The sequence below is a fragment of the Ixodes scapularis genome, unplaced genomic scaffold, assembly GCF_016920785.2.
Source record: "Ixodes scapularis isolate PalLabHiFi unplaced genomic scaffold, ASM1692078v2 PGA_scaffold6__148_contigs__length_123643588, whole genome shotgun sequence".
Classification (NCBI taxonomy): Eukaryota; Metazoa; Arthropoda; class Arachnida; order Ixodida; family Ixodidae; genus Ixodes; species Ixodes scapularis.
In genome coordinates this window covers 87514345-87586433 of record NW_024609881.1, presented here as the reverse complement: position 1 = coordinate 87586433, position 72089 = coordinate 87514345, and the positions used below count along the sequence as shown (strand labels likewise).

Sequence of the window (72089 nt, the reverse complement as noted above, 5' to 3'; positions counted from 1 at the left end):
TTACGATAGGTGTGCAGTCCCCGATATCCACATTCAGCATTTTTAGGTAAACATAGTGATTCATTAGCATTACTGAGACAATGACAAATCATATCCTTGACATATACAGCTCACCGTTGTACACATACTAATGAGATTGGGTAGACACAGGTAAACATGTAATGCATTGCAGAGTATGACACCCCGGTTCCCATATAATGGCAACTTGACGACTAAAAGTCATCTGCAGACTTCATGAAATAAAAAATAGCGACTTACACAAAAACTAGTATATATTATCAGCGTCCACCATCAAACTCACATTGAGTGTTTTCCATCGGCATGCCCTAGCCCTTTAAAATGCCCGCAAGCCTCACTTACTTTAAGCGTATGACATCCCATGAGATGAAACATTCCCTCGTTATCATCATTAAGATGTCTACAGGTGCGAACAGTTCAGGAATATCAATTGAAAGATACCAAATCAGTAGTGAGGTAGTGTACAGTGGCTGGTAGATGCAGGTTAATGTGTATGGGACATCTATTTTCTAAGTGATATTGTTTATTTGGTCAATTTTCTTCACATACCCATCACATACTGGGACAAGGTTCTCAATACAGTGGAAAACAGGAAGGAGGAGTGAATTCCAGATTTAGTTTTGCACAAGTTATGTGGCAACTGACTTCATCCTCTTAGAATTTATTAGAGTGGATCTGGGTGTAATGGTGTCTAGCCCAACAATACTGCCAGGAGCACATATCCCAAAACCTTCAGAAACGGGTAGAGGAAGTTTTAATCATAATTTCCGTATTGCGATGAGAGCTGCTCACACTGAGAACTGATGTGAGCAGTGTCGGCCATCCCTCTGTCTGAAATATCTATGCGTCAGCCACCCCCTATCAGAAAAAGTTTTAGCTGAGTGCTTTTTACGGCCCGCTCAGCTCAGCCACTGAGCGGAAAATTAACCAGGCATGCACGTAACGCTCAGTCGGCAGTGGCCATAGGGGTGCAGGAATTGTCTTCTCCATCGGCATCTGCGCTCCGGTTGGTCGTTGCTGAATGAGCGTTGTGTGCATGCAGGTGCTTTCCTTTTGAGTGGAGCGGGTCTAACAATGCTCAGATAAAACTATCTAATGTCTATGTCACAGCCTCAACAGCCAAACGAGCAGCCTTCTTCCTCGCTTGCACAATAGACCAAAATTACACTGCATACTGCTTTAGAGGCTTGTTGGCATGTTTCACACTCACTCTCTGCAGACAGCTAGGACTATCGGTAAGCGAGGGGAAAAAAAGTGTGAACACATATCATGCATGCCAAAAGAAAACATCAATGGGACTACACGAGACTGCATTAAAGTTGCCAATTGGGCGCGTTTTATATTGCACAGCCACTGGCTGAATCACATAAGTGTCACACTTGCCGAGCTTGAAGTACAGTCGTGATCTTTACGAGTGTGAACAAGCGATCGTCGACTGTTCAGTACTGGGAGCATCATGCACCAGCGGACTTGCTCTCCTTTTAAAATGCCTTGCGAACCAAGCATGGTAAGTCATCTGACGAGGAGAGAACGTCAACACGGACAGCACTGAGCAGTTGATAATCACCTGCTTACCTTCATATGGATCAAGTCTCTACTTGGCCAAAGTAGGCAGTATGTGTGCAGCAGAAACGGCTGTACTGAAATCTCAAAAGGATGAATGATCAGAACAGGCTTGGTGAGGTTTCACGTTGCAAGTACGCCCATGCAAATTTCACTTTCTAAAACATAAACACGCATTTCAAATTGTCATCCTGGACAAGCTGCTTTTACACAGCTGTATATATAAGGCAGCTTACCATCAACAACCTTCGCAGACTGCCATGGACCTGATCCTCGGCTTGGCTGATGATGCAGGAACGAATTGGCCTAGTCGATGCTAGCTTCCGTTCGGCAAGGGCTGCACTGAGTATAAAGATGAAAAAAGTGTTGTAGATTATGTGAAACAAACAAAAGCAATCCTAGCATCCACAATTCGCTAGAGGCACTGAAAACAAAAATAAGAGGTTGGGTCAATTGTTTTAATGCAAGATACTTCGGACACATACCATGACTGCAGATAAGATATTTGCTGCCTTCAATCTAGATCTGCTTGAAAATTTACAAGCCAAATAACAAATATTTTATAAGCTGAAATATAATTTGCTGGAACTACAAAATCTGAAGACTATCTCTGCAAAATATGGTGCTATCTAGTACATCAGAGATGAGTAGAATTGGATTACAGCGTCCCCCTTACAAAGTTTGAAGCGAAACAAGTATAGAATCTGCCGTGCCACTACAGTAAAACCTTGTTAATTCGGATCTCATGGGACCGGCAAAAATGTCCGAATTAACCGAAAGTAGAAATATCGAAAGGACAAAGAAAGCTGCGCGAAACCGTTGCCCTGTGACAAACCTTTATTTTGAGAAAAAATCTGTTATTACCGCCTGCTTTCTGGACGACACTTGGGCGAAGACGGCAACTTTCCTTAGCGCGGTCGAGTGCTCCACCGCACTCGCACTGTCGGAGCTACGCATCCCGTGCGCTGACAATGTAGCACAGCAAGGCCTCTTCTAGTTTCGGGTGCACCACCTTCCAAGGCCGCTTTCTTTTCGCGTTGAACTTCTCGCTCTCAAAAGCCCGTAGGATATCGGCCAAAATTTTTACGTACGTGGCCAAAGTGCTTCTCTTGACGTCGTAACTTTCCATAAGTTGTCGAAAGACGCCGCCCTTTAAGGCCCTCAGTATTTCCACTTTCGTCGCTAAATTCTTAGCCTAGTACAGCTGCAACGGAAAACGAGTAGCACAACTGACCAGTAATCGGGGCGGCGAAATCGCGACACCCGACGCCATTTTTCCCGAGCGCCGATAGCGAGAGTGCCTGTAACGTTGCATTATACAATGCGGGGGTGGCCGGCGAAAAATTGAGGGATAGGATAGTTGTTAAAATGGCGGGCTTTAGGATCCCCGCGTTGAGGCATAAAACGTGACTGTCACTCTCGCTATTGGCACGCTCGGGAACAATAGCCCCGCGTGTCGCGATTTTGCCATTCCGGTCGTCGGTCACTTGTGCTACCCTTTTTCCGTTGCAGCAATGCTTCTGCCGCTTCCTTGCCAGGAGAGTAACGCGCTGAAGCACGGCTATCCAGAGCAAAACTGGTGCGAAACACGGAGAACCGAAAAACCATGGGAAAACCGGAAAAATCATGTGCGCACTTCGGATGGATATCGGTTATACCTTTTGGAACAGACGGTAGATAGCGCCACCTGCCAAATTCGTCCGAATTTACGATAGTGCGCCGCGTTCCCTCTTAATTAAGGAGCGTTTGCTGCCATTGACTAATACATACGTTTGACGGGACCGAATCGGCAGTTCAAATTATCCAAATTTCCAAATTAGCGGGGGTTGAATTAACGAGGTTTTACTGTACAACAAAAACGACTCTAGTGTGATCTCGTCGGGATCAGAGTTCGGAACAGGCATGAAGGATTTGGCACGAGAAATATGCCAATGTCATTATTCATTTTTGCAACATTAAAATGACTCTGAAAGTGCGACCAGCTGCAGGGTGTATTAATGCAAATCTTGTGAGTGCTGAATTGTAGGCACAGTGCCCTGGTTGTGTTCATGTGCGATATATGACCAAGTACCATAGAGACCAATACTGCAAACCTCATCGAAAACCAATGGGTGCGGTGGCGAACAGCGTGAGTGGCGCTGTTCACCTCTCTTGCCGTTCATTTGTGTTTGTGTGTTGCCACTTCCAATGGGAAGGCTTCAGCCATTATTGGGAACACAAAATAAACAAATAAAAATGCAAACACAACACACACAGCAATACTGGCAGCAAGTCGAGACGCACTTCTGTTGTAAACTCAGCATTCCGCTTACGAATGGGATGCGCAATTTCCCTACAGGATTTCATTCCACGTGAATGGCATCGGAATTGCTAAAGGCCAGTCCATAAACACAGTCTGCGTTAAAAACAATCCTATCAGCAATAAGTTTCTATTATATTGCTCAATATATAAAGAACCTTACCATGAACAGCCTTGGCAGTCTTCCATGAAGCCTGGCCTTCAGCAGAGGAAGCTGTCATTGTGTGTCGTCTCAGGACACTCGCATCAGAATGGCGAAAGTGAATGCCAACTTCTACTCGGTAAGGACTGCAGTAAGTATAAACATGAAAACACAGATTAGAATATTCGATAAAAAATATCATGGACCAACGTGAAAAAAGTGCACAAAAAGACAAGGACAAAAGGACAGGAACACATAGGACGCAGACTGGTGCACACTCACAACTTGGTCTATTGAACATAAAAGAAAAAGGATCAGAGAAATCAGAAAGGCTGTGTTCGGAGAATGCGAGCTTCAGAAACCAGGGCGTGAGCAAAAGATGTCAGGTAGACTGTTTTACAGACACTTTGGAAATAACAACAGCCTTTCCATGCAATAAGGTGGTGAGTTCATTCTGATTGAACATCCTGAAAAGTAACAAACAAAAAACAAGGAATAAAAGAGAGGAATACATACGCTACATACGAGTGTAGACTCCCAACTCACAAATTGGAGAACAAAAAAAATAAAGAATGCGAAAGGAGCTTTAGCAAAAGTTCGAACAGGTCCAAGTGGAATGTGCTAACTCCCACCCATATGCATAAGACTGTAAACACAATTTTCTTGGCAGCTCAGGTAACGGACGGATGTGCGGACACATTGGTCGCCCATACTAAGAATAATAAAGGCCTAAAATAATCCCCTTGTATGGTTTTCACAGTATCTGCTAATTATTCACGTTTTCTCTAAAAGCCTCGTCCCACTAGAGCGACAAACACCGATTTTCGTCCGACGACACCACAAAGTTCCATGTCACCGATGCTGTCCCACTGCAACGGCCAACGCCCGCGACAAATAATAGAGGCGGAGGGCACCGCGCTCTTCCAGACATTCTAGTTTACCAGTGAACAATACTGTGGAGGGAGGCAATCAAGCAACCCCCCTTCCCCTTTCCGCCTCCACCCGCCGGCGGGCCGGCCCCCCGCGCGCCCGCCGCTGCCGCGGTTTCCCCCCTCCCCCGCGCGCGCCCGCCGCTGCCCAAGCGCTGCCGCGGTTTCCCCCCCCCCCCCCCCCCCCCCTCCATCTCCCCAAACGTTCCGCCGCTACTGATGGACGTCGAGCGAGTATGCAGCCTATTTGTGAGCGAAGAAAAACAGCCTCGCATTACCCCATTCGCGCACAATTAGTAATACTCGTAAAAGCAAGCGATCTAGACAATAACAAGGATTTTGAACGGAGGAAAGAATAATCTAGCCCTAACAGACAAAGAAAGGAACTTACTTTGGAACGACCGTACCATGATCTTGGCTGTTGAGCAGATTTGACGTAGTTCCACGGCTCACAGTCGCTTCCTTCTTTTCTGGACACATTTGAAACTAAGATAAACTCCACGCACCACGACTAATCGGTGAATTGACCTGAAGACAGAGATATGAAAACCCACACGCCCGACCAAACGTGCAAAAAAGGGCTGTGGATTGGATTGGATTGCATTGGTTGGCTCTAATGGATATCTAGCGACTTTACGGAAACTATCTTCAACACGCTTGCAATAAAACGACCAGCAATGCAAATTAAAAAAAAACATTAGTATACACAGTAATAATAACTTAATTAGCATGTAAACATTGCCACAATAATATAAATGCGTCCTGAACAAGTAGCAAAAAATTAAATACGAAACTAACCGCACAATGTATCCAACCCACTTCAGCGGCCCTATAATCTTTTAAAACATCACACATTCTGCATGTCGGTTTGGCTTTGGTTGTTAACGCGTCATGCTGGTAACGTGGTGGTCGGTGGTTCGAATCCCACTAGCAAAAAAAATTTCTAATTTTTCTTTATCGCGTTTTTTTCTTGTTTTTATTATTTTAAATATTTGCTGTGTTTTTTGCAGTCGCCGGCCCCCTACTTTAGGGTAAAAGTCACGCAGAATGTGAAAATAAAAAGTGCGATCCCAAATTTGAGTTGATGCAATGCGCAAACCGTGGCCCTCCTGTTTGCCGGGATAAATCGCTACCTCCGTGCTAGTAGGTTGGTTGGTGTAGTACGCAAACAGCGCAAGTGCTTTCAACGAAGTAAAGAAGCTAATAATAATGGGAATATTGAGAGAAAAATGGGAAAATGTGTATGTAAATGGTCAAACTGCCACAGTGATGCAGCCGAAGTTTGTCTGAAGGTGGTCACCTTTAGCCACTATTAAAACAAAAATACCGCTATTTTAAGGCAGTTATTTACCTGAGCTCATAGCGCGCTACGTATTGAGCACATCTCTTAATTTTCTGACTTCCGGAAAGTAGTACTTAATTTTGTTCTGGCACATCAGTGATATCCATCGCCTGCCCCCTGGGTTTACATATTGAGGTTGTGCTCCGCAATTTTACTTTTTTATTAGGCCTATAATGTTTTTATTCCTGAGATCGAAGAACAGTGCGGATAAATAAACTAGCTTTCAGAAACGGTATCGTTCGGTGTGATAACATTTATGTTTTGTAGCGCCAAGGGGTCACATTCACAAACCCGGCAGTGTAAACACCCACAACGCCTTTGTGTTTCCCGTTTTATCGTGTTAAAAAAAAAAAAAAAAAAGTTTTATATATTTTTTTTTTGGTGCGGTATGTCGTATAACATAAGCTATCGGGGACAGATCATCTGGCTATGTGAATATTTGAAATATTTCTGTTAGATGGTCGTAGCTACCACAGAAAATAGTCGATTCTTGCCTGAAATAGCGTATTTTCACACTCAATTAAAATCACCAATAACATGATATCAGGAAAGTTGTGTACATCTCGCAGCGTCATAAGCAAAACACACATCTCTTTCTTGTCCAGATTCTGCAATGTAATGCAAATTATTGTTTTTGTAACTCAAAGCGCGTGCTCAATCATGCCACGTGTTTGTTAATTGTGGTTGTTGTTCTTCACTCGGATTCTCCGCTATACCGTTTTTATTTTATTTTTCTTATCAGCGCCAAACACGTGCGTATACCACCGACCTTAAGTATAGTGCATCAAATTAAACTAGCTTCCTGAAAAGGTGTCGTTCGGTGTTGTGTAATTTATTCTTCATAGCGTAGGTGGTCAGAGTCTCGAATCCTGAACTGCAAATGTTCCACGCCGCATTATTTTTTCTCGCGTTTTCGCGATAAAACACGTCAGCCCTGCCATGCTGGGATCAAATACACCAGCGTCGGCAGTTATTTGCGAAGGATTGATCTACGCAAATATTTCCACTCGCTATTCATGAATTGCCACCGTTCGTCAAAATCTGGAGGACTTGACTGCATAGTAAAAACGGCAAAACAAAAAAAAAAAAAGATAAAACGATGTCGGTCAGTAAACGGAACTTCCATGGCGGGGCTCGCCAGCCTGAACAGCAAAGCGCCGATGCCGGCCAGTCACTGAACTTCCGTGTAAATACTGGCCATCAAAGACAGCAAAGTGCCGATGCCGGCCAGTTACTGAACTTCCATGTAAATACTGGCCATCAAAGACAGCAAAATACCAATGCCGGCCAGTTACTGGAACCTCCATGGAAAGACTGGCCAGCAAAGACAGCAAAAACCCGATGCCGGCCAGTCACTGTAACTTCTTCGGCGGAACTGGCCAGTGAGCAAGACGAAACCCCGACGCCGGCCGTGGCCGGTAGCTCACCGGCGCCAATGGCCGGGCGCCGCCATCCTGTTACCGGGACCGGCCGGCGTAGTCCCGATACCGGCCGACGCGGTGTGCTACCTGGGAAGCTATACCGGTGCGAGCGCAAAGACCCACCGGGTGCACCACCTCACGCGCTCGCGTGCAAACGTGATTATGTATAGTGGTTCAAGTACTGAACCTCTTTGTCAGCCAACGCCAAAGATAGTGCGGAGACGCATTTTTCTCCATTGGCTTGTGTGGTCTGTGCTTCAAAGATTTCCCTGTTCTTCGTGTCTTTAAAACAGGGACTCAAACCGTAACCATAACCGAAACCGAAAACCGTTTAGGAACGAAATTTTTTCTGTAACCGTAACCGGAACGAAACCGTTATTTGATATTTATAAAAACCGTAACCGTAACCAGAACCGTAAATTATTCACCGGTAACCGGTTTTAACCAATATTAACCGAAAAATAAACTATTAGTTTTTCTGAAGTATGACCTGGAGGAGGGATCTTAAATTATTGTGGCCATTTGACAGAGTTACTGTCAGCGAGTGGTGCATCTGGTTACATATTTCCATTCAATCTGACTTTAGGATTAAGAATACTCAGATTGAATTAGTGGTCGAGCTTATAATTAAAAAAATTCTATATTTCTAAATCTGCCACACTCCTACATCGCTACATGTATTCAGTACGTGTCGCTTTCAGTGTATTAACTAATAAGTTCGAATTCTCAGATGTCCATCCAACTCGGTTCTATGAAAACCAGCGATGTTCCTGACATGCAGTAGCCAGTATAAAGAAACGAGGTAAATTGGCCATCATGCAGAGCTGGCGGAAAAGAAAACCTGGGCCCGTTTGCTCGAAGCGCTAACCGCGGCTAAAGTTAGCAGCAGTACCTAAGAGAGGGAGTTTGAAATCACGTGACTGGGGGCTGGGATGCCGGGAAGCATGGCGGCGCTCCGGTGCGTGAGCGCCGCTCGCTTTGTAACTACTATGTCGTTGTAGCTGCACTATCGGGCGCGTTAGTCAGCAACGAATGGTTCAGGAGGCTTTCGCTTTGCCTTACCTCGCTTAAATCGCAAAGCACGAGCAATGACTTCGCGGCATTTGTTGCATAGTCTTTCGATTCTGGCCTTTCTAAGCCTAAATGAACGCGATAAGTGTCGGCATGGCAACGTCTTTGGAAAGCGGATTGCCTTGACTCAATCGACCGGATATTAATAGCACACAAAAGAAGACCAGCGTCCCGCCCCGACAGACCTTTTTCTAAATTATCCAAGCATCGAGAAGAACGCTGGAAGTGTAATTCTATGGTCCGCGCTCGCTGTCCTTCCTCTTATAAAAGATTCGAAGTAAATAATCATTATAAGACTTGGACGAACGCGCGTGCAAGGCAAAATTTGTTTTAGACTTTTTCCTTTAGAACGATAGGCCCGTAGCTCACAAGTTTTGAGCAGCGCTGCAGGCGAGCAAAATAGAATATTTGGCTCGCGTTTCGAACGTGCATCAATACGCTTCCCCACTAGAGTTTTTTCTACTCAGTTCCATTCTAAGTTCCAGCGTAGCAGAGGCTACAAGAGCGAGCTGCGAGCTTTCCGCGTCCCTGCCAAGCACGCGCGCTCGTGCAGTGCGAGCATCGTTCAGGATGACGCGCTTTCCCGAGTAGCTTCGGCTTCACTATCACGTAAAGTGAAATATACGTGCTCGCGGAAGCTGTGAAAGAAAGCAAATATGAAAGGAATGTTTAATGGAACGCTGCGGCCGCAACCAGCATAATTCTGTTCTTTTTTTAAAACTTTTTTTAGACGTTTTGTTACCGCACATCTACAGATGCTGACAGCGGCTTGTATTCGAACGTGGCACGTGCAAAATCGAACGTTACAGCGCCACACGGATGATGCAGCCAGCAAAACTTGGTCGCGTCTTGCGTAAGTCTTCCGGACGCGCTCGCGCCCCCTGCCCAGAGCAACGGGTATATTAAGGTGCGTTTATACTCCAACGTCGGCGAACCTAATGTTCGCCGGCGCAAAACGATGTTCGTCGTCCACTTCGCCACGCTGCGTCACGCTGCGGAAGGAATTGTCAATAGTGTCTATACTCCGGCGCAGACTAGCGAGGCTAGCGAGCCTCGACGCGCTCGTCCTTGCTACGCATGCGCGTCGTTATGGCAACCAGGGCAATCGCGTTACCATTTCCGGTTCCTCGGTTTGTCGCCGTTCGAAGCGAGCCCGCGAGTCCTTGTTCCTCTTGTTTAGATCTGCTGTCAACATGAACGTAGACGCTCAAACAAAGAAAAAAAAAAACAGCAGCTGTGCTCCTGTGGCGTCGAATACAGCGCCGGAGGAGGCGTACGATGTATGTGCGCGACATCTTCGACAAGCGGGGTTGGGAAGAGGGATCACGGAGCGGGAAGCCCAAAGGCTGAAAGCTTGTGTATGTGCGTGTATGTTTTTGTAGGGTTCGGTGTGTGTGTGCAGCAAATACTCTTCCAGAACACTAGCGGCGGCGTTCCTTTTCGTCACCGGCGCCGCCACCACCGTACCATCGCTTCCCCCCCTCAACACGCACACATACGCGCCTCGCCGTCGTAAACCATCTGTACGAACGAGTGCGTGCATCCACAATATGGGTGAAGGGATTCCCCCGAGGGGTGCTTTTCCTAAACTATTTCTCGCAAACCACCGCAAAAGACGGGGACTTCTTTCTTTTTTTTTTTCGGTCGTACGCATTGGGAGTGGGCAATTTAAAACTCTGTCCGTCTTTTGTCCAAACCCGTCGCAACGTTTTCATTCTTTTTAAACTTTGTCACATGGTGTTGTTTACTGCTGCTTGTCAATTTTGTTTTCCGTCCTTTCCGCGCGGGTTTGGTCGTCCGACTGAAAATAGCAGCAAAAATAATATAAAGGATGCTTAGAGCATTGACTATCGGTTCCGTAATAAGCATATATGTAGCAGTGACAAGCGAGCTGCCATGCCGCGCATTTCGTGGGCTATTCATACTGGGCCAAAATAAGGCGGGCCTCAGCGGGCCGGTGAAAATGAGTGCCGGGCCGGGCCGGGCCGGGCCGGCTGTCGGAAATAGATAGCGGACCGCGGGCTGGTCCGCACGCAAGAGACAGCGGGCCGGGCTGAGACGGGCTTCTAAATATCGGCCCGTACAGACCTCTCGTACTCACAACTTCACTCGCGTAAGCGAAGATATAATTTAATTCATTTCGGCGAGTTCTACAGGCGGAGGAGACATGGACATGCAAAGTGTCAACTTATCGCTCTTCATGCCGCAAATTGTGGTCACCGGACTCCCATCCGTTCTCCTTCCTGAGCTTGTCCCGGTAATCAATGCAGCCAAGGTCGTAAAGGCTAGGGCGACTTCTGACTGCCTCAATGAGACGCTCGGCATCACTTGTTGGCAAGTCCATTTCGCTACTGCTCTGGCTCATCTGGCTACCGCCGTGCGCCATTTTGATTTCTCCCTACCAGTTGCTCGCGCAAAGGTTTCTGGGTAACGACCGCCGCCAGCCGACGCCGAGATTCGAGCAGGGCCTACCTCGGCGAAACCTTCGCCGACGGTCGCCGAGGCGCGCTACGTTGCGTTACGTTCGACTGTCGTCGGAGTATAGACGCTCCCTTTGCAGCAACGTAACGCAACGAGGTCGGGCGCGTGCGCCCGTCGACGTTACGTTGGAGTATAAACGCACCTTTACTACTGCATACGCCAGCACGCGCAATGCCTGCAACTACACTCGTAACATGCACCTCGGTGCTTGGGAAATTTGTGTGCTATCAATACAAGGCCGATTGAGTCAAGGCAATCCACTTTCCAAAGACGTTTCCCTGCATGCCGACAATTATCGTGTTCATTTAGGCTTAAGAATGGCCAGAATCGAAATACTATCTAAAAAATGCGGCGAGGTCATTGCTCATGCTTTGCGATTTAAGTGAGGTAAGGCAAAGCGAAAGCCTCCTGCACCATTAGTTACTGACTAACGCGCGCGATATTGCAGCTACAACGACATATTAGTTCCGAAGCGAGCGGCGCTCACTTTGCGGGGCACCGCCATGTTTTCCCGCATCCTTACTGATCCCTGTCACATGATCTCAGAATCGCTCTCCTAGGTACTGCGGCTAACTTTAGCCGCGGTTAGCGCTTCGAGCAAACGGGCCCTAAAGCCCCTGTATCCTGGGAAAAGTGGCGCCTTCATTGTTGTGGAAACGCGCGAGACACGTTCAGCGCGCCACTTCTGGAAAGAACATGGCGTCTGAAATCTAGCTCAGTGCTGCGCTGTGCCGCCATGACCTTCCCAAGGGATGCACGTTGCACGTGCCTCGTGCAGCGACGCACTTTGCGCTACTTTTGAAACATGAAGGGGCTTTAATGGGCCCTGCTGTTCATTAATAATGTTTATGTTGTTTATTTAGTGTGAAACGTGTCGCGAGTGACGATTTTGAAACAACACAGAAAGAAAAAAAAAAAGTCAGGGGTTTGACATTGGCGTTTTGTATTATATATACAATATATATATATATATATATGCTCGGGCTGAGAGTGGTGGAAGGAGCGAGGAAACGTCAGAAGGGTGTCCGAGTTTTTTTCTTTTCCTTCCCGCGCCGAGACCCTTCTTCAAACCGAGTGGCACCCGCCGCCTAAAGCCCCTTCATGTTTCAAAAGTAGCGCAATGTTCGTCGATGCACAAGGCACGTGCAACGTGCAGCCCTTGGGAAGATCATGGCGGCACAGCGCAACACTTAGCTATTTCAGACGGCATGAATTTCCCAGAAGTAGCGCGTCGCACGTGCCTCGAGCATTTAACAACAATGAACGGCGCCACTTTTCCCAGGATAGAGGGGCTTTACCGTCGCCGGCACTGCCACGCCTCTCAGCTTCTCAACATTACAAAAGAAAAAGCCAAGGAGAAGGGTGCCTCCTCGTCAAACGCGCCAACGCGCCACTCTCGTCCAACAGACATGGGATGCAATTTCTGCCTCCTTCGCCTGAACCTTGGGAGCTGCCCTGCTTCCAATCGTCGATGGCCTGGCCAATCTCGCCCCGCACGGCCAGCAGTCTCAACAGTCTCTCTCGCAAAACTGTGAACGCGAGCTATTCGAACGTCGGCACGGTGAGCTCGAACGTCCACAGACGCGCCGAGAGATCGCTTCCAGCATCGCCGGAGGCCTCCCCCTGCCACCGCCGGAGGTATGGCTTCTACGAGAATCATTTCTACCAGAGCCACCAGCGCAATCCAACTACCTCTGATAGAGCCCCCACCACCCATGCCGGAGCGAGGGTCCGTCATGCCTACGACATTCTGAGCGACCTCGCCCAGGACACCATAAGTTTCTCCACGAGAGATGTCCATGAGATCAGGCATCTCCCCCGCCATCGGTTCTACTGGGATGACATGCTCGCCGAACACCAGCACCTCATTTTCGATAGACTGGAACTCTTCCACGTCGTCGCGAGAGGGAACTGTAGGACGGCAGTCCTATCCCAGACGTCGAGGATTCGAGTCTGAGGTTTTCAGAGAGCTCCCCGACCAGCTACCCAACCAGCCTCGACGCGGACGCCACACGCCTCGTGCTCCCGCGCACACCAGCTACCGCCCAGACACCAAGTCGAAGAGGCCCCCTAATCGTGAGTCCGGCAGCTACGCTGAGTCTTCGAAACCCACCAGTGCCGTCATCGACGGCACAGTCGTCTCCTCGACGCTCCTGTGCGTTTTTCCTGTCGAGGACATTCTCGCCCATGCTCTTTGCGAGGCTGGCGTCTCGGCCGACCGTGCCCGAGCTTGATCTTGGATCGAAAAAAACGACCCAATGGATCCCGACTCGACAACCACCGCCACCGAGCGAATCCTGGAGTGGCTCAGCAGGACCGACAGTCATTGAGCCCCACGCCGATGACGGCTCATTCGACACGTAGGATGGCAAGGAGGAAAACCACACCAACACAAAGGGACACACTACAGACAAACAAAGCGTCGTCGAAGACTCTCAGTCGGACCTGGGTAGCACTGCCTACAAGTCAAAAGCGACGGGACCTACACCGCCAGTCCACTCGACCCAGCAGGCACCTGAAGTCGACTGGGCAGTGTTTAGTGAGGCAAGTAGTTTTCACGGGCCGCCCGACTACGGCGGACTTTCCATTCGCTGCACGAAGGCTTCTTGCCTCACGGCCCGCCCAGCCCAGCTCTCAATTTTATTACTTCATTCCACTTAGCAGTATTTTACTAGTGGATGGCTGTAGTTCTGTTCCTTCCTTCAGTGAAGCGAAGACTCGCCTGCATGTATGAGGTTGAAATCAACTGTAGCGACGAGAAAGTGCGAATGGTTCTTCCAGCATCAAGTGGGAACTTTCTTAGGGTAATTGTTTATAAATGGTGCCAAACAACAGAGTAGCGGTGTTTATTTTAATTTTAATATATAGAACGCGATGATCCCCGAGTACTAGAAGTAACATGTATGCTCGGGCATCAAACTAAATAATGTAAGTAGATGTAGTGAACAAGAGTTGGAGCTAGGAACGTGTACAACTTCTGACCAATTAGAAGTATTAAGACGTTTCTAGGTTCCTTGTATTTCACGTTATTGGATATCTGAGGCTGCTTTAAACAGTTTTTTCTAAAATGTCTGTCTAGCATTTCAATTAGACAAATTATTGGAAAAACCGAAATAAACCGGTTTTTATGAACGTGTAACCGGTAACCGAAACCGTAAAAATTAAAACCGTAAAAAACCGAAACGAAACCGTTATCAACAGGAAGCGGTAACCGTAACCGTAACCGAAACGTTATATTTTTCGGTTTGAGTCCCTGCTTTAAAACGTCTGATCACTTTTGTGTCTGAAAGCAAAGGTGTGCAAGAGAAATCTTCTACATGCATAGCTAAATGTCCAGAAGCTGTTGACTTCAAGGTCAGAGCATGTTCTCTCAGTCATGTATTTATGCAGCGTCCAGTCTGTCCTGTATACACTTTCCCACATGTGAAAGGGATTTCATACACCACTCCGCTGTTGCAGTTGACACACCGGTGTTTGCGGTTTATGTGGCATTCATGATGTTGTTGCATGACTTGTTGATTTTGGGACACATTCGTTTTAATTTATCCGGTGCCGATATGACGACTTGGACAACAATCGTGGTTACTATCTTGTTCATGTTGTGGGAAATATTGTGGATGTAAGGCACCACAGTCGGACGGCGTCTCTTCTCTTTGATTTTTTCTCTTTTTTTGTTATTTGTCAATAAATTTTCGGCGATGTCAGTCAGAACTGGAAAGGGGTAACCCGAAGCTTTCAAACGAGTCACTTGTAATTCGAAGCTTGATTTTGCTCTGTGCTCAAGTGACTTGCTTAACGCCATGCTTAAACAATTAAACACTGCAGCACGCCACACGGATCAGCGAGATCATGCGCTCTGAGCTGTGGAGGAAAATGCGCTCCTACAGGGACATGCCTTAGTGTACTGGCTGGCTCTGCGAGCCCCAACGGTGGCCATGCTCTAAGATACTCCAGCTATTTACACACAGTAAGTAGCATGACCAAATTTCTTTGGCAATCCTACCTTCCGGGTTTTAAGCGTCTTCGTTCACACCTAAATAAAATCAAAGTGAACATATTACGCTATTGGGGGATGCTATTCTTCCGGACAGGCTCTCTAAAGTACTTGAAGAAAGGTCCCAAGTACTGCACTGAACCAAAGAGACAGGGAGTGCAGATGTTGGGTATTATTCATGATATCGCGGACAAGGTTACTGAGGCGGACAGAGCCCGATGCATCAATGAATGCGTCGAGGTGGTTTCACGAACACGTCCAAAAACTGAAAATACAACCAGCATCCAAAAGGTTGTCGATTATTTCAAGTGCAATAATTTAAACCTCATCATCTCTGACAAAGAAGGGGGATTCGTAGTAGCACCTAAGGACATTTACCTAGAAAAGGCTAAAACAGCCATTGACAAGAACTCAAACATATGAAGGAGTTCAATGCAAGGAAAGTGAAGACCAAATCTATTGAACTGTGCCGCAGACTTGACCTAACACAATTCAGGAATCAATATGCCACATAATTAAAAGACCAGCTAGAGATTTTCTTCGCTGCCAAGACACGAGCCAGCGTGCCGGTTCCGTGTAGTAGTTACTGAGAAAGGAAGCTGGCAGGGGAACATGTCTCGATTTCTTCTGCGTCATCTGTCTACCCTCAAGCTGTGTGATCCTTTTCTAACTCCCAACTCTGAAGAGGTAATCAAGCATTTAAAAGAAAATCCCACGAGAGTGAGATTGAGGTTTTCGTTGGGCGTGGAATATTTGTTTTATTCTATTCCCCATGATAAACTGTATGCAGCAGTAAGCGATTGCATTGATGCCAACGGGAGGGTTAATTTTCAGAACAACTGCGGAACATCAGTAGAGGCATTCTTAGAACTCCTGAGATTCTACCTCTGTTCCACTGCAGTCTCCTTCAATGGAAATTCTACTTACAGAAGAGAGGAATCGGCATAGGTTCCTGCGTTGCACCTGTTTTATGCGACGTTTATCTGTCACACTGTGATCAGGCTATTGCTAAGAATATATCAACCAACCGAGTCTCGCGTATCTTTCGATATGTCGACGATTACCTGGTCTTCCTCCCTTTTCGTCCCGATGAATGTGACAGTCATCCTATCGACAGTGTGCGTGCCACATTTCCGGAACAAGCTGAACAGCTCATCTTTACCATTGAGGTACGAACGGACGGCATCCTACAGTTTTTAGAACTGCAGATTACTTTCAACAAGAACCAGACCTGCTGGATGTACCTCCCACGTTCTAAAAAACGGCTATTGCGCTATGACTCATCCCATTCCAAACTTGCAAAGCGAGGCATAGCGTTTAATTGTTTAAGCATGGCGTTAAACAAGTAATGTGAGCAGAGAGCAAAATCAAGCTTCGAATTACAAGTGGCTCGTTTGAAAGCTTCGGTTTACCCTTTTCCAATTTTGACTGACATCGCTGAAAAGTTATTGAGAAATAACAAAAGAAGAGAAAAAATCAAAGAGAAGAGACACTGTCCGGCTGTGGCGCCTTACATCCACAAGATTTCCCACAACATGAAGAAGGTAGCATCCACGTTTGATGTCCAAGTTGTCATATCGGCACCGGATAAGTTAAGACGAATGTGCCCAAAAGTCAACAATGTGAAGCAAAAACATCATGAAAGCGACATAAACCACACACACCGGTATGTCTACTGCAACAGCGGAGTGGTGTATGAAATCCCTTTCACATGTGGGAAAGTGTATATAGGACAGACTGGACGCTGCATAAATACGCGACTGAGAGAACATGCTCTGACCTTGTAGTCAACAGCTTCTGGACATTTAGCTATGCGTGTGCGAGATTGCTCCTGCACACGTTTGCTTTTGGACACAAAAGTGATCAGACGTTTTAAAGACAAGAGGAAGAGGGAAATCTTTGAAGCACAGACCATACAAGCCAATGAAAAAAAATTCCTCTCCGCACCATCTTTGGCGTTAACTGACAAAAATGTTCAGTACTTGAACCACTATACATAATCACGTTTGCACGCGAGCGCGTGAGGTGGTGCACCGCGTGGGTCTTTGCGTTCGCGCCGGTATAGCTTTGGCTGTGGTACCTGTTGGATGCAAAAAGGAAAATAGGCTGTGCTAGGGTGCCTTAATGTCCTTCTGTTTAGGGTGATGCCAGCCTTTGTAGTACCCGATGCCGACAGCACGTGCTCACAAGGAAAATACAAAGAAATCGACGAAAACAGAATGTCGCCATAGCACAGCCAGCGCCACGAACGCGTGCTGGGGCACGCTCTTTCACGCGCTTCTGAACAAAAAATAAAAATAAACGTGTGGGACAAAATGGCGAGATGCCACCACCCTAAGCAAAGCGCACATGAAGGCACCCTAGGCTGTGCGAGGCACTGATCGGCGGCCTATGAACGACGACTCCTTAATTTTCTATTCATTTTTATTCATTTTTTATTCTTATTTTGTCTCCCACGGCCTAGGGGTTATTTTCTAAGCCTTCAGAATTGTATCATATATACTTCAAAATCATTACATTTGTTTAATTTTAATATTTTAGTTTTGGTCTACTGTGCTTTAGCCTTTTTAGTCTAACAATCTTCTTAGAGGGCCCAAGCTAGAAATATACTTCTTTCTTCGTTTTTCAACTCCAGACACTTCCTTCACCTTCTTCTTTAACGTTGTACATAAAACCGTCAGTTGTGAGTTAGCGCCGGTCCTGTCCACTTCTTCGTCTGTCCTTGTCCTAGCGCTATTTGTACTTTAGTATGATACTATGCAAACTCTTTCACATGTAAGTATTCAATTGGAGTGCTAAGAACTGCTATCATATCTTGTTGCGTTTGTACCTTGCCCGGGCAAAAGAGCAGCAGGATTTCGCATTCTCCTAAAAGGTTTCATAATAAATATTATACCTCTAAAAAGTCTTCCGATGCTGCGCACGCTGTGCGCATAACACTGGCAGTAAATGGGCAAGAGAAGCAAGCGGTAGAAGGGTTTGGATAAATGTCTTAAACTTTCTGCGCATAATTGCAATTGCTTGCATGGCTATTAAGGAACGCCGTCTATATGCGCATTTCATGTGCAACTAGATGAAAGTGTGAACGCTAGATATTTAATATTTGTCTCTTGAATGCGACTTTATTTATTTATACCTAGATGTTCCTCTTTTTAATTTTTTTCGAGTAAAGCTAGAATGGACGTTACTCATCGTCTTGCAGCTATTGTTCCATTATAATATATACTATAGAGCGTCGGCAACCGTTCTTTTATAACGTTGGTAAACTAAGAACCCACAAATATGCTGCGCCAATTCTTGATTAGGATAATGCTGCAAACTTCGTTTTCGGGTTTTTAGAGCGTCAGTTGTAAGAGATACCACTTGGCGAAATCCGGCGCCTCTCCAAATTACTCCGTCAAGTGACGCCCGCGACTCTACGTTTTCGCTGTTTGGGTACACACAATTCCCTCTCGGCGTGGTCATAAATTTGATATAGACGTCTCCAAAGCCGGTTGTTAGTTACCATCCTACGTCACCCACAGATTTAATTTCTCCCTCTTCGTCACAGATGCCCGTCAACCCACTGCTAGGAATGGAATGTACATCTCTATCGTCTTTACCAAGTCTGGGAAATTTTGAGACTGCACAAACATTCCAACATTCTACACGTATCGGGGGGCCGTCATCGCAAATTCCGGATAATACAGTACCATAAAACAAAACCCAGTATCTCGGTCAAAAGAAGCAATTCCAGAACCAGGTTCGATAACAGCATAGTAACCTAAACGCACTTCTCGGGTATATTTTCTCGCCTGAAACACGACCCGTAAAAACACCTGACGTAAAAGCATTCCTCAGAAGCACACTTCTCCTAAAGGGGTATTCGCACAAGGAGGCTTCCTCGGGAGCTATGGGCGTGACATCAATCATCGGAGAGACTAGCCAACACCTCCTAGATAAGTAAGCCATAGTGCTGAAAGAAAAGTTGTAGTGTGCGAAGGCCAACGCTCGGCACAGATTGGACACGATGATTGCGTCAACATTCGGCACAAACTTGACTCGAAGCCGAGGCAGCACTCTCTTTCAATATTTGTCCACAGTTGGCCTTCGGTGGCTACGCAAAACTCTGAGGACTACGGCCTTGTTGTCCGAGCGGTGTTGAACCATCGGGACTCCCTCCCCGACTCTAACATTCAGAGGAACGGCCGGTTGCCGAGAGGAATGCCAGTGTTAGCAGACGCATTTATGGTGGTCGCACTATCGTCATAACGGCTCGGTGCGCGGTTACGAGAGTACAAAATATGAAAGCGTGCATGATACGGCCATACGCGATTATGAGAGCAGTTGTGTTATATGCAAAAGTCGACAAACTCATTACTGCTAAAAAAAGATGCATCTTCAATGGGTGAGTGCAACATACACAATGTGGAACTCCAAACCAGTTTATTTATTTATTTATTGAAAGTACCCTCAGGGCCCGAAGACATTACAGAGAGGGAGACCACATACATGAAACAAAGATAGTAATTTAAGTAACAAGTCAACAATATAAAATACACAACAAACAAAGAAAAATAATAATAATAGGTCATGGGTCTCTGCTAAAATAACTAGTGATGGAATTTCTAAGCAGGTTAGTATCAGTTATAGTAGCAATCGAACCGGGGAGGTGGTTCCATTCCTCGGCTGTGCGGGATAAAAAAGAAGATTGAAATGTTGTGGTAAACGAAATTGGAACTCTAACTTTATGCTGATGGTCAAGACGGGATGAAATGTAAGAGGGGGGAGTAATCATCCGATTGCGTAGGAGAGGCTTATAAAAATACATTTTATGAAATAGACATAGGCGTGAAATTTTACGTCGCAAGGAGAGAAGTGGTAAACATAAACTATTTTTCATTGATGTGACACTAGCAGTACGATGCTAGTTGGAAAGAATGAAACGGGCTGACCTATTCTGAATGGATTCCAATGCAGTGATTAGAGTATCGTGGCCGGGATCCCAGATGGAGGCTGCATATTCTAATTTAGGCCTGAATAATGTTTTTTAAAGGATCAATTTCAGTGAAATAGGTGCCAATGAAAAGTTGCTTTTTAAGTAGCCCAACATGCAGTTAGCACGGGTAGTAACATGCTGAATGTGGTATGAAGTGCGGCATGAGGAGGGAATTTATGAATATTAACAATTCCTCCGATTGGCTCAAACGACAATAGGGAGTAGATTGGGGCACTTAGCCTAGAAATCAAGAACCAAAAGTATAATTTCATTTATTCGCCACTTTGCTTACCCTCTTCAATTTCGTAACTACCCCCGGGCCGTGTGGGCTATCAGCAGGATGACTTAGGGGGGACTAGACCAAAAAACTAAAAACATCAACCCCCCCCCCCCCCCTTGCCCCCTGTCAGAGGCGTCGTCAACTTTCATCTGACAAAGCCTAATCGGCGTTACCACGGCACAGGGCCCACTGGAAGACAGGGTGAGGACTTTGGGCCTGTCATGGTAGAGGGAGTCTCAATTTTTCTCTATCCCGCCTACCCCGAGCTTTGTTAGTTAGTTGTGCGTGATTAAATTCTCTGTATATAATTTCCACCAGTGTTACAATCTCCTCTTTGGTAATAAAATTCACTTATCAACCATTTTCCAGTCTCGTCTGCAAACCCCAGCGCTCCGGCTAAATCTGTCACCTTTCCAAGACGGCTGTCAGAAAGCCCTGTATACCTCAACACCACATGTTCAATTGTCTCGTCTCTCTCTTGGCATACCGCACAGCGGGTATTCATTTCCTCATATTTTAGCCCCTATGTTCTAGTTCGCAATACTCCCGTTCTAGACTCGAATAACAACAAGCTCCCTGGTGAATCATCATTCCAATATTCTTTCCTCGTTTCCACTTTTTGTCCCCTCTGCATTGTTAAAACTGATTTTCCCAGTATTCTTTGCTCCATTTTCTTTCTCTCGCCTTTTTTACTTAATTTTTCACAAAGGTAGTCTGATCTGCGCCACCACTTGAATCTTGGTATTCGAATTTCAGTTTTCGAGTTCGGTATTTCCATTTGGTTTTCAATTTTTTTATGTATAGATGCTTATATACCTTCTTAGTCCATCGTATATCTTCAATTTTGTCTAGTCTTTGTTCAAATATCAACCAACCCATCGCCTCTCTAACATGGAAAAATGCCTAGCCCATGTATTATTGTACTCCTTCATTTGGTGCATTTTGTTTTATGCATAATACCGCATTCCTAAAAAAGAACCCTGGAACCATGGCTCCTTTCTCTATTCCCCTAACAGCTTCATATCTAGTATAATTCAGTAGTGGCATATGCTTCAAAATTCCGTCATACCGTTTTCTCTTCTTCAGCATATTTTATTCCTGTTCTTCAAAGTATGGTTCTGTCTCATTCATCCATAATCTTAAGTATTTGTACTTCTCTAAGTGTTCTTTGAGAACGCCTTGGGTTTTCAGTGGGTCCCTCTTCTCACCGTTATAAACTATCAACCCTAACTTGACGCTACTGAATTTCAGGCCCAAGGAGTCTCCTTCCTCTTTTCGTATCTTAACACATCTCAGCTACCTGCTAACAGTACAGTGTCGTCTGCTTAAAACATTTCTGGTATAAGTTGGTGTACTTTTCTTTCTCACTACATATATGACCGATCAAGGCCTAAACTTCACTCTCCTCATTTGTTTTTAATTTTACTCTGGAATGTCATAAAATTTAGAGGTGATAGGAGAACACCATGCCCAAGTCCTCGTTTTATTTCTGCCGGTTCTGTTATTTCGGCTTCCCATTTCATAACAACCTCGATATTTGTGTATACCTGTTGTAAAAGCCAAGCTACAACACGTTAGGAAGTACCGATGCCACCGGCAGTATCCCGCAGAAAAAAACCTGTAAAGTTGCCGAAAACGCGTACAAAATACCGCCAAGTGCGAAGAGATCCCTAGTCAGGAGGGGACTGTTTGTGAAGCACCAGGAAAAAGCTCTACCATCCATATGTGACGATTCCTTCAGCGTGGCTCAACACAAAGGCGTGAGGTTGTTACCACGTGATGCGCATCCCGGAAAGCAAAGGGAGGGGTTTGTCTCCATAGTTAATACCCCTAAAGAGGAACTGCAACAAAATTGTATATTTCATTGTATAAATATCACGCGCGTTCTGGACACACCACGAAAACACCCAGCATTTGTTAAAATCACGAAATAACATAAAATGTGTATTAATAACGAATAAATCGAATGTCGTTGCGCTTCCCTTCTCATCAAAGCAGAATCGCTCCGCGGAAGTAGAGCGGCAAGCTGCGCGGGCGCACTCCCAATCGAACGCTGCCAAACCAGATTTCACTTTTCTCCCGAACCTATTGAACTCCTGTGGAAAGCGGAGAAAAGGCATCCGGAAATGCCAAGTGAAACGCGTTCACATTACCATCTGGCGGAGCTCAGAACTGCGTCAGCTGCCCCATTGTTTTGCCTGTGAAGGTTAACATGTCGTCATGAGCGCGCTGAAATCGCATGATCTACAGAGACGTATTGCACTCTCCGACAGCTGCTCTTCGAGCGCTCGATGGAAATGGCCGATTGGAACGAAAAATAGAGCCATTAGTTCAAGAAACAATCATGCGATTGTTCTTAGCAGGTCTTTTTGCTCAAGTATAAAGGCCCATACGCACATTCGCGTTTGAACGCGTTTGAGTGCGTTGCGGCGTCCTTGCGCCCAGGAGCGGTCGCTTGCGGTGGGACGCGCGCCTACCCGCAACGCTCCGTAGCGCGACGCAAGGGAGTAGAGACTCGCTCAACTTTCCGAAGCGTTGCGGTGCGTTCGACCAATCAGAAGCCAAGAGAGGAGAGGAGGGTGACGTGTCCGCTCGCGCCACTCGGCCGACTCGGCGAGACGTATCCGGTTCTCCGCCCGCAGAACTTACTTTTTCGTTTGGGGAGCGGTGGGGAGTGTATTTTCCTAGGCTGCGATGGTTCAAGCTTGACAAAACGTCGGAGAAGCCGGCGAAATTGTCCCAAGATCGAACGAACACTTCGACGCTTCGAACATGTCGCTGTGCGCCGCCATGCTGCCTTGGATTTCGCTTACTATTGGTGAGCCACTAGCGACGATAGCGCGTTCTCATTGGCTCCTGACTGCGATTGACGGCGTGTCAACACAACTGTGCGTACAAGTTTGGCGCACGCGCTCTTCGCACCCCTACAAAAATGTGTGTGGACGTCCTATGTCCATTGTTTTGCCGTTCTATTTCCCCTTTGTCCATCCTATGGATTCCTGTAGACAGTTCTTGGACTCTGTATGGATCGCTGGTTTGCCATAGAACGGCCACAAAAGCGCTACAGGGATCTCCGCGAAACAAAAAGTTTTCTTTTTCCTTTCTATTTCCATGCTATGGTCCTTGTGTGTCTGTGGACATCCTATTGCCTCTCTGTGGTGTGAGCTATAGATCGGTAGATTAATAAAGTGATGCCGGGTATTTTTGTTAGGCGTAGTGAGGTGTCTGAGTTAAAGAGTTGTTAATTAAGCGCACCGCATCAATATGTTACATTGATATCTAGAGACACGTTTTTAGCAGGGAAATTTTTTCGCTGAATTTAACGGGGAAATTTTTCCGCTAAATTTAGCAGGGAAATTTTTCCCGCTAAATTTACCAGGGAAATTTCTCCCGCTAAAGTTAGCAGGGAACTTTTTCCGCCTAAATTTGGTGGGAAAAGTTTCCCTGCCAAATTTAGTGGAAAATTTTCTCCGCCAAATTTAGCAGGGAAATTTTTCTGCCATATTTAGTAGGGAGATTTCTCCCACTAAAGTTACTGGGGAACTTTTTTCCACTAAAAATGGCATGGAAAAGTTCCCTGCCAAATTCAGCGGAAAATTTTCCTTGCTAAATTTAGCGGGAAATTTTTCCACTAAATTTGGTGGGGAAAGTTTTTCCACTAAATTTAACGGGCAAATATTTCTGCCAAATATAGCAGGAAAAGTTTTCTGCTGAATTGTGGGGGGAAATTTCTCCCGCTAAATTTAGCGGGGAACTTTTTTCCACAGAATTCGGCATAAAAAGTTTCGCTGCCAAATTTAGTGGAAAATTTTCTCCGCCAAATTTAGAGGTTACTTTTTTTTCGCTAAAAAAGGCAGGGAAAAGTTCCCCGCCAAATTTAGCGGGGAACCTTTTCCGGTAAATTTAGCAGGGAATATTACCCGCTAAATTCGCTCATAATGCCCAGCGCGGTTACGCCACGCCACTCAAGCCAGAAACAAGCGCCTGAGAGCTGCGCGCCAAAAAAAAAAAAGAATTGTAAGTTGGACTGTTTCTTGTCTTTCTTCCTTGTCCCTATCTTGTTGCACTTTTTAAATACTAAGAATCATATGTTCACCACACTCAAACATTGCTGGGTTATCATGACAAAATAAATTCCGTACCATTAAACTCATGCTCATACATTGACCACGACACCACTCATTTTGGGTAACAAAAGGTGTCTAATTCTGACAATTTTGAATCCTTATAGTCAATGCGGACGACAAGAGAATGTGTGGAAATGTTTATTTTTCAAAAAAGAATGCTGGAGAAAGAACGTCTAGGAAAGTGATGTGTGTGGAGAGAAGGTCCCGAGCAGAGCTGCAGGGCCTTCCCACTCAGGTAGGCTATCTTATTTTACTGACAAGGGGACAAAACACTTTATTTTACAAGGCTATGAACAAAGACATGTGCATTGCCAAACACTCTCCGAAAATAATGAAAACCGGTCGGGCTTTTACAACTGGGAGTACCCAAATTTTAAGTTTTTTTCAAATATCCCCGGATCAGGATTATTTTTACAGGTTCATATTCATCAAATTTTTGCGACATACATTTAAGCACACTAAACCATGTGAATAACTGATCTTAAATGCACAAGCCAGCATTTTGGTTCACCACTTGAAAGGGAACTTTGTAACACTCTTAAAGGGATGCTGAACCAAAATCCCCATTCCACAAAACAAGCGGCAAAAGCGTGCAGCGGGATGCTACTAGCATCAGAACATCACTCATACAGCGATATCTCGAACGGATGACCGTATATTTAAAAAAAAAAAATGAGGCACATTTGACAGAAATGTTTACGTCATGTTTCTCCGAGAAGGAGAGAGAACAGCCTTGCGTCTTTTCCACGTCGCCGCCTTGAGGGAGCGAAGCGAAGAGAGGAGGAAACTAGGTATCTTCATATCACACGCCTCATCGACCTGGTTCAATCTCGACCTCTTTTTCCAAAAATACAGCCGTCCATTCGAGATATCGCCTTACGAGTAGTGTTGTAGGGATGTAGCGTCCCGCCTACATTTCCTGCATTAGAGGTGAAAATGGGTAGTACGGGGGGCAGGAGCACAGTCATGCAGCTTTACACAGCTCTCTGTCTTGTCCCCCTAAAAATCATTACTATTATGATTTAAACAGCCTCAAACATGTATGTCTGATCAACACAACATAAAAACAGACTTCCTTCGACTTTAAGGGCAACACACTTCTTGGCTGAGAATGCATTTGCCTTCACAACACGATTGGTCAATTGCACGCAAGAAAAGTTTCTGGTCATCATAGGGAGATCCATAAGCACCGATTGACATCTCAGCTCCTGAACATAAAATAATACAGAGCTTTCAGATTGATCAGACATGTGACAACCCTGCGTTCTCGAAAAAATAGACACAATTCTTCCCAAAACATGGCTTCCATCATCACACACTGCCTCTACGTAAGAGTTCAGCCGACGAGACTTGTCCAGCCGCTCAACACAAAACAGGACTCCGTTCATTCTAACCTTACTGAAGGAGATGCCTTCAGGAGATACCTCAGATTTGCCATAAAAGACACAGCCAGACAGGCATGTACAGAATTTCTTCAACTTATAGTGTTTGATCAATGTTGTCATTAAATGACCAGCAGACGATTGAGAAAAAAAAGTGCTACGGCTACATAGCTTTGGCAGAGCTGACATAATAAGGTACTTCTCCACAATCTGCCAGTGTGCATACCGTGTACCGTTGACAAGCTTGACAATGGAACCGTTCATGTTTTCAAATGAATAGGCTGAATAGTTCCACAACGGACCCCATTCTCTTACAGAGTCAACAAGAGGCAAAAGAAGGTGTGCATTGTATGTGATGTGTTCTTTGCCATACAGTTTTTCATATTCTTTTAGAAAAAGTTTCATTTGTTTCGCAACACTTCGAAGCTCATCTAAAGGTATGGATTCCTTCAAAAGAAAATGCATTAAATAAACAAACTGTACCCAGTTCTTGTAGTACACAGGTGGAAGAAGTCCCCTAAGAACAACTGGAGAAAAATACAGCAACCAATTGCGCCATTCCGAGGACTTCCAGTACCGCCTGTGCACCAAAGAACGAGGGAGCCTTGACATCTCATGAATTGGTTGAAGGCTCAGCAACCTACTGTCAACGACAGAGATCTTACCTCCCATGCTAAATGGGAACGCTGACTTGCAGTCGAACCACATGCATGTCGTGTACTTCACAAACCCTGAACACACAGCATGCATGTAGTCGACTACGAAGCCTGTAGGAAACTTAAAAAAAGCTAGGAGCAGGAGAACAGACACGCCTTTAATGCCACGGCATGGTGTGGCATTGCGCTCTGCTTTCTCTGCATTCATCTGAAAAGATGCGTGCGTTCTCATAGTCTCATTACTTGAGACTGGGTACACGCGGCAATGGCCTTTTCCTTTCACAACAACTTCCCCTTTGTGTTCGCACCATGCACACCCATATGCTCCATTAAACTGAGTCATGTTCATAACCATGGATCTGGCTACAGTATCCACTGAACATGGCCCAGGAAACACATGGGTGTGCATGGTGTCGCCACTTGGAGCAGTCCATGTGAACCCATCTGAGGCAAGGCGGTTGATCTCCTCAACAAAGGGCTTCAAAAAACAATTCATGTCGGGCTTTCGGGATCCAAACCATAACCCAGCTAACATAACAGAGTTGGTTCGTTCCTTCTGTGGTAGTTCGTTCACCTGCAGCTGCAGGGGCCAGACACTGAACTTCGATGATTCATACAGAGGTACACCATCAGTGTTCCATGTGAAACTGATGTCGCTTGGTGTCAGGGGCAACTCATTGTAGGCCTTGCTAAATGTGATGTCCCCAACATCAAGCGACACCTTCTTCGGTTTTAGCAACACTGAGCTTTTTGGATCCTCTAGGATGTCACGGCACTGACTTTCAATGTCAAGTGTAATAAAAAAAGTGCCATTTTTTGTCAAGTTCGAAATTGTGTGCCTGCTTTCACAATCAGAACAGAGGATGTCAGTGTCCTCATCATTAGGAGCACCAAGATACAGCATAGTGTCTGGGCAGTAGAAATGAAGCTTAGCTAGCTTTTTACACCCTGAAAACTGCTTATAAAAGAGGTACTTCGACATTGGAAACGACGTTCCTTCCGGCAGGTGTGCTTCAATCACCTGAAGCAGGCTTTCAGTCGCTTCTTTTGTACCATGGTGGCGCAGGCTATGGCCCATTACCAGCAGGAGGCTTTCACCTTGGCTGATTCGGCAGCCAGGATAGAGCTTGTCATCCTGGAAAAGAAAAAAAAGCATTACTACATATTACAGCATTTCTACAATTACTGCTGAGCTCCTTGCACTCCATCGCGATATCCTTCCTCTTTTGAGCATTACGATTTATGACATACGTTTCAACTTTCTTGGTTACTTCCCAGAAATGTGTAGAGCTTTCCTATATATATTCACAATATCTTTGCATGGAAATGCTTTTAAAAAACTTGTCGGTTTTATTTGAAAAGGAAGAACCATAGTCATATGGCAGTTCCTTAATCTCCCCTGATGAAAATTAATGGGTTCTAATTGAAAACCCATCAGAAGTCCAAAAACCTAACTGGTTCAAATTGGTTCCTAATGGGTTTTTGTCCAAAACTTAGCTGGTACCAATGGGATTTTTCAGCTGGGCCCTGCTAAAGATCAATGGGTTCTAATAGACGATTTGCAATTTTCCCAAGCGCCCCGGCCCGTGCATGAGGAAGTGTGGGAGAGATAGTTCCTCGTCTGACTGCTCTGCCTTGAGATCGCATTGCCTTGTCTCCCCTTAATCCTCTGTTTTTCAATTTCATTATCTATTATATCTATTCCAGTGTATTTTTATTGCTTCGAAGCGTTTCTATTCCCTTCTGCGCACAATATTTCTTGCATACATACAGTATTTGTGTCCTTATTTTGCCTTCTTCAACGGGAGTGCCGACGGACAACACACCGCTTCGCACGTCGTTCCCTGGGTGAGTACTACCGTTGCTACCGATTCCTGTCGCGCTGTTAGCTGTTCATTTTGGTTCATCTGACGCGCGTGCAGTCGAGAGGAGCCATTTATGAACACCCTCGCACATGTTATTGGGGTAGGCAGAGCTCTGAATCGACAATTGCGACGCGAGAGGTGAGTGGTTGAGTGCGGTGCGATTTAGCCGCCCGCGCTTACTTTGATGACTTGCACTGTAGCGTGTGCCTTCCAGTGCCGACTAAGATACAGCACATCGCTTTGCCGTCGCGAATCATTTGTCCGAATGCCTGCGAAACCGTAACACCGTTCGGCATATCCAACGCTGCGGCGCCTGACAATTGCACGCAGCGGCGCAAGCCCTTAAGCGCGAAACACATGTACGACGAAACTGTCCGATCCGACGTCCGACCGCGCAATACGACGGTCGGACGTCGCGGGTGTTTATAAACGGCTCCTCTCTACTGCACGCGAGTCAAATGAACCAAAATGAACAGCTAACAGCACGACAGGAATTGGTAGCAACGGTAGTACTCACCCCTGGAACGACGCGCAAAGCGGCGTGTTGTCCGTCGGCACTCCCAACGAAAAAGGCAAAATAAAGACGCAAATACTATATATATACAAGAAATATTGCATGCAGAAGAAAATAGAAACACTTAGAAGCAATAAAAAATTAATTGGAATGGATAAGAATAGGTAATGAAACCGAAAAACAGAGTATTAAGAGGAGGCATGCGACAAGGCAATGCAATTTCAAGGCAGAGCGGCCAGGTGAGGGACAGACTCTCCAACAATTCCTCGCGCGCAGGCCGGGGCGCTTGGATTTCACAAAAGGCCTATTGGAAACTCATCAGGTTCCAATTAGAAATCAAAGACCTAAATGGCTCAATTGGCCCCTAGCGAGGTTTTTTGTCCGAACACCTAAGACTAAGGCTATATGCAAGACGTCGTGCACCTTGACCGGAAGTGGCTATACGCACGATGTGGAGAGCTCATTCCGGACAGTGCGTGTATCACTGGGAGCTCGTTAACCTCCCTCCCCCCTACTGTGTTCACGCTGCTTTGTGGCAACAGTATGCGGCTCATAATTGCAAAACTATGAACCCACTTAGGCCCCCCCCCCCCCGATCACGCTGCTTTGCGGCGTGCAGCCGGCGACCCAAGCCATGCACCTCCAAAAAGGAAGCCCCATGCCATTTTGTTAAGCGAAGTTTCGTCGAAAACATTAGCTTTTTTCGGTGTTAATCGTAAGAAAGAAATGTGAATATCGCCAAATGCCTCAACAAAACAAAACGTTGGAGAGAAAAAAAAAAACCGGGTCCGCTGCGAATGAGGCACATGCATTACCGCTATGCTACACTACAGCTTCGAAAATCTTGTTTTGACAGTCAGTTTCATATGAGAACCAAAAAGTTTTGCGTTGTGCGTATAGCCGCTTGCGGTCAAGGTGCACGACGTCGTGCGTACAGCTTTAGTCAACACCTAATTGGTACCAATGTAATTGTTCAGCTGGGTCGCATAGACTGGTGGTGGAAATATGTGTGGACCAAGTCCTGCTCTCCTCAATTGCAGCCCCCAAAACTTTTTTTTTTTTTGGTGATAATTGTAAAAAAGAAATGTCGTAAATATTGGAAAATGCTGTTCTTAAAAAAAAGAGTTGACTTGTACTATGGTTCGAACCCGTGACTTGCAGCGTATGCAGTAGACACCTTTCCACTACGCCACACTAGTTTCAATAGATACGATTTGACAATTTGTTTTATACTAGACCGAACGAGTTTCGCGTAGTCCATATAGACCAATCCATTTAGTGCTCTCTGGGCAGCACCATTTTGTTCGACAGCAGCGCCCTCTCCATACATCAGGGAAATTCAGCGGGTTCGGCGGGGTAAAACGAGAAAGAGAGCACGCGCCCAACTCCGCTAGCAGGCGACAAAACAGGAGGTTGCCATTCTCCATCTTTGGGCTGTATCGGCGGGCTGTACGGAACATCAAACTCTCACTCGTGGCTGCCGTTGTGAAGTGGTTCGCGTTATTAGAATAGTTATGGCTACTCCAAAATCAGCCTAGAGCTCTCTGTTGTTTTACTTCGGTAAACGATCAACTGATATATCTTTTTTCTGTTACTTAAACAGCAGTTGAGTCAGCCGGCAGTACTACCCTCAACTACTGCGTGTATTGTGGCAGGAGAGCACGTTTGTATTTATTATTTCAGACATCCACTCATGGTCGCTAAAAGCCTACACCAGTACGAACTTTGTATGGTAAAAAAGGTACAGCCACTGGATTCACTTTCCACTTGAGAGACCGGCCAGTCTGACACAGTTTTCCCTATCTTCTTTTTTTTTTTATTTGCACGCAGATAACAGAGCAATTGGACTCTTAGTCTTTTTTTTATCTAGCATAGTAATACACGATATCTGGCATACCAAAATCTGCGCATATGTGCTTGAAATTCCCAAAATTACGCGATTTTAAACAGAGGTTGTACGCCAGCCGGATGCTAGGTACTGCCCACTCGGCGGAGCAGACGACAGGCGGGCGAGAGCATTTTTTTTTTCTCTTTTACCCTCTCTGCTATGACCCTCATAGAACGGTCTATAGCAACTTCTAGTGAAGCTGCACTACGTAGTGCATATAGCATTACTCTTATGCAAGATTGAGCCATTATTACCAGTTCGCTGATTTCTGACGGTACTGAGCCAGTCTCACTAGCTGCAGGAAGGACACTTTCGTCGCTGCTCGATGAGTCTGCACCGTCCTCGCTGCTCGATGAGTCTGCACCGTCGTCCCTGTTCGGTGGTGTGCTCGGCACCGCGTTAGTAGCGGTGGGAGGGATGTTCTCGTCACCACTCGAGGATTCTGTAGTAGTGGCGTCGCATGAAGGGGTCGTCTGCATCGCGTCATTTGCACCGTGCATGTCGTTTGACGCCGCTGAGTTCTCTCCGGTTGCAGGAGGGGACGCAGCATCACTGGCGCCAGCGACGCTTCCAACTGCATTTCCCTTGTCTAATCTGCGCTTCGTGCGCCCCGGCATTTCATAACTTCGATCCCACAAGTACTCCTTGTAGCGCTTCCTTCGCTTTCTTTGCTTCCTCTGAGGCTCCGCATCACCCCGCACCGCACTACCCGGCACCGCATCGCCCGGCACCGCTTCACCCGGCATTTCTGTATTCCTAGTCAAGCTACAGAACTACACACAATCGATTCACCGGAATGGCAGCAAAGCGGGGACAAAGCACCGCAAAGCACGCATCAGCGAAACCTGCATTTGTGGCTTTGATATTGGATTAAGCTTGGCTTTTCTGAAACAAGCTGTTGCCAGACGCGCAGCCTGAAAGTGCCCAGATCGACCGAAGTCGCCGAAAGTGTCCGACTGAACTTGGTCATAACACTTTTTAAGCGTTCAAATGCTCTGAAATTAAAAAAAAAAGTTATATTTACGAAATTCAGGGACTTTGGAAACTCAACAAGTTTTCCCACGCTTTAGAAATGTAATAATACTGCAACATAAATATGTTACAAAACCCTTCTTGCATCAGGGCGGTCGCTTCCAAGGAAACGTCGATAGGTGGCGCAGGCTACCGCCCAATATAGTTGCACAGGCCAAGGTGGGTACTATCCATTCTGCAATTCTGTTTATTTGGTTGCACCGTTGCACCACGTTTCTTCGCCGTTCACCCATTTCGCCTCGGATTTTTGTTCTCGGTCTCTGTATACCATGACGCATATCTTAATCAAGTGGAAAAGCGCCAACAAATGGGACGTTTATTCTGTGAGAACGCTAGTGGACGAGGAATTGTCGTGCCGGCTCTGCAGTGACCCAACATACATCGATCTTGTCCGTGACAAGGACCACCTCGTCAAATGGGACAAGAACAAGGCAGCAGCACCAGCGTACTTGTTGGCAATAGGTGAGCTTCTTAAGTTGTCTTTGCCTTGTAATACCGCGTTTCACATTTCGGCGTCACCTGTGAAGAGGTAGGGCCAGTTATTTCGAAAAAAAAAAAGTGTAAAACGTGTCCGCTCCCAGCTCTATGATCTTGTCGCGCCGTTTTGTTGCAGGACCAGTTTGCTAGAAACTGCGTCTTAGCTAAGATTTCGTGGGAGACAGCATTGCCAAAACTAGCGCACAAATGCAGTGGCTCGGGATGTTTCAAGCGCTCGAGCGGCCCATGCTTCGCAGGGGCACGTTTTGTGCCACCAACCTACGCTGTAAAAGTTAGACTTCTCGCCTTGTGTAAATAAAACGCAATTAAGTGTCGATGTCGTTTTTGTGCCGTCACGGTATGTATATTAAAAATTTGTACAAACGTAGGCAGTGCCGTAGCTAGGATATTTATTCGAGAAGCGGGGGGGGGGGGGGGGGGAGGGAGGGAGGGAGGGAGGGAGGGAGGGAGGGAGGGGGAGGGGGGGGAGGGAGAGGAGGAGGAGAAGAGAGAGAGAGACAGACAGACAGACAGGGCTGGGCCAGCTGGGCCCTACGGCCCTGAACGTAAACGCAAAAAAAAACTGTGTTGCAAGTATTGCAACGTCGAGGTGTTGGGAGAAGTTGCTCTGTTTAACGTCAGTGTTACGAAGTTGCTTGGTATATTTGTTTTCTTAATTTAGGAGGAGAGATGGCAATGGAGAAAAAGAGGAACAGGCTGGCTGCCACATATGAAGAGCTGCATCCACAAAAGGTACCACAGAACTAGGAATGAGATAGAAGTTACAAATTATTATGTATTGACTTGCCCTTTTCTAATGTTGACTTGTTTTCATGGGGCTCTACTATGCTTGTGTGGTTGTTGAAGCCGTAAAGAAACAAGTTATTTACGTGACAACACAATACCAAAATTTATTCCAGGTTCTGAGAGGCACGTTGCCGCAGAAAGTCTTGTGTCCCATGCCTTAAAGGGGCCCTGCAATCATATTTAAGCATCTACCTTCTTTTGCGGTTTCCACGTCCTTCAGGGTTCGGGCAAGCCAGCGGGAACGGAGAGAGTAACTAAATATTAGTCCGTCATATTTTAACTGGACGACACGGAAACCTCCACCTGCGGAGGCAACCCGCGGTGCCGAAAGCGTGCGATATGTGACGTTTTTGGTCCTGGGCTTACTACTGGTCAGAGCCACTATAAGCTTCTTTTTAGTCGAAATACAAAATACAAGTGGTGCGAACCGTTTCAGTTGCTTTGTTCACTATTTTTTGGTCAGAAAAGAAACAAATGCAGTTTAGAGAGTACGGAAACAAGAAATGACCCGTCGACATACCTGCCACGTTTCAGTTGCTTTGTTCACTATTTTAGGTCAGAAAAGAAACAAATGCAGTTTAGAGAGTACAGAAACAAGAAATGACCCGTCGACATACCTGCCACCAAGCAGTGGGAAAGGCGGTGCACACTAGAAAGGTGTTGTGGGATGAGGCACCCACAAGCGGCGAGCGTAGAAAGGTCCCGGATGTATGTGGCGGCGCTGCGGTCTTATGTACTAGAGGATTCGACCGGTTCCGAGCGTTCCCAAGGCCTTTGGCGAGCAACTTTGGCTTGCGGTTTGTCCTTTTGGTGGTATGGCAGCGCGAAGTGGCTCCCGTTCTGACCTGATCTTTACCCTGTATTTGTCGTCGTTTGTGGCCAATTAAGTGTCATGCCGAAGTAGTGTTTAATCGCGCAGCGAATGCAATGCGAGCTGCTCTGGCTGCCTGCTTCATACAGCCTATCCAAAACATGCTTTAGTGGCGCCCTCTCGAGCCGTCGACACGGAATGCGGCAGCCGTGACCACTCGCTGAGCTCACTACCCCTCCTCTAGTTCACTGCCACTCAAGCAACCAAGGACGTCATGAAAGGTTATTTTCTGCTTGTTTTTGTAATTTTAATTTGCCTATAACTTTTAAAATAAAGCAAAACTTAAGAAAAGTTTTATTAAGTTACTACGTTCAGTGCAAATTAAAAACCAGTAAAAAAGTTCTTGCAGGGCCCCTTTGAAGAAGCCCTGCGAGGACTTTTTTTGTGGTTTTTAATTTCCACCGCACCTGAGCGCACTGAACGTAGTAGCTTAATAAGACTTTTCTTGAATTTTGGTTTATTTTAAAAGTTATGGGCAAATTAAAATTACAAAAACAAGCAAAAAATAACCTCCTTCATGACATCCTTGGTCGCTTGAGTGGCCGTGACCTAAAGGTCAGCGAGCGCTCACAGCTGCCGCACTCCGTGTCGACGGCTTGAGAGGGCCCCACTAAAGCATGTTCTGGATAGGCTGTATGAAGTGGGCAGCCAGGGCGGCTCGCATTGCATTTGCTGCGCGATTACACACTAATTTGGCATGACACTTCATTGGTCAGAAATGACAGCAAACACGGGATAGAGATCAGTTCAGAACGGGAGCCACTTCGCGCTGCCGTAAGGCCATACCGCAAGCCGAACCTTCTCGCCGAAGGCCTTCGGAACGCTCGGAACCGGTTGGACCCTCGAGCCTGTATACGAGCACAGCGCTGCCACGTACATCCGGGACCTTTCTACGCTTGCCGCTCATTGCTGCCTGATCCCACTATCCTTTTCTAGTATTTCCCACCGCTTGGTGGCGGGTATATCGACGGATCATTTCTTGCTTCCGTACTTTATGAACTGCATTTGTTTCTTTTCTGATCTAAAATAGTGAACAACTGCTTTTCTAAATAAGTGAAATGGTTCGCACCACTTAAATTTTGTGTTTCGACTAAATAGGAGCTTTTAGCGGCTCTGACCAGTTGTAAGCCCAGGACCAAAGACGTCATATATCGCGCAGTTTCTGCACTGCAGGTCACCCCCATAGGTGGAGAAGGTTTCTGCGTCGTCCAGTTAAAATATGTCACACTGATATTTAGTTACTGTGGCTTGCTTGTTGTGGAAACCGCAAAAATGTTAGACTCTTACATATGATTGCAGGGCCCCTTTAAGCCATTATATACATACTTCATTCTCCCTTAAAGGGATGGTGAACTGAAATTTGGATTACAAGAAAACAATGCAGGAAATGTAGGCGGGACGCTACAATCTCTACAACACTACTCATAAGGTGATATCTCAAATGGACGGCCGTATGTTTGGAAAAAGAGGTCGAGATTGAACCAGGCCGACGAGGCGATCTCATTTTCTCCTCTCTTCGCTTTGCCCCTTCAAGGCCGCGAGGCGGGGAAGGCGTGAGGAAGTTCCCTCTACTTCGGAGAAACAAGATGTAAAGAAATCTGTCAAATGCGCTTCCTTTTTTAGAAACATACGGTTATCTGTTCGAGATGTTGTTGTATGAGTGATGTTTTGGTGTTTGTAGCATCCAGTTGCACACTTTTGCCGCTGTGTTTTGTGGAATCCAGATTTCGGTTCAGCATCACTTTAAGTGAACTGTGGAGCAGAAGCTATAGGGATTATTTACGCACGCCTTGCGAGCGGTACATTCTGAGAACAGCGCAATCCTTGCTTCCCTGTTAGCAGATAGCGGCAGCTGCCATGCCGGCTGGGTGTTCCTGGCCGCACCCGTGCAGTTGTACTGCTCTGACCGAGCTGCCTCCAACAATTCGTCTTTGCGTCCGGCTAAGTTACAGTGTCATCTTTGTCAAGTTGTTCTCCATCGGCTCTTTTGGCCTAAGTTTAAGTGGACAGGGGAGCATACGCTATACTTCGTATCACCTTATGTTGTACTGCAGCGAAGGCTAGAAGCGGGAGCTCGTAGCGTTGGCAGCTGCCCTTGGTGCACGAGAGCTTGTGCCGCCGAGGTGTCCCCTAGAGCAAGGAGCTCGCGCTTGTAGCCTTTCCTTCGGTACAACACAAGGTGAAACAGAGTATAGGAGGAGAATGTAGAAACTTACAGCATGGATTTGTTTGCTCGACAGCCGAAGGATCTCATTTGAGACGGCTAGCTTTGACTGCAAGTGGAAACCACCTGATGCTAAAGGCCAGTGTTCTTCTCGCGCACAAGCAAGTAAAGGCTTACAAAAAAACATTTACGGAAAACCTGTATCGGCGATTTTACAAGTGATTTGACCCCTATCGTCGCTCGGCTGCAGGAACTAAGTGCCGTGAGCGTACTGTACATGCTTCTAGAGATTAACGGTCACATATTTCATGCCGATTCCTGGGCACCATTCACGTTGTCTTGTCGCAGAAAGCGACCTCGTCTTTTCGCACGTATGCGTTCGTTCCAGGCGATGAGCGAAGTTTTTGACAAATCTAGAACCGAGCGATGAGACGGGTGACAGTAATCGATTGCAGTTACTCAGTCTTTCCTTCGTTAAGTTGCCTACATGCAATACAGGCTTTACGCAAACATCATTTGTAAGCCTTCACTTGCTTGCATGTGAAAAAAGCACTTGCCTGTAGTATCGGGTAATCCTGGATATCGGTCATTTTAACTCGGCTGTCGAGCAAACGAAAACAAATTTAGACTTCCTCCTCTTAGTTTATGTTCCCGTCCTCTTTAATTTGGGCCAAAAGAGCAAATGAAGAACTGCTTGACGACGACATTGTAACTGTGCTAGACATGGGGAAGAATTGACGAATTGAATCGGCCAGCAATTCCTAGCTGGCGCGGCTGTCTGCTAACATAGACGCAAAGATGGCGCTTTTTCCAGGATGCACTGCTCGCAAGCCGTGCGTAAATACATCCTATACACCATTTTGTATTACGAGTCTCTCTTCTTTGCTCTGGAGCATGTGAAAGGGCACAATGAAGCAGTCCGAGAGCTCAAGCTCTTGTTTCACCTTTGCTATCTCGTTATTTCTTCTTTTTTTTCTGCAATTTTTTGCTGTCAGCATTGGGTACACTGATTTCTATGATGAGGATTTTATGCAGAATGCTCCATTGCCTCGTCCCAGTTATCCGAATCGGAGAACTCAAATTTCTGAATTACCCACCGAACCTTGACCTATTTTCTAGTGGGCGAAGCATTTCAATGCTGGCAGACTTATCCTTAATACGGTGGATTTCAAGCTCAATTGCTGTTTAAAATAGAAGTTTCTTGAAAATTCCTGAAATGATAGTTGCTGCCATTGGGAAGCTGGAGAAAATATGCCGAACCACAGCACTGTGATTGTGACTTTAGCATAGCTGCAAAGGAACACACTGCATGAACCATCACCATCATCATTTATAGCCCTATTCAGCTTTCAGTTATTTTAAGTTATGGTGACATATTAAATCAAACCTTAAAGTGTTGTTGTCTTGTAATTAAGCTTGACTTGCTATTTCAGTTCAGTTCATATGTCCTTATTTGAATTTGTAAGGCCTACGCTTTAGAACAAACAGCTACCGTAAAATACCGGGCAAGCGCCCACTCAAAATTTAGAGATAATCGCAAAAAAAGGGGGAATGGGCGCTTGTCCGGTCATAAATTTTACATATAAATGTACTGTGCATATTTTCTCAGCTTTTAAAAATTTGGATATCGGCGCTTAATGTGGAATGGGCAGGGTGCATGGTATTCTACGGTATACTCGGTGACAACTTTTCTTGCCAATGCCGTGGAAGGTACAGGCACGCATTCCAACTCCCATTTTGAACGCTGAATAAAGCTGTGTGCAAGCTCTCCTCCTCTCCCCGGAAATGCCAAGAAAAGTTGTCGCCGAATGAAGTGATCAGGTTTTAAAATAAAAGCACAATGTTTTTTTTTTTCAGAAACGCTGCTGCAACCAGGCCGAGAGGATTGAGGAGTTAGAGAAACGGGTCGCTGACCTAGAAAGGGAAAATGCAAAGCTTCGGGACCAGCGGATCCTAGCCGAGGAAAGGCTGACTCGGGCAGAAGCTGGACTTGGTATGGCCTTAGTAATTTTGAATCATAACCTACAGGCTGTTGCAAAATAAAGTTTCAACTTGATGTGTCGAGTTTCGACGCATCAAGTAGAAACTTGCGTCGAATACGTCGTGCTGGTCAGATTTACATATTAAAAATGTAAATCTCAATACCAAGTGCAAAAGAAAAAAAAAATTCGAATGCCGAGATTCTCAAATTAATCAGTTCTTCACTCGTGGAAATGGAGCGTGCTGGTTAAGTTACGGTGTTTGTGGAGAATAACATAGAAAACAAAAACAGGACGACACGTTTCATTTTTTTTTTTTTTTCTCATCAGGTAGAGATTTGAATTTTTAATGAATAAATGAAACTGGTACAATATATGTTCGAGGCAAGTTTAAACTCCATATGTTGAGCCGCTTATTTTTGAGTGTCTCAAAATAAAGTTCAAGCTAATATGAATGGTCCTTCAACAATCAGCGACTGAACGCACCTAGTTCAAACTTACCTCAAATATGTATTTGACTAGTTTCATTTGCACATTAAGATTATAAATCTACTCCAAGTACGAAAAAAAAAAAAAAAAAAAAAAAAACCTGACTTATTTGGGCATTTTGTTTTGCCTTAAACTTGATATTTATTTTTGTCTAAGTTGTTTGAGGTATCACATTTGAATTAACACCACAGACAGTACATATCATTGCCATCTGCAGAATACAAAATAATGTATTCATTGTTTTTTCACATTAAGGAATAAATTAACTGATGGGAGAAGATTTCTAATAGTGTTCAAGTTCAGCACGTCATTAAAAGAAAAAAATTTTTTTTCGCTTCACGTTCCTGGGACGTGTTTCTTTTAGCCTGTACACATTTTGGTAAAAGAAGATTGTTCCGATGTTCTGAACCTCTGAATATGCAAGAATACAACACTTCCGGCAAATTCTTGATAGTTTTTTTTTTTCTTTTTTTCGCCAACTTTTTATCCCCGCATTTATTCATTTTTTTTTTTTTTTTTTTTTTTTTACTATTGGCACAGGTATTTAGGTCGAAAAGACATAGCTTTGAACTTCCGAGCCACTGAGCATGTGACGAGTAGTGCCTTCTAACAATGAGTCTCTAACAATGACCATCTACACAATCTTTAATGCAGTGAAGAGCGACAGTCGCTATACGTATGCATAAATAATTTCAGATTAAAATAAGCTCGACCACGCCCTATTTCCCCTTATTGCTTTCTTAACAGTCCGAAATATCTGGGAGGAGGGGAAAGCGACTGTCTCTCTTCGTTAGTCTCTAATCAAATAATTTATGGTTACTCTACTGCTTTCCAGACCTCCAAAAAATGGCCAGGCGTATGAAGAAATCTCTGCAGGTGCTTGTTGAGCAGCTTCCGGCGCACCCAGCATTTGCTGTAGCGAACGTCATTCCCGCAGTACTGGTATGTTCAACTTAATTTATTTGGATCGAGCAGTTTTGCTGGAAACACTGTTTGAGAACTTCATGAGTCTAATATGGGGCTCAGGGCCAAGTGTCTTAAATGGACATTGAACATAAATTGAATGTTTCTTTATTCTATATTTTTGCCTCGTAAGAAATAAATTGCCCAGTTTCCTTTTTAATATTTTAAAAACACTAATTCCTATTCACACGGAAGCATTAGACTGATTTGCATCGAGAAATGAACATGCTTACTGACCGGCATATCAGTATGCCGAATGAAACATGGCAACCAATTCAAGGTCTAGCTCGACATGTGGCATACAGTGCATGGACATGACAGTAATGTTCCGATGCAATGCAGTCAGTCATGGCCATGTGCTACCTTGTATGCATGCAAAATACCAGTGTTATTGCAATTTAATCGTCAGCTGAGAGTTTGAAATGAGGGAGCTTATGTGAAGTTCCAGTTGTTTGCATGGGCACGACCTGTGGGAGACAAACCTACTCAATTTTTTTTTTCTTTCAATACATGCTCGTGGTGCACCAACTTTTTCATTTTTGTTTGCCGAAGACATATGCCTTGTTTAAAACGATAAATATATGGGCTGAAAATCATTTTAGAGTAGGCCAACCACCATAAAATCTACAACCTTGAATCATGGAAGGTTTATCACACTTGACTGCCCATTCTTTTTGTAAGGAATTATCGAATGTTGCTTTTAATATCTGAAGCTTTGAATAGTTGTAAATAAGCTGTAAGGAGCACCTGGTGGGAACCACCTTGGTTAGTCATCTGTTGGGCGCGACATTGATTTGATAATTGTTGCCAGCACCATTGGCCTGCCTTGTTTCATTTAATGGCTTTACTGTTGGCACCGTTAGCAGCATATGCATAGAGGCAAGAAAGGCTATTGAAACACATCTACAAATATAGGATGTACACTTTGCAGTACTGTTATGTGAACACATCTGTGGTTTTTGCATTTTACTTGGACTGGATATAGACATTATATCTTACTATCCAAGTTGGTGCCCCAAATGAGCATGGTCTAAACACTATACTCAGTCTCATCCTACGATGGTCTAAAGCCCAATGCTACATGCCGCCGGGTCCAATCACGAGCCTGTTAGAAACCACGTGGTATATTTGCTTTGCCATACGTATCGGTGCGCCAAGACGCGTCATGCGGAGGCAAGTTTTTGTCTGCTTATCGAGCCCTCGCGGCGGCTCCGTCTGCTTGCCACTACCAAAGACTACTGAAGGGATTAAATACCGTGTGGAAGCAATTTGGCAGAGGGAACCTGGGATCAGAACCAGTGGCCATTAAAAAATGAATATGAGTCGGAGTGTTTGACACGATAGCGTATGTACGGACCATATGCGCACATACACACATGGTCCGTACCAATCTTTGTGTATGTACAGCTGCAACGGAAAAAGAGTGGCACAAGTGATTGATAACCGGAGCAGACAAATGGCGAAACGCGGCGCTATTGTTTTGGAGCGCTCCTATAATAGCGAGAGTACCAGGCGCGTTCAATATCTCGATGTGGGGGTGGCCAGCAGAAAATGAAGGGATAAGATAGCTTTCGAGATACGGGCTTTAGGATAGGCTGCTTCCTGTCGGACACCCCCGCGTTGGCCGACATGGAACGTGACTGGCAATCTCGCTATCGGCAAGCTCGGGAACAATAGCGCCTTGCGTCGTGATTTTGCCGCTCCGGGCGTCAGCCACTTGTGCTACTCTTTTTCCGTTGCAGCTGTACGTACACTAAGATTGGGTTGGATTGTTATGGCTAAGGCTAAACGACTTTATGTCAGCGTTGCCTGTGCGCCGTTCAAATTTTCCAAATGGTTGACATGTTTACAAAATATGGCAAGAATGTTTATGAAACTAAATACCATATACCCTTACTTCACCAATATAAAATAGCACGCTGTCATAACAGAGAACCATATGCGTAAGATTAGTGCACTTCGTGTTCTCCGTGTCGGAATTTCTCTCGCGCACTCTTTCGCAATGTGGATGCAAGCTTTTCTGAGGTAGTGCCCGGCCCGCCAGCCTTCGGGCCCTAGACCATAGCAGAGTGAGACGGAGTATAGTACCCTCCATGGCAACATTTCACTTAAGATAAATAGAAGAACAGCAAAAACAAACAATCTTTTGTTTGGGCTGCTTGACCACCAGTTTATTTTCTTTTTAAATTGAAAGCCTCCCAAGAATGCAAATAGTGTGGCGGAAAGCACTCGTTAAAGGGAAGCTGAGGTGGTTTTGTATCTGAGGAAACACACTTAAATCATTTTCATTTGACCTCCAAGATCTCGAATATCGAGGTTATTTTTTTAAAAGTTTGTGTATGAAGGCTGCAGAAAATTATCTTCAAAATACCGCTGAAGGCCCTCCTTCCCGGAGCGTGACGTCGCAAAAGGAGTTTTCGGAATCTCCGCTCGCGCGCATCTTCAGCATATATCAAAGCTATGCATGGGCACTCTTGCTATTTTTAAGAAGGGCAGAGATGTCACGACTGATGCGTGTACGGGGGAATATACCTGGCCAGCTTGCGATTACACGTGCGGCCCTCGAGCGACAAGCGCTTGGCAACCAAAAGGTCCTCTTACGACGTCACGACTGGTCAGAGGTTTTTCGTGTTTTCTCGCGTTTAGTAACATCTTCGGGAAAAACAAACGTGATATTCAGATTCACAGGATAAAACTATGCTATAATCTCTATCGAATTTTTTTTTTAAACTGTTTCAGCTTCCCTTTAAAGCCACCAATATACGAAGGGACGATTTATAATTGTAAATGACTGGTGTGACAAAAGTGCAAAGAAACATGGATGTCACACTCATTCTAACTTTTGCTCAGTGCACATACATTGTAAAAAACTAACCAGCTTTTCTAAAGTGTGCAAGCGTTTTAGTTCCATCGAAGTTGCCCTCTTGGAAATTAGCTACAGCAAAAGGTGTAACAGTCACAACGTGAAGTTTCTGTATCTAATTAAAATAAAAGTCTCCTTGTCGTCTGGCCTACTTACTTGCATTAACTTATACTCTGTTTTACCTTATTTTATACCACAGTAGAAATTACAAGCTATTGGAGCCAATACACCGCTGAGAAGGTGCCACATGACTTCCACGTTGGAAGCAGGTGCGCATGGAACACAGTCATGTGGCACGCTAAAAGTGTTGGGTTGGCTCCGTGGTGGCTCGCAGCATTTTCTGCAATATATTGTAAGATGAAGCGGAGCCTCGGAACTACTATAGTTGACCAACTGGATCCCTCAAATGATAGAAAGATGTAACGAGCAATTGCATGGTATTAAAATTTTCTTATCATGAAATAGCAGTTTTATGTGGTTGTTGCAGATGCCTTGCTTATGTGCATTCTTATACACTGGTTGCATGTGACGTCATGTCCTTCGTCCTTGCTGTTGGCAGAAGCCTGCTTACTCATTTCTGGTCGCTCGCAATGTTTGTAGAATAGGTACACTAAAGGCTATGCTTGAGGAAGCTTGTCCACCCGAAAGGAGGACCAAATGGCGTCAAGTGCAACCTATGTATACAACTTCTAAAATCGAGGAAGCTTGCATATCAACTTTAGGTATTTAAGTGAAATGTGCCAAGCTGTTGACGCCTCTTTTTCTTTTTCCTTCAAGGTGGACATTGGAAGCAACGTTCATGTGGATGAAAATTTGTTAGAGCAGCTAAAAAGAAAGGAGACAAGTCCTGGGCCTTTCGCAAGGGGCCTCCTAACCATTGTGTTTTCAGATGAGGAGCTCAATGGCCACTCGCTCTTTGGCAAAAAGTGCAATGCACAAAAGGAGGATACAGTAAAACCAGGGCTGGACCCCGTACGAGTTAATGCAGTGATTGGTATGTTCGGAACTGTTGCAATTAGTATTTTTCTTCAGCTCATCCGTTTAGACCAGGGGTGGCCAGGCTGACCCGGCCTAAGAGCCGCAAAAAAAATCACGAACATTTCAAGAGCCGCGGGGAGGGGGGAGGCCGATTTTTGTTTAGAGCAATAAACGAAACTCGAACTAATTTCGGTCTAACTGAGTAAAAAGCCATCCAATTGTGCGTAAGGCAGCAGTAGCACAACATTACCAAACCGCAACCTGTCTTTCGATTTAAAACGCGTTTCATTTCTCTTTTAGGGGAAGTGCTTTGGAGGGGGGGGAGAGGAAAGATAAGGGAGGGAGCGGCGAGCCGCACTTTAACACGGGGAAAGCCGCAGCTTGGCCACCCCTGGTTTAGACAATACACTATGCCTAATAATTGACTTGGGGCCTTGTACCCCTGTACTTTATTTTACAAGTTGTCTACGGCGCTAGCAAAGACATGGGCTTGAGAGTGTGGCTCAGTAGAATGCAATGTAGCAAATGGTGAGCTGTGTGAGTTGGTATACAATAAACATGGTTGAAACAGTGCACAAACGACACAAAAGGAAGAGACAAATCTGACAGGACAAAGTTCTGAGGAGCTCCAGCGCTCTGTTTTGTCCATTCCGTCTGTGTATTTTATGTCTCATATGCTCTTTTAACCATGTTTAGCAGAATACAATGTTTGCACAAGCATATGCACAGAGAAGACCTTTCTGAAAGCCATATGCTTGCAAACATAACTTTGCTAGCACTCAAGACAACTAGTAAGATAGACTATGGTGCTGTGTTGTAGCTTGCTACGGAACTCTTTGTGCTAAATATCTACACATGTCTTTAATTTTATTAATGCTAACTGTACCTTATGTTTTAAAGAGCTTTGCTTTATTAAAAGCATTTCTAACCTACACATGTTTCCTTTCAGCAAATCTACGTGCTCAAAAAAGGCTTGGAAACAAATCTGGCGGTTTAGAAGTGTACGGCAGTTGTGTAACTTAATTGACATTGGTGATCATGTTTGAGCTTTTACCTCCTGGTGACTTTGTAATCCAGCTTTACTTGACTTTAAAAGCCGGTAAGTATGCTAGCAACATCGTGACAGTTTTAATGCATCATGATTCCGGACATACTTTCATTAAATTTTGGCACATGTGGCTGTTTGCTTCCATCATGCATCAATGATGACTGTGTGGTATACATTGCAAACCTTCGCTACTTTCTTTGGCTGGCACTACTTTATTTCACTTTAAATTTTATTTTGACCAGTGATACGTCCCAAATTACTAAAATAAACAAAATCTTGGCGGTTAAAAAAATATCTATATCTTTCAGGACATTCCAGTAATGATTAGTAAATTACATATTGGTATAATTATACTTTTGAACATTTCATGGTGTGTTAAACTGTTGTGGAGCTTTTGGTTCTTTTTGTGTGTTCTGGAGAGAAGTATTCAACTAAGTAAATGAATCCATGCATAATGCTCATTCTTTGCATTTTCGACATGCAACATGATGCTGTTAATTATTATTAGGTGACATTATTGCAGCAGGACTACATTATAGGAATTAGTCTATGCCCAAAAAAAATTTCACAGCAATAATTTCTCTAATATATTTTGGTCACTTGATCAACAGCACAAGGTGGCATTCCAACTTCTAACGCCAACCTTTTGTTTATTCCCTGTAGATCCCAGGACTATACTCTGTCTCGCCAAAAACCGTGCAGTGCAGCCAAAGCTACAACCCTCGTAAGCCAGTGGGAAGAGCGAAAGTCAGTCTTTTGCTCTGAAGACTGACAGCCCTCATAAGCCAGTGCGAAGAGCGAACAGCGTTCTTTAATTGTCTCACGAGGGCTGTAGCTTTGGCTGTACTGCACGGTTTTAGTGAGACAGTATAGAACCACCTTTTTGTGTTAGTTAAAATCGTTGCAGACGTTGCACCTTTTTAAATGGTCCAGTATAGTTACCTCTTAGAGAAGTCTGCTTAACATAGTATTTCAGTGAATTTAACCTTGTTCTCCCCTTGTGTCATACGTTTGCATCTTTAGGGAACAATAACTAAATAACAAACTAATATTTATTTTATTTTCTAGCGTACACATGCAAGATCTTTGGGGACAAAGAAAAGGCAGTGAAGGCCAGCCTGGCCTCGTACCTTGCAAAGAAACACAATTTTTCCCAGTGAGGTGAGTGGAAGTGCTGAATGAATTTATCCTTGATGTTTTTTTTATATATGTAAGAGCCTTAAAATGTTTGACACCCCAAAGGTCGTTTCTTTTTGTCTAACTGATGCAAGTTATAGTCATGGACACGCAAAAAACACCACAACCCAGTCTTGTGGGGCACGCGTGTCAAAAAATAACCTCTACGCGCAAAAAAAAAAAAAAAAAATATTGATGGCGCAAGACGCGATTTAGTCAGTAGTCACCTCCTTTACACTTGTCTTCTCTCTCGGCATTTTGGATGCGTGGAGGAGAAATGGATCAGCTTGGGCCATCATGTTGAGGTGGATAGAATCTCTGACCATCTCGTTGAGGTGGAAAGAGTGTATCATCATTCCCTGACGTCATAGACTTTGCTCACAAAATTTAAAATAAATCTCGCGCCATCAATATTGCTGTAAAAAAACTTTTTTTTTCACGTAAATTTCTTTTTTTACACGCGTTTCAACCGGATTGACTAAAAAAAGCATTCTTTTTCCTTTTCAGTAAACCGTTAAACACTAAATTGAAAAAAAAAAAGATTTTTAATAGGCCTAGAAAAAGCAAGCATAATTCAAAATATATCTTGCACGCGAAAACAAATTTTTTGTTGCATTATTTATGCCGCAAGATTCAATTTTGGTGGGGCAGGGTGGAGGTAGCCGCACTCTAAGCTCTGCCCTTCAGAAATGTGCTTAGTTGACTGAGCACCAATTCTCTCATCTCATTCGTCGGAGGGGAGATTGACGTATCAAATTTTAACTGTAAAATTGTTTTTCCGTGCCGTGCACGTTTGGCAGCCGCAGGCTGGCGAAGACATTAGCAGACGATGTAAAACTTGCAGCCCGAAGCCTTGACAGAGAGCCTTTTGGCTTCCGTGCTTGTTCGGCCGCTTAGCCAATGGTAATGGGCGGGGTCGCTGATTTGTGGGCGGACTCACAGCGGCCCGTGACCTCTACCAAAATTATGTTTCAAGACATAAATAATGCGATGGAAAATTTTTTCCTGTGTAGGATTTATTTTGAATTATACTTGTTTGTTCTAAGCCATTAAAAAAAGTTTTTTTTTTTTACATTTCAGTGTTCCTTTAAAGTTTGCAAGCACCTATTTTATAAAACTGAAAAAACACACCAAATTAGGTGTCTAGAATTAGCAAAAAATATGGGTTTTGCAGTATCATATATGGAAGAATCATAAATACTGAATTGTTGATGAGATGATTCGTATAAGTAGCAAGTTGACAAATTATTGGCTCTATTAATTTCTGCTTTTTTTTCAAATAAGTTGCTAGCATCACTGTCACTAGTAACCGCATTACATCCATCCATGCTTTCAGAGATGTTGTCTTCATGGTATTACCTGGTATACCAAAATGTTATTTTTTTCTTTTCAGGTGACAGATGCCCGGTGCAAGACATGTAAAATAAATAGTTCACAACTGATCCTCCTTTTTGTTGTATATATACATTAGCATTTCCCTTAGATGTATGTGGGTCTGCAGACCCCATAGGTACTCCTTGTAGACCTTGCATGGCTTCTCTGCAGACCCCATAAGGACCCTGTGTAGACCCTGTACGGCTTCCCTGTGGACCCTGTAGGTACTCCCTGTAGACATTGTATGGCTTCTCTACAGACCCCATTAGGACCCTGTGTAGACCCTGTAGGTACTCCCTGTGGACATTGTATGGCTTCTGTGTAGACCCTGTAGGTACTCCCTGTAGACCTTCTATGGCTTCTCTGCAGACCCTATTAGGACCCTGTGTAGACCCTCTATAGACCCTGTATGGCTTCCCTGCGGACCACGTTGGGACTCCCTGTAGACCTTGTATGGCTTCCCTGCAGACCTCATAAGGACCCTATGTAGACCCTGTATGGCTTCCCTGTGGACCCCATAGGTACTCCTTGTAGACCCTGTATAGATTCTTTGTAGACCCTATGTGGCCTTTCCGCAGACTTCATGTAGACCTCGTATAGGTTTTCTGCGGGCACCCTATAGACTCTGTATAGTTCCTGTGTAGACACCTTATAGAGTCTGTGTGGACTCTATGTGGTGTCTTACCACAGAGAGGGTATAGGATGACCTCACATGGTCAATAGAATAGGACGTCCATAGAACGTCCGTTGGCCAATATTCTATAGGGCAGCCATAGGACGACTACATAGAGGCAAAAGCATGTGTGGTCTCCCTATAGATGCCTTGTGTCCTGCCTATGGACGCTGCTCTATAGAACGTCCTAGGAGTGTCCATACAGATTTTTGTAAGGGCAACGCAACGCGTCCGCTTGCCGCTACGGAACGCACCGCGCTCAACGCGAATGTGCGTATGGGCCTTAACTTGTCTCAAAACGTTGAAGGTATATTTCAATTTTAATTTCAGTAAACCTTTAAAGCGCTTCGCTTGAAACTATTCAAGTTAAAAGTAAACATTTGACAGAAGTCTGTCTGGTTGGGGAAATGATTATTAAAATACGACGACCAACCAATCCCTAAATCAGGGGCCCAACGTTTCGAAGCCGGTTCGGCTTCTTCTTCAGGGGCGACTATGGAGGAAAGGAGCCGCAATCTTCTTTTTTCTCTATGACGGAGGCGAATGTGCATGATCCCATCTTCTTCCTCTTTGATCGTTTTTTGAAGACAATTGGTGGAGTCCGTTCACATACACAGATGGCAGTGCACCAAGAGACCTATTAATGTTTGTTGGCGTGGTCTGAATGTGCCAAGATTCAAGGAAGAGCCTCCGGCGAGGATTAGTTTCAATGTCCAGGATACGTGTGTTTAGAAAGTCAATGCGGTGGTCATTGTTTTCACAGTGTTCAGCAACCGCGCTGCGCTCTTGATTGAAGTTGCGCACATCAGCCTTGTGTTGACAAATCCGTTCATGATAGTTCTTTGCTTCCCCGATGTACGAGGACGGGCACTGCCATCTGTGTATGTGAACGGACTCCACCAATAGATGTCAACACCAATAGTGTTGACAAATCCGTTCATGATAGTTCTTTGTTTCCCCGATGTACAGACGGGCACTGCCATCTGTGTATGTGAACGGACTCCACCAATAGATGGAGTCCGTTGTAAAGTCAAGATGGGTCTTAAACCACGTTTAAGACCCATCTTGACTTTACAAGAAACTGCCGAGATTCACACGTGGTTCCCCGCAGTCTTCATCTCAAACGCATCGTCCATACACCAGAGGGACACAAGATTATCGACCAGGCGGAGCACAGGTTAGTTAAAGCTCGAATACACGAGTGCAACTCAACTATAAAGAAGAAAGAGCTGGACCTGTTTTTTACTCGTCGGATGCTGGAACATCAAATTCCCGACGTGTTTCCAGCTTTAGAGTCGTTCGCCACAAGTGTCGCTGCCACCGCTGCAGCAAAACAGCAAACAGCCCAGCGTAAAAAATTTTCGAGACTGACGGAGAAAAACGAGGCAACGTACAACATCGACGGGTTTGTCACGAACCTTTCTTCAAGACTACTTTCTCCTTGTGAGACTGCAGTATTACCAAAGGGTCACGGTTATAACATGACAACGACGAAGCCGCCTTTACCAAAAATGGTTGCCACAATAGAAGACGGCATCGCGCAGCTGGATTCAAACGCTCGCGAAAGAGTCCGACAAAAAGTAGTTGGTGTGCTATCAAAACTTCCACAACATCACCGACACAATTTATCAAGAGAAGAGGTGCAAGCTCTTCGGAAGCTTCGAGAGGCCAACAACATTGTGATCCTGCCAGCGGATAAGTGCAACTCAACGGTCGTCCTAGACCGGGATGCCTACGAGTATAAGGTCCGCGATCTCCTTGACTGCTCTACGTATGAAAAACTCAAGAGAGACCCAACATCACAAGTCCAGACGAAGTTAAACAAGATGCTTACGGATATTTTCAAAGGTCACCCAGATTCCAGGAGCCTTCACCTGCGCCTTCTTTGCAGGAATGGCTTTACCCCCGGTTTCTACGGACTTCCAAAAATACACAAACCTGACGTCCCCCTCCGACCCATCGTTGACTTCACCACCTCTCCGCTCAAAGGATTGTCAAACTACCTTCATCACACTATCTCTCCTCTCGTTGGAAAAACCCCGACATATGTGCGCAATGCCAGCGACTTCGTGGAGCAGATTTCGCATTTAAAGATAAGCGCCGAGGAGATTCTGGTATCTTTTGACGTGATATCCCTGTTCACAAGCGTTCCGGTCTCCTTAGCAGTCATGACTGCCAGAAACACCCTGGAGAAAGACAGCGATTTGAGCAACAGGACCAAGCTCAACGTGGACGAACTTTGCCGCCTCCTTGAATTCTGCCTGAGTAACACTTATTTCAGCTTCAAAGGAGAGTACTTTAAGCAGACCAGTGGAACCGCGATGGGGGCCTCCATCTCTGTCGCCACGGCAAACCTGTGCATGGAAGCCATAGAACAAAAGGCTCTCCAGTCCTTTGCTGCAAGCCCCAAGGTGTTTCTAAGATATGTGGACGACTGCTTCTGCGTCATGAAGAAGTCTCAAGTAGACAACTTTTTGACACACCTCAATTCGATCGAGCCTAACATCCAATTCACCGTGGAACGAGAAAAAAACAACACCTTACCGTTTCTCGATGTGCTTGTACGAAGGCAGAAAGACCATCTCGAGTTCTCAGTTTACCGCAAACCAACACACACCGGAAGGTACTTACAATTTGACTCCAACCATCCAACGAGCCATAAAGTATCGGTGGTAAACACACTCCTATCAAGGGCAAAGAACCTTTGCTCAACTGATTCTGACCGACGAAAAGAAGAAGAAACCATCATTTGCGACCTCAAGAAGAACGGATATACGGGCAGCTTCATACACCGAATTGCCCGTCGTCAAAACCGCAACCGACAACACCGCCGGTCGCAGGTTGACACGAAACGCCGGACAACCACGCGGATCAGCGTCCCATACATCAAGGGAACAAGTGAAGCGCTGGCACGGGTGCTAGCAAAGGAGGGCATTCAGATGGCCCACAAGCCAATTTCAACCCTTGGACGCTTTATGCCACGACCAAAAGATCGGCCCCCTAAAGAGAAAGCGCAAGGTGTGGTGTACGAGATTCCCTGCGCGGAGTGCCCGTCCTCGTACATCGGGGAAACAAAGAACTATCATGAACGGATTTGTCAACACAAGGCTGATGTGCGCAACTTCAATCAAGAGCGCAGCGCGGTTGCTGAACACTGTGAAAAAAATGACCACCGCATTGACTTTCTAAACACACGTATCCTGGACATTGAAACTAATCCTCGCCGGAGGCTCTTCCTTGAATCTTGGCACATTCAGACCACGCCAACAAACATTAATAGGTCTCTTGGTGCACTGCCATCTGTGTATGTGAACGGACTCCACCAATTGTCTTCAAAAAACGATCAAAGAGGAAGAAGATGGGATCATGCACATTCGCCTCCGTCATAGAGGAAAAAGAAGATTGCGGCTCCTTGCCTCCATAGTCGCCCCTGAAGAAGAAGCCGAACCGGCTTCGAAACGTTGGGCCCCTGATTTAGGGATTGGTTGGTCGTCGTATTTTAATAACTATTCAAGTAGCACAAGAGCTGGCACCCACGTGGGCCCCACTTCTTGCTCTACTTGGGTATTGTGTTACAAGCAAAGCTCACAAAGCAAATGGGCAAAACTACATAGACTGAGAGCAAATGTGCTGAAGCACTTCTTTTAAAGAACAAGGCAGCGTCTACTGACAGTTGCATCACATTTGGTGTGGCCGTTTGAGGTTTCTTGTTCTCCACTTTTTGATTTCTGGAACAAATACATTTTGAGGATTGGGCGATTGTCTTTATTTGGGAGTGTGGGCATGCTAAAATATCTATCGGACAAAAAGAAACTTCGTACGTCACTTTCCAAACTATAACCAACGAGAAAATTTGTCACACATTCTGTATTTAGTTTTAAATATAAAAACGAATAATCAAACCACCCAAGCAGCACAAATTTGGCCAATCATTGGCCAATGGCTGGCAAAGGTCCTTTGGCTAGTGGCCAGACAGTAACCAGCCAATGGCCGATGACTGGCCTTTCTCTGGCCACTGACCATCAGCCATCGGCCAAGCATTGGCCGATGAATGGCTATTCTTTGGCCATTTGCTCAAAGACCATAGCGAGACATTGGCCAATGCATGGCCAAAATCCGTGCTGCTCGGGTTAAGCTCCTTCGACGATAATTCGCTTGTTATGGGTGATCATAATTGTATATCTATACACTTGAACTATAAATTATCAGGGGCATTTTAACGAAGACTTTAAACAACTCATAAAACAGGGTGGCTTAGACAAAAAGAAATTATACGGGAGGAAACTGTCAACCATGGGGGGACGTCAGACATTTTCAAGAACAAAATAATTAGCAGAATATTTACATAAGATATATTGATGAAATTTCATATTCGCAAATCTAAACACATGATTAATATTTGAAAATTTCTAAGCATTATCAAAACCTATTTAGCAAAATTTAAGCACAGAAAGCATTTTACGATACTGCGACAAAAACATTAGATCTGGTCGCGTTTCTAGGTTTGAGTTTTCAACCGGAGCTCATTTCTGCTCCTGCGGTCCTGCCCCCCGTGGAAGAGGCGCGCAACACACGTGCGCGAGACTTCCTTCCATCCCACAAGGGAGGCCAGTCGATAGCTGAGCGCCTCTATCACGTGGGTCCAGGGCCGCTAGCACTAAGATGCTCTCAGATGGGAGACCAAAACCTCGAAACGCGTCCAGATTTAGTGTGTGTGTGTTTTTTCTTCAGAACTCCGTAATTTGCTTTATTTGCTTTACATATTTCTAAAATGAGTTGATAAAGTTGTTTTCGATGTTGCTTAGCATTTTTCTAATAGAAACCATATGTTTAGCTTCAGAAATTAAAAAAAAATGACGTTTACCATTCTCTGGGATGCCGAATTAGAGCGCAGCTCTTGAAAAGGAAGAGGGAAGGGTACGGAGGGGAGGGCATGTCCTCGTCCCCCTCTATACACCCCCTCCTCCTCTTCTGTTCCAGTCCCATTTAGCGGGAAATTTCCGATATATATTCTGCTAAATCTAGCGAAAATATCCCCGCTACATTTAGCGGAAAACTTTTCTCGTTAAATTTAGCGGAACATTTCTCACCAAATATAGACGGAACATTTTAGCCTCGTGACATGGCACGTCATGTCACGCGTGACGTCATTATGGGAAACGTCTTACGATGGAGTGCGCGGTTACTCCGACGATAACGGCGATTCTGCTTAACTCGGAAACGGGCGCCTAAGAGCTGAACTCTAAAATAATTAGTTAATTTTTACTAAACATTCAGTTACTTGGTATTTTCTTGTAATTCCTGGCGTCCGCCATGGCTGGAAGTTTGTGTCCGTAAAGTGTTTTTTTTTCTTATGGAGCGCAGCTCTTAGGTGCCCGTTTCCGGCTTAAGTGGCGTCGGCGTCGGCGTTACCGCGTGTTGCATTATGGGGTGTTTCCCTTAATGACGTCACGAGAGTCACGAATGACGTCACGAGGGCCACTACGATCACGAGGGACGTCAGGTCACAAGTGACGCACGTCGGTGGAGGCAGGGAGGAGAGGACGAAGGGGAGGAGGAGGGTAGGAGAATGAGAGGAAGATGATGGAGGAGTGGGAGAGGGAGGAAGAGGGGGAGGAGGAGGAGAGTAGGAGAGGGTACGAAGGAAGAGGAGGGGAACACCCTCTTCTCCGTACCCTCCCCTCCTCCTTCTGGAGAGCTTCGCTCTTATTCGGCATTACACGAGTTGTAAAAGCCTCATTTTTTTCTCAACATTTGACTTTAAGGAATTTTTTTTATCTTCGCTGAAACAAATGTTATTGATAGAAAAATAGTATATTGTTATTGTCACTTAAAGGGGCGATGCAACAGTATTAGCTTCCAAAATTTGCAATTTTAATTTTTTACATTTATCTCATCAGAAGGAACGGAGAAAAAGCCTCATTCTTTTGAAATATCGCGATTCCGTTGCGTAATAGCAAAGAAAAGAATGGATATATTTCGCGATTCGTAGCCGCGATGTGGTGGCCACGGGAACTAAGGCGTGACGCGCAATGAATATAATTTATTATGTTGCCAAGATGCGCCATTATGGGCTCAATGTGATGCCATATATGATCAATATTCTCGTTTCAACATAAGTACATACGTCAAAAACCTCAAGTTATTGATAAAGTTGTACTATTTTAAGCTTTAGTGGCACCATGTGCCCGAGTTGAAAGAAACTATTCCTCCCTTGAGCGTCCCCTCGTTGTGTTACTGCGTCAGTCGAACTTGCTTACAAAAAGGCAAGCCCTTTGCTCTACCCTTCTCTCCCCTTCTGCGCATCGCTGAGACCAACCTTCAAGGTCGCCATGTGAATCACGAGCAGAAGCCGCGCGCGCTGGTGGCTCTGAAAGAGAACCCAATCGGTCCTTTCCCATCCCCATTTCGCGTCACTGCGCACGTGACTCGGAAGACGGTGTACGAGTCGGTGTTTGGCAACTTCCGGTTCCTTAGGAAATTTTGTTTAGCTGTTAACAAACTACGACAATGATCTGCAAGCCTGTCTAAGCGCGGTTTTGCAAAATACAGTCTGGAGGCTTTAGAACCATGCTTGAACTTCTTGCAGCTTATTGTCTTCGTTTATTAACAATGAAAAGAAATTTCTTACGGAACTGAAAGTAGCTAGTTGGAACTCACCTATTCAGTGTTAGAAGAGTTATTCCGCACATTTCATTTGTGTTCCGTGAGCATATCCTTTATACATCTTGCAGTTTTCGTAACATTGAGTATACAGCCTTGTGTAGGCACTGTACTGTGGAATATTATGCAGCGTTGTGTATGCAAGGTTGTATGTAACATTGTGTATGCAGCGTTGGTCGGGTATCGGTCACCTTTAGCGTCCATCGGTGGCACTATGAGCGAAAGATATGTAAGGATTTAAACTAGTTATTGGGGGACTTGGTTCATCCTAAATTTAAAGTCGCCGCAGGTCCCAGATGATTTCACTTTCTAGTGTCCTTCATTTCCCTTAAAAGAAAATCCGAAGAATATCAGGCGGACGTATGATTCGACCCCACGACCCTTCGGTTATGAGATAGGCATGCTGGCACTAGGGCACGCAGACACTATTTTGTTTAATGGAAGATTGTGCTTGAAATTTATGTTACAAGGTAATAAGCTGAAAAAAAAAATGATTATGCTTATATGGAGAGATATGGAGGCCATATGGAGGCGCGCGTATGTAGCTGCAGCATTAAAGGCGCGAGCCATAAAGCGCTCTTACGTCCTTCTAAATCCACTAACAAAATTACACACAAGTATCTGGAAGAATTGTACACTAAAGAATTCATCTTTTGATAATCAGTTCTTGCTTCTTGCCCCTTCACAAAAGCTTTTTTTTTTAGGTACGATCGACTTAAATGGCCTTGCTATAAGAAAAACAAATATGCTTCAAAAATTTTGAAGACAAGTGTACCACACTTGAAAATTTATTAGGCTTTTTAGAAGCCTTAGATTGCAACACTCGTACTACTCTACTTAACAAAAAAATTACTTTCTGATTCCGTCGTATAATAGTTTAGCTGGTAGTTTTGCACGTGCAACTTCGGGACCAGTTTGCGATTATCACTAATGCGTGTTCCAGGTTGCAATTATTAACCGTTGGTTTTACTCATGGAAGTATATTTGGATCCGCTGCCTCTTAGTATCTACATCAGCGACATAGTTACATCTTGTACTGATGGTAACGTGTAATATATCCCTACGACACGAACTTTTTTTTGTTACGTCTAGCATTAAAATCGATTGCTCAACTTGTAAATCGCGCTTTAGTATTACTGTAGAAATTAAATAAAGTGAATTCTCAGAAATTGTACATTACTATGGCTTAGACAGTTTGTTTTGCACCATGATAAATATATAATTGTCGAACGTAAACTTGTCCTAGGATTCATATTTCTTGAATTAGTTCAGAGCATCTATACTTCATTCGTAAATTTCCCCAAAAAACAAATCTTTAAAACATATTGATGTATTAACGCTAATATTTGCATAATTTTTTAACATCTTTGTGCTCTTAACAACCTTAATTTGTTTCGACTTCCCGCCTACCAATAAATAGCTTTCATATGACGCTGTAGAGGATTAATATCCAAATTATTGCCATCTGGTACGGCCGTCTTCAACGTCAACCAATTTAAAATCAAGCAAAAAAAAAACGACGAAAAGGCAAACAGCGCACATTCCGTAAACGGGGACTAAAGGAAGTGCAAACAGGACAAGCGCTGACTTCAATGTACCACAAGAAACCCGAACAGAACCCTATTTTCAAGCACTGCATTTGATTCCGGTCAACCGTATCTACGACAGCAAATATCAAAATGAATAATCGCTCAATTGTCGATTACAGGATTTATCAGGAAATATTTTTTATATGGTTTGTAATACACATCTTAGAAAAACCTGCAGCGAAACAAACTGCCGAAGACATAAGTTAACACAGAACCACCCCCCCTCGTTAATAATTTATTAAGCAGCAACATTACTTTTAAAGCTAACATCAAACTGCATAAAACATATTTTGTAGCCTTGCTTCCGGGTTCACGTTCGCGGCCTCGCATTTTTTATGTATGAATAAAGTCCTTTCCACGAAGCCCACGAACATCTCAACGAAAACCTTTAACATTAAGCACTTTTGAACATTAATGCATTTTTCTTGCTTTTTGCGCAATTGTAGTTTTTTATAACTTTTTTCATTTGTTCCTTTCAACGCAAGTGCCGTGGATGGGCCTTGTCAAGCTCACTACGTCGTGTGCGGAAATGTCTTAATAAAAATGAATTATGTTTCGTTGTGAAAGAAATGAAATAATGAGTAAGAGGTTGAAGCAAGCAACTGCACTCACACGTCTTTTCTTGTTATTGCTTTTTTTTTAAAGAACATTTCGTGTTTATTTTCGCCTTAAGAATGTACGAGCAGGCAAAGTTGAAACAACCCATACTTTCGAAAATTTTTAAAATCAACGGGCCCTGTGCTCCTGGACCCGTAATTTTTCATAGGTGTTAATAAACTCTTATGTACAAGCATGCAGGGTTGTAAAAGTTACTTCAAAAATGTACCTAAGATACAGTTACAGTCACTCATACGAAAATGTACCTAGGTGCGTATCTAGCTACTGGCTTAAAAATGTACCTAGGTACAGGTACAGTTACTTCAAAGATACTTTTTATTTTCACGTCAAGTATTTTTCTCAAATTTGTCACATTATTATTGGAAGTAAATCCTTTGTATGCTGGGATGTACACAAAAACAAGTTTGGTAAACGTGCTTTATTGATGTCAATGTTTTAAGGAAGGAAGAGAATAATTTAACGCGAGCGCGTTTAGGAGCTCGTGTCACAGAAAATCCGTCGGATGTCGGTGGCGTCGGTGGCGTGTAACGGGAAATTCCTGAATGGTCGATAGGGTTGTGACGTCACAGCCACTTGACTTCGCGCGGGAATTTCAAAAGACCCACAACGCTCATGTGAAACGTGACGTCACGCGTGGAATAAAGGTGGTTAAAGACACGAATTAGTGGTCGCCGCATGTTCCAAATGATTCCACTTCATAAACTAATTCATTCTCCTTAAAGAAAAATTTGAAGAATTTACGCACGATCGCACCCACGACCTTTCGGTTGCGACCCAGACATGCTACCGACTAGGCAACGGAGGGCTTGGGAATGGCACTGCGATCCTGCCGTCATTGGAGTGCCTCGATGTCTGTCTGTGTCAGGGTAAAGGCATTATGGCATCGAGTGTTGTCTGCGCGTGCCGAGCAAACACATAAATATACCATGCGGGGTAAATTGGCACCAGAGCACTAGCAAAAGCTCCTCGATCGCACCGGGAGTGTTGTATCATAAGAACTAGGTAGTTGTGTGACTCAAGAGCATGAGAAGCGATTGAGAAGGCCATGCGAACGGGGCCCGATAACTCTATCGCGTTTAACTCTTAAGGGCGAAGATTAATCGTCCTCCCAGTTTTTTTTCTTCACAAACATTTTCAGTTTTGTAAAGTGAAAAATTTGAGTTCGATTTATTGCATGGAAGAACTGCTTTACGACTGTAATTATAATTTATTTTCAGTTACATGTTGTTACATTTCTATGATTTTGACGAAGGTAATAGAAAAGTACCGGTAAAAAGTAACTTCACTTAGTTACAAGTTACTGGAAAATGTACCTAGGATACAGATACAGATACTGACAAATGAAAGTACCTAGGTTTGTAACTCAGGTACAACAAAAGTACCTAGATACCGATTTACAGTTACTTGTACCTAGGTACTTTACAACCCTGCAAGCATGTAACCAGAACAAAACGAAGATTGTTTAATTTGAAATTCTATTTATTTCGCTAAGAATTTGTGTTTTTCCGTGTCTATACTAAGCGTAAAAGCAAATAATTGTTATTTATCGAGGCGTAATATCGTCGCGGGTGTAGCTGGCTAAGTAGGCAGCGCTCCCTTGGCGTAGTGGTTATAGTGCTTGACACCTACGCAACGAGTCGAGGTCCGATTCTTGACTCTGGTAGTAGCTTTTTTTGTTTCTGTAAATGTCGCGTTCAGAGAAATTCAAGAATCACGTTGCTTGGTGCGAGCCGGAGTCAGTTTCGCCCCAGCGCTCGATCCTGCTGTTTCGCCAACATCGACGCCTGCGACGCTAAAGTAATTCTCTTGTTTTGGGCACAAGTTCGCTTCATTAAACCTTCAGTATCTTCAGTTATTTGCCGCCTCAGGATTTCTCATTCGTGGCATTTTGGGGGAGGTGCCGGGTATTGCATTCTATGCCAGTGAAACGTAGCGCTCAGAAGAGCTGTCTGGCTCAATCCTTTTCAAGTGCCGGAGAGCTGATTCCAGTCGACAAGCCCGAAACCCGCCGAGCCAGCCACCGCACCCAAAACAGCCCCCTGAGTTTGGAATTTTCCCCTAGAAGTCGGAGACCCAGACGACGACGATGTCCCAGCAGAATCCGGTCGCCCCTGCCATCGTTTGCCTGCCCATCGCTCCTCGTACGCCGACTCCCTTCCACGGCGAGATCAATAAAGAAGTCGAGGACTGGATCCAACATTACGAGGGGATGTCGCGCCAGAACGCATGGATCGCAGAGCAGTGCATGCGGAACCACTACTTTTAGCTGGAGGACACTGCCAGGCACTGATCCGAGAACCACGAGGCTTCGTTTACATAGTGGGACATCCGTGCGGCCGAGTTGAGAGGACCTTCGCCACCCAACACCGACGGGAGGGGGCAGAGGATCTCCGTATTCAAACACAAGGCCCCAAGAAAGCGCCCCTAGCTTCGTGAAAGATGGCGAGCGCCTGAGCACTGGTGCCGACCCACAAGCCACAAACAACAAGAAGCTGCGGGTCGTCATCCGCGGGGCGAGGGACGACATTTTTGGAAGCCTTGTGCGCAACCCGCCGGCAACCGTCGAAGCTTTCGTCGCTGAGGCAACCAACATCGAGCGCGCCCTTCAAGCACACTCTTTTCATTACCAGCGACATCCAAGCGTCGTCGCATCCACGGTGTTTTGCGGCAAAACTGGCAATGTTACCCCGGACATCCGCCAAATTACCCGGTAAGTGGTCAGGGAGGAACTAAGAAAGTTGCTGCCAGCCGGTAGTCGTCCAGCGACCCTCTCCATCGCCGAGGTTGTGCGCGAGGAAGTCAAACACGCGATCCAACCTGAAGTTTCGATCAACACGACGACACAAGAGGAACCGAGTTAAGCTATGCCGCCATTGCCCGACGACCGCCGCAAGCTGACGGCCAATTCACGGCGCCACCCCGACGAGACACTCCGTAGCGTCAGAATCCTCTACGCCCGGAAGAACAAGTCCAGTACGCCCGCCTGGAACGACCCTCGCCAAGGAAGATCGACGTGTGGAAACCGGCCGATCGACGCCCGTTGTGCCCCCATTAAGGGGAAGCCGACCATATCTACCGCCGTTGCCCCTACCGCCAAAGAGGGATTCAGGGCTTCCACCCGAAAGACCCACGTCCATGCTACGGTGAGTGACCGCGGGAGATCGAAGAGTACCTCAGACGAAATCACTCTCCCCCGGTTGCACCTCGCCGCGGGTTCCGGTCGCCGTCGCCATGACGACCAGCTTCACCAATGCACCAATCCCGTCCTGAGAGTTTGTCGCCCTTGTCGCACTGGGAAAAATAAGCGCGGCAACCCCTGGAGGTGGAGTTGCCGTAGACCAACGACGAAAAGAGCCTCCTAATACGCCGGAGGCCTGGCGATCGTCCGTTGACGTGCATCGGAGCGACGCTTCTTCAACAGTCCCTAACAGCCTCAACGTGACCATCGATGGCCGCGACGCGTTGGCACTCGCGGACACCGGAGCAAACTACTCCGTCTTTATTGGGGTACTTTCACGCCGCCTTAGGAAACTGAGAACGCCGTGGGAAGGCCCTGAAAGACGAACCGCCGGTGGGCACCGTATCACACCAGTAACAATTTTCACTGTTCGTGTTGAAATCCACGGTGTGACGTCCCCAGTCAAGTTCGTTGTTCTGAAAGACTCTGCGAGGGATCTTATTCTTGGAATGGACTTTCTCTGGGACTATGACGGCGTCATCGACCTCACAGTCAACCGGCTTACGCTACGAAAACATGCTCCACCTCCGGAGGAATCCAGAGTGACGTCATCTGCGGTCTGAGTCCTCGCAAGCCACGTGAACTTACCGCTGCCGTCGAGTGTTTCCGTACCCGTCGGGATCGATAAAGCTTTCAGCGGCGACGTTCTGCTCAGGCGAATCCTCCAGTTGTTTCTAGAAAGAGGAATCGGTATGGTACTAGGAGTGACAAAACTACAAAACGGGCCCACCATAGTCCTGGTTACGAATTTCCGTGAGGAGCCGCAGCACCTTACGAAATGCATTGCCGTGGGCATCGTCGACAAACTTTAGAATTCATCCGCAATCGCTGCCTTTTCGGAAAAGCCGACTGCATCGCAGCACGACAGAACGCCGCCCCCGGAACTGGAAATCGACCCGAAGCTTCCAACTAATGATGAGGACGTCTGTTTGATGATCTGAGCGAATTTGGTGAATGGTTCGCCACAATATCGAGGGTGCGACAAACAACGGTAGCGAATAAGGCACCGCATCATATATGACGACGACGGGCTCCCTCTCCGCCAGTCGCCGTACGAAGTCTTCTAAAAGAAAGGGAAGGCGATTCAAGACCAAGTCGAGGAAATGCTCGACGACGACTTCATTCAACCGTCAAGAAGTTTGTGGGCATACCTAGTCGTCTTTGTGAAGGACGGAACCACGATGTTCTGTGTAGAATATCGTCACTAAACGCTGTGACTAAGAAGAATGTCTATCCGCTCATTCGCATCGACGATACGTTAGACCGACTGCGCCGCTCCCGATAATCTTCGTCGATGGACCTGAAGAGTGGCTACTGGCAGATTGAAGTCGAAGAACGCCACCGCGAGAAAACTGCCCTCATTACTCCCGACGGACTGTACGAGTTCAAAGTGATGCCGTTTGCACTGTGTACAGCACCGCCACCTTCAAGCGTGTCATGGATATTGTGCTGGCAGTTTTGAAATGCCGGTGCTGCCTCGTTTACCTGGATGATGTCGTGGTATTTTACGGGATTTCGACGAACAACTACGACGACTCCGAGCCGTGCTTCAAGCCATCAAGACTGCCGGCCTGTCACTCAATTCAACAAAGTATCGGTTCACCTATGGTGAACTAAAGTTCCTTGACCACGTCGGGACAACAAAGGTGTTTTTCCTGGCCCCAAGGCGACCTGTGGCGTAGCTGCATTTCCGCCGCCGTCTGACAAGAAAGCAAGGCCGTGACAAGATTTTTCGGAGTTTGTGCCTACTACAGGCGGTTTCTTCGGGACTTCGCCAAGCTGTACGCGCCGCTGACGCACCTCACGAAGGACGCCGTAAAGTTTGAATGAACAGAAGAACACCAACGGTCATTCGATGAGCTCAAATAAAGACTCGTGACGGCCCCGATTCTTGGACATTTCGACCAGTTCGCTAAAGCAGAGATCCACACGGATGCCAGTAACACCGGACTTGCGCGGTTCTAGTTCGGAGGCAGGACGGGGCGGAGCGAGTAAACACATACGCAAGTCGGACGCTGCCTAACGCGAAGAGGAACTACTCAACGACTTAAAACGAGTACCTTGCTCTTTGTCTGGGAAATAACAAAGTTTCACTCATATTTGATTCGAAGTCCTTTAAGCGCAGTCACAGACTACCACTCGCTCTGCTGGCTCGCAGATCTGAAAAACCCCTCCGAACGCACCGCGCAGTGGAGCCTACGACTGCAGGAATTCGATATGGCCGTTGTGTACATATCCAGCCAGAAGAGCAATGACTCCGGCTGTTTGTCAAGGGCCCCAGTTGAGGCAGCTCCTGCCTGCATCGAACCGACGACGATGAGTGTTTCCTCGGTGCTCTGAATGTCAGCGGCATGGAGGCACTCCAACGAGAGGACTCTGAACTGCGAGCACTCATCGAGCACCTAGAGGGACAGGCGACTAGGGTTCTCCGTGCTTTCTTACAAATTCTGCGTACCTTCTCCATACGGCAAGGAGTGCTGTAGAAGGAGAACTTCGTTAATAACAACACAGCTTGGCTGTTGGTTATTCCTTCCAGCCTACGAGAAGAAATCTTCCATGGATGCCGCGACAATCCAACAGCTGAGCATCTTGTCTACAGCAGGACGTTTACCATGCCTCGGGAAAAGTACCACTGGCGGAAGCTGCGGAAGACTTTCACCTCTACACTCGGTCATGCAAGAGCGTCATCGACGAAAGAAACCACCGACGAAGCAGCCAGGACTTCTGCATCTAATTGCTCCCCCGTCCAGGCTGTTCTAGCAGATCGGAATGGATTTACCTGGCAAGTTTTTATTGTCAACGTAGGGAAACCGCTGGATAATCGTCGCCACAGATTATCTCACACGATACGCCGAATCAAAAGCCCTTCCTTCCGGGACTGCTGTGGAAGTCGCCAGTCTTTTTCATCGGGGGAATCGTCCTCCGGCATAGCGCTCACGAAGTTCATATTACAGATCGCGGGTCAACGTTCATAACACATCTTATGCAGGAGATCCTCCGTCCCAGCCACGCCAATTACCGGCGAACCACAGCGTATTATCATCAAAATAATGGGATGATGGACCGCCAAAAGAAACAATCGCCGACATGGTGTCGATGCACGTCAACGTAGAACACAAGACTTGGTACGAGGTCCTGCCGTATGTGACATTTGCCTACGAAACAGCGGTTCAAGAGACCATTGGTGTTACACCATTCCAGCTGGTGCATGGTCGCGAAGTGACCGCGAGGCTTGACGCCACACACTAAACTTTTTACACCCCTTAGGGGTGTAAAGCACTTGTCCCAGGACGAGCACACTTTGAGGGTGCAAACGAGCACCCCTGTGCCAAAGCACCCTATAGGGGTGTAGAGTACCATAGCGTGCACCCCGATCCAAGGGTGCTGATGCTGATTTTAATGCGTGCTCGAGGATGATTCATTCTAATCGAAATAGGCTCTTGTAAAACAAAACTTATCTTATTTACACAGATGATCTCGTTACAGTGAGCACTTAGCCAAGCCGACACTTTGTACAGGCAGGCTGGCACTAAAAGTGGACTATTATCTAAAATTAGTTGATTAACTTTTCAATTACTAGTTCGCAGCTGTTGTGAAATTGAAGACAATCACCTCCTTAAACCAATCAATTTTTAATAAATCTTGAACTGAGCACACAGATTATATAAAATATAATTTTACTAAAGGCAGCGGTATTGTAGCGGTCCAGAAAGTATTGTATCCCACAACCAGTTTTGTGTGCAAAAATCGTTCTCAATCGTTTTTTCTGAGGTTAGTGCTCATTTCACGAAAAATAAGCTGGTCTAAGAAGGTGACTGCTTCCATTTTCACAATATGTGCGGGTGCCATCAAACCAGTAACTAAAAAGCTCATTCATGGCTTTTAAACAATAAGGCCACTTTTAGCTGCCATCTTGCCTGTATAAAGTGTCTGCCAGGACAACCATAACTCAACTGTAAAAAGATAATTTGCATAAAACAGAAGTTTTATTTTACAAGAATCTGTTCCGATGAGAATGAGCCACACCTGTATCTCAGCACCTGTCAAAGTAGGTTCAGTATACCAGGTATGGCAACCAGAAAACCACGAAGTATGCAGACCGATTAAGTGAAGAAATAAGGAGATGCAAAAGTAAAGTACCAGCATAGGATCTTATTACAGAAACTGAATTCATTATTTGATATGTGTGCAATGCTTCGGCACACATGCTACTTGAAGCAGCTGTGCATAGATGCATCGCCCGATAATGAGGGCAAGATGTGCATGGCAGAAAAGGTAATATTTCAATGTGAAGCTTAACTTGTGTGCAAACAGAAGTTACAGGAAAATCTTGTGTGATTCAAGTTTTACTTCCCACAAAATTTGGAAGGAAAATAAAAAAAATATTACAGAATTTGTTCCATGCCTAAAGCTTGTGAATCTATTAATTGCTCCATGGTCTAAATGCTCGTATACTAGAATAGATCAGTAGGAAACATTCTCAATCATAATTTTAAAGAAGGAGTCTGGCACCAATCTCAATGTGTCATTAAAAGTGTCCAATTGTCAAACTATCAACACTGAAGTGTGATATGCATCACATGCATAATGAGCACTTGCTCATGCAAACTATGCAATGTGAGAAAGTGTATAGTACAAACATAAACAACGAGGAGCTTAGCTTGTTCAATCCCGATACTTGGTCCCTGCATCCTGCTCTGCGTCGTCGGTCATTTGCCTTGCATATGAGGTGGTTACGAGTCGTCATACTTGGTATGCCGTAGTGCCTTTGCACTTTCGCCCAGGGCATGGCAAGTGGCATCAGCTGCATACAAACAGCATGTGATTAAGCTGCAAGTAAATAAAAGTTGTTATAAAACGAGAAAGAAAATTGAAAGGAAAACTAAATAACTTTTTATTGAGCTATTATGTGACCACACAAAAAAATAATGAGGTATGTCCTCGACAAACATATCAAAATACAATACTTGTGGCATTCTATCAACCATCCAGCGGAGTGCACAGCACGGTCATAACTTCTCCGTTTTGACCCCCAAGGAAACAAAGCTGGGATAATCTGCAACTACATCGTCATCGCAGCCACAGCAAGGCAGTGCATGGGCCGACAACAGGCCACTATCAAGAACGACGTCACTTCGTCGCCGCCCAACAACATCTACCAGGTGGCGCACACACACGGCATATAAGCGGTGCCAGGCGAAGGAAGGACGCTGTCCAGCGGAGTGCACAGCACGGTCATAATTTCTCCGTTTTGACCCCCAGGCGGGTGCAGGCATTTGCCTCGCAGTTTGTTGTACTTGTTACTCGGCTGGACTGCCTTCCCTTTGCACTGTCGTTATGTACAACGCGGGAGAGTCAGACGAATGTTTGGCATGCTTAAAATCAATCGCAGCAGACAGCCAAGCGCTAAAATGCTCAAAGTGTGGGAACACCTACCACATCGGGAAGTGCGCAGGCATCACAAAAGCAAAGATAAAAGCCATGGAACCAGAGGGACTCCCGTCTTGGAACTGTGCCACCTGTAGAGTGCATTGTCAACGGCAAGCTCCCCAAAAAGATAGCCAGGAAACAGCAATGGCAAGCAAAACTGACGAACAAAAACACACAGCTATGATGCAGCAGATATTGGAAACAAACCAGAAGCTAGGGGAAGTCCTATCTAGAATCGACAAAATCGAACAGAACCTAAACATCCAGTCTCTTAAGCATGACACCACGATTGAAAAGCTTGATGAACAAGAAAAAACTATTCAAGCGATAGAAACCTCGATAACCATGCTTTGCAAGCAATATGATGACCTTATAAAAAAGGTAGACTCATTAACACGTGTCACGACCGAACTAAAAAAAAGGACGAATGAGATCGAACAGCTCGGGTATGAAAGAGATGCAAGGATTAAAGATCTTGAACGGGCAGTGGAAAACGCGGAACAATACTCCAGAAGAAAAAACATAGAAATTCATGGAATTACAGAGCACGATCGCGAAGACCTGACAGCAGTCATAAAGAACCTGGCAACAAAACTGAACTTATCGGTGCCTCAGCCCGATAAGATTTAGTCTATGCACAGACTTAAAGCGAAGGATGGTAAGATACCTCCTATCATTGTACGCTTCAAGGACAGATCGGAACGAGACAAATGGGCCTCCAAACGTACAACATTGAAGGACGAACAGGTGTACATCAACGAGAACTTGACTAGGCTACAGCTGTGGTTGTTTTGGAATACAAAGGATTGTGCGAGGGAGATGAATTATAAATACGTCTGGATGAAGAACGGAAAACTTTTTGTGAGAAAGAGGGACGGAGCGGCTGCAATTCGAATTGATGACGAAAGTGACCTGAACAAAATTCAGTAATGTCTTTCGATACATTTGAAGAATGGGATAATCATACCAAAAAAGTTCTAACTGAAGAGAAAACAAGGAAAGAAGACCAGATCCTACATATCGTTCAAATAAATGTTAGAAGCCTTAAGAAGCACAGCGATGAATTGAATGTTTACATAGCACATGCACTGGTTGATATCGATGTGCTTATACTTACCGAAATAAATGTTGAGATAAACGAACCGCTCCACTTCCCCATACATGGGTACCATGAAATGTCTGTACGGCGCGAAGGGAGGAAAGGAGGGGGGATACTGATATACGTTAAAAATGGCTGGCTTTTCGACCGTATTGAGGTATCTTTGCAGCATGCCGAAGCTCTTGTGATGAATATACATAAAGCCGCTATACCGTTCACTATATGTGCCCTCTATAGACCACCCAGTGGAAATCTACAATTATTCTATGAAGAATTTGATAAACTGATAAACAGATTTAACAACAAGGATTATATAGTTATATCAGGCGACTTAAACATTGACGTTTCGAGTCAAGATAAATAAGGAGTCTCGGATTACCTGAACATATTGTCCAGTTACGGGCTAGAAAATGTGATCAATGATTACACTAGAGAAGAGCACCTCGCAGATAAATTCACAAGAAGCAGCATTGATCATATAATAGCCCGAACAAGCAATTTATTCTTTATAGGTGGCATAATTAAACAGAAAGTAGCAGATCATTACTTCGTTGCTCTATGAATATTTGAGGAAAACTGTACACAAGAGATGCAAGAAATCCAATACAAACAAATTATTGACAACAAAAAAGTAGATTACAGTATAAAGAAATACAACTGGAACTCTCTTTTACATCTTGAATATATAGCCCTTTATGAAGCGGTGGTCGACAAACTTGGGAGCATATACGGAAGTTCAAAAAAGACGATCAAATTTACAAAAAGAAATTGTAGCAACCAGTGGATTGATAATGAAATAGTTGAGTTAAGTTTTGAAAAATAAATTATGGAACAGATGTAGGCAAAATCCGCAAGATAAATCACTTAAGGAAGAGTATAGGCGAATAAGGAACAGGGTAACAGCAAAAATAAGGTTATCCAAAAAGAAGTTCCGTACAGCACAGCTCAAACAGTGCAGGAAGAACATCAGGGAAACGTGGAATACGGTTAATCAAATCATGGGCAAACCTCCCAAAGATAACGCGGACGAATCTCTAAAGAAACATTTTGCAACAACCGATTTCGATACACTAAGTGATAACTTCAATCGCGCTTTTGTTAAGCAGGTGCAAGACCTACGTAAGCACGCAAACAAATCTACCACAAAACCTAATTTACAGAGCCGTACACAAAACTCCGCGTACATGCCGCAAATAACAGAAGTAGATCTACAACATATAGTTAGCAATAAAGTAACGTCAAAACCGCCCGGATACGACCAAATAAGGCCCAGAGATCTGCGCGTTCAATTTAACAGTCTAAAAAATGTTCTTTTGGCGATATTAAACGGAATTTTTGAAACAGGAGATATACCTAATTGGATGAAGGTGTCGATAGTGCGGCTAATTTATAAAAAAGGGAACAAAAAAGATGTTTCCAATTACAGGCCCATTGCGTTATTGTCAGTCATTCATCTGATAATGGAAAGATTTATTTTAAAAACTATGACCTCGTTCTGCGACAAATTCTCGTTAATAAGTAACTGTCAGTAGGGGTTCCGGAAAAATAAAAATACGTCACTTCTACTCGAAGACGTAGCGGATTTTATTAATGAGAAGATAGACAATAATAAAATTGTACTTGCATTACTTTTAGACTTAACTAAAGCGTTTGATACAATAGATCATGATATTCTACTAGATAAACTAGAAAGTCTGGGATTCCGAGGACCGTTCCTTAGATTTTTCAAAAATTACTTTACCAGCCGAACACAGAAAGTAAGAATTAGCAATAGTATAAGTGACACCATCAACCTCACCTGCGGTGTACCCCAGGGATCGGTATTAGGCCCAATGCTATTTAATATATACATGAATGACTTTGCTTCTTCGCCTTTAATATCAAATATATATCAATATGCAGACGATACCGCTTTAGTTCTAGCAAACGAAAATTATAGTTCTGCGGCGTCCGCTTTACAAGAAGACATCAAAACAAATATTGAACTGGTTTGTAACAAACTACATTTTTGTAAATGAAAACAAGACTACTTTAATGTGCTTCAGAACCCATCAAAAGCGCATTCACCTCACCAAACCCATCTTTTTACATTCAGCGGAATGCACGAATTGTTGCTGTTCACCACTACCATACGCAACAGCAACTAAATACCTAGGAATTTACTTTGACGAACATTTATCCTGGAATTTGCATACAGATAACCTAATAAAGCAGTTGAGGATGATTTCATCTTACTTATACAGACTTCGTAGTCACGCGGACGTCACATTAAGGAAAACAGTTTACCAAATGTTAGGTGAATCAAAATTGAGGTATGGTATAACAATCTACGCATTCTGTTCGAACACCAAAAAGCAAAAAATTGATAACATGATAAAAAGAATGGTAAAGAGCGTCACTTACGGAACCCGGCTCGAGCACATCCCATTCGAAGAACAGCTTATCGAACTTAATCTTCTGGCGATAGGTAATCTGAGGAACTACACAATCATCACGTCAAACTACTTCACGACGGATTACAAGACAAAGTCAACCAGACAAAAACAGCTTAGGAGGACCGAGAAATATGATATTCCTAGAGTATATACGAATTATGGAACACGATCAAGAAATTATTATGTCCCGAATCTCTTTAACCAACTTCCTGGCAATTTGCAGGAAATCCAATCGTTACGTACTGTGAAAAAATAAATATTGAAATGGTGTCAAAGCAGTTCGATTTGATTTTGGAAGTGGGCCATTGGATTTTATTCATAATCTCGCCTTGTCACTCATGTCAAACAATTTTGTCGCTTCTTTATTTTTTCTTACTGCTGATTCATGGCCGCTGCTTGTGTTGGTTTTTGTTGTAGTGACTTTGCTGTTGAACATTTAGTTTCGAATATTTTCTTGTTGCTTTTGCGTTTCATTATCGGAATTCACGAGCAACGTCTACGGTATCTTTTTTACATATGAATATATTTTTCATTATTTTTTTTCGCTCGAATAGACATTTTCCGTGTTGAGCGTTACTTGTCGTTTTTGGTTACTGCTGCATGCGGTGTTTCTTCTTTTTACGCGGGATGAATGTCACGGATATGATTGCACGACACAAAGTTCAATCCGCGAAGTGTTCATGATTATTGAGCCACAGTACGACACACCACGGGTTCTTGAAATTTAGTTTATGTTTTATTCTTCTTGTTTCCCTTTTTTTTTCTGTAGTAATGCGTTTGGGGGGGGGGAGGGAGACTTGTAGAGTTAAACTGCCCGTTCTCACACCCAAGCACACATGTGCTTAAGTGAGACGATTCTGGAAAATGTATTTTTGAAAGAAACCTGGAATAAACTATTCTATTCTATTCTATTCTATCACAGCCTATATAACCCTAGATGCTAGTAAAACCAGAAAACATTGGGGGTTTGAGTCAATAGAAGCCCAACTAAATGAATAATCATTAATTGAACTATTATGTGAGCACAACAAAATAACCAGGTAAGTCCTCCATACAAATGACCAAATATAATTTTTTTTTTAAATATCACAGCGTAGGTTTCAGATGCTTGCAAAAATAAAAAAAAAATCAATACAGATTACCTAAGTACATGAGAATGGTTCTTGATAAAATGACTAGAACAGATGAACAATCTAGATGCCTCCCGGTTCGAGTGTATACTTTTTGTTCCATTGCACATACGACTTTCATTTAGGACCCTAAAGTTGCATAAAAATCAAGCTACACTTCTTTCAGTTTACGGCTTAAACATTAAAACAAGCTACCATATTTTCCAGGACTATAGTCCACAATCCGGTGTATAATGTGCAAGGGTAAATGTCGGCTAAAAAGAAAAATATTTTCTTAGATAGTTCGCACTCGGGATATAGTCCTCAGGGAAAACTTCAGGCTGAAGAACTCCACAAAAGGGATATCTGCGGATGAATGTCAGGGGGCTTTCCGTGATCCGCTCGTCAGCCAATCGCAGAGCTCCTCAAGATTAAGCTTGACTCAAGTTGGTTGCTTGCAGGCTCCCAAGCAAACATGTCAGATGTGAGGTATCGAAAGCCTGGGAAACAGATTGACGGTAAGAGGTTGTCTCGATTACTTTATCTCATCATAAGATATCCAAAACACAGCAATCTGGCTAACCAGTTCTCTAATAATGAACAATCTTGAAACAAAAATTGTAGAGTCCACACCTGTAGATAGACCGTACGGTGTAAAATATCAACATTTAGACATGTATAGTTTGTGCACTATAGTCTGGAAAGTATGGTACATTTATTTTAGTTTAGAGTTAGAAAGTTAAGGCGGGACACTACCCAAAAAAGTGAATTCTTTAACCACTTGTCTGATTTACATGACATTTCCAGGGCTCGTTTCTATTGATCTTGAGAACATTTGTGCCAAATTTTGTTAACCTGGGTAAAGCACAATAAGAATTGCAAACGTTCAAAGATGGAAGTGGGTGTGTCGGCATAGAAAAACTATTGTTTTGAAATTACTTACAAATTTGTCGTTTTCATGTGTTATATTGCTTTAGAACAGTTCAGAGCTAGATAGTTATGGAACTATTTTTCTATATTATACCATCTTTCATGACAAAAATGCCACTAAACACAAAGGCCGTTTTTTTTTAATTTCCATTCTTTGTCCAAAATGCTAGTTTTTGAGCCTGAAAAATGACAAAAATAAAAAAATTCAAGCTCATAGCTATCTTCCCCTTAAAATTTTACCCCAGAAAAACTTATAAAAATGAATCCAAGTTATGTAATAACAAAACGATAGTTTTCCTAAAGGGAAATTTATGCCAAAAAGTGGATTGGAGAAAAATGTGTTCAAAGTGCTCCAACCCGTACCTTTTCTTTAGCATCGGTGGACTCAAATAATTTATAAAACATTAACTATGCGGTGTAAACTAATAAAAATTTCTGGGAATACTTTCTTGATGTTGGTGGATTTGAATATGAGATTTTACAAAATCAACTTTTTTTGCAAAAATTCTTTCTGGGTAGTGCCAATCTTAAAAGTTAAATGGGTGCTGTACTGAAATTTGGCTTCACAAAACAAGGCATCAGAAGCACACAGTGGGATGCTACAGACCCCAAAACATCACTCATGCAGAAGTATCTCAACTGGATGGCCATATTTTCAAAAAAGAAGGGAAGAGGACAGTAGAGATGTCGCAAGCTTTGTTCAATCATGCTCATATTTTCCAAAAAGTACTGCCATCCGTACAAGATACCGTCTTATGAGTTATGTTTTAAGGTTTGCAGCATCCCACTTAGTGCTCCTGCCTGGTTTCGTGCTAACCAAATCTCAGTTCAGCATCTTTTTGGCACTAGAACGGCGGCCTCACTGATATTACTCTCTTGCGACCTTGTTCAGTAATTTCGTCCCAACTGGCCTCGGAGTAGTGCTGCTGAGGCCGAAAAACAACCATTCTAGTACAGCAACTGTGTTTGCTGCCTTTTTCGAGTACTTTATATTAAAAAGCCAGTAAGCCACCATGAAGGCAGCGATGCCGTCCTCTGCATTCTTCACGGACAGGAACCGCTGCCTATTGACAGCGAGGTACAAAAAGTCAGCCCCCTCGGCGTCATTGCCAGAGTACACGACGCACGGCATTG

The 72089-nt window shown here is 44.7% G+C and overlaps 2 protein-coding genes across 3 annotated transcripts; one reads left to right on the top strand and one right to left on the bottom strand.

The window, feature by feature from the left end:
• Nucleotides 1-25667: 25667 nt before the first annotated feature.
• On the bottom strand, nt 25668-31696 carry LOC115322291. Its single transcript, XM_040209051.1, has 3 exons — nt 31205-31696; nt 27258-27818; nt 25668-26891 (listed from the first exon to the last, which is right to left on the bottom strand). The coding sequence occupies exons 1-3, from the start codon at nt 31694-31696 to the stop codon at nt 25668-25670; spliced, it is 2277 nt and encodes a 758-aa protein (XP_040064985.1).
• A 493-nt stretch (nt 31697-32189) lies between these two features.
• On the top strand, nt 32190-47271 carry LOC115322290. Of its 2 annotated transcripts, none has more exons than XR_006078440.1 (7): nt 32190-32444; nt 33142-33212; nt 38159-38294; nt 39605-39711; nt 43373-43589; nt 44523-44672; nt 45690-45763. XR_006078440.1 is itself a non-coding variant. In XM_040209030.3 (7 exons), exons 1-6 carry the CDS (start codon nt 32252-32254, stop codon nt 45779-45781), a joined length of 816 nt encoding a protein of 271 aa, XP_040064964.1. In that variant the 5' UTR covers nt 32190-32251; the 3' UTR covers nt 45782; nt 47191-47271. The 2 variants fall into 2 exon arrangements, 1 of the variants encoding a protein (XP_040064964.1); XM_040209030.3 differs by lacking the exon at nt 44523-44672 and adding an exon at nt 47191-47271 and having other exon boundaries at nt 45690-45782.
• Nucleotides 47272-72089: the final 24818 nt, after the last annotated feature.

Coding starts and splice junctions, on each gene's coding strand:
- LOC115322291 (XM_040209051.1), bottom strand. CDS start 31,696: ATGCCGGGTGAAGCGGTGCCGGGCGATGCGGTGCCGGGTAGTGCGGTG. Junction 27,819..31,204: donor CGTCAGAAATCAGCGAACTG/GTAATAATGGCT, acceptor TTTCTTTTCCAG/GATGACAAGCTCTATCCTGG. Junction 26,892..27,257: donor TCTGGCCCCTGCAGCTGCAG/GTGAACGAACTA, acceptor GCATCTTTTCAG/ATGAATGCAGAGAAAGCAGA.
- LOC115322290 (XM_040209030.3), top strand. CDS start 32,252: ATGACGCATATCTTAATCAAGTGGAAAAGCGCCAACAAATGGGACGTT. Junction 33,213..38,158: donor AAGAGCTGCATCCACAAAAG/GTACCACAGAAC, acceptor TTTTTTTTTCAG/AAACGCTGCTGCAACCAGGC. Junction 43,590..45,689: donor ACGAGTTAATGCAGTGATTG/GTATGTTCGGAA, acceptor TTTATTTTCTAG/CGTACACATGCAAGATCTTT.